Source organism: Arachis ipaensis, chromosome B6 (genome assembly GCF_059453495.1).
Source record: "Arachis ipaensis isolate K30076 ecotype BB chromosome B6, ASM5945349v1, whole genome shotgun sequence".
Taxonomy (NCBI): Eukaryota; Viridiplantae; Streptophyta; class Magnoliopsida; order Fabales; family Fabaceae; genus Arachis; species Arachis ipaensis.
The window spans coordinates 91595571-91667659 of record NC_142441.1 but is presented as its reverse complement, the minus strand read 5'-3'; the positions used below and the strand labels follow the sequence as shown (position 1 = coordinate 91667659).

The following is a 72089-nucleotide window of genomic DNA, read 5'->3' as shown; positions in this document are numbered from 1 at the left end:
TTTTGATCAGGCAAGTTAGAGCAGAGATCTTTACTCCCTTTGTTAGATCATCCAGAGAAAGCTGAACTTGAGTCTGTACTTGACTGCTCAGATTCAACTGTCAAAACTAAACTCCAGTGCATCATGCTAATCCAAACAGATCTTTGGTAATAATTTTGTTGGTTGTTTGAGCACTTATCTTTATCTTTAAAAAAATTGTTTTGGAAGTGCTATTATTTTAATTAGTTCTGTTTTAGAATTAGGTATATACAGTAGTTATTCTTTGAGATTGTGGACGGATGGTGCTAGACTTTTATAGTTAGTGAAAATCATAGTGAATCTATATACTTGAATTAAATATGCCACTCCTATCCTTTGAGATTATAGGGGATGGTGCTAGACTTTTATAGTAAGTTATAACTTATAAACATGCTTGCATTGCATAAGTAATGTACTTTTTGCTAAATGAAAATATGCTAGAGGAATTGTTTGGTATTGATACTAAAACAGAAAGCATAGTTATTCTATGTTTGCTTTCTTCACTTGACATATTCTTATAAAATTTTGCTTATTCATGCTACTGCAGAGTCTTGGTTCTGAACGTGCCTTTGCTACTGTTGTTCCTTGCAATTTGGTTTACCATCTTCTGGTGATCATAAACTTTCTCAGTTCAATTGAGTTTATTTGCCTCCAATTAAACCCCAAGGGTGAAAATGAAAAGTAGAATACAGGAATCTTGTTTTGTTATAGTATTTGTAGACTTCGTGATATTATGAGTCCTTGTTTAAATATATTTCCGTCTTTGGATTCTGAATGTACATAGGTTTTTTTTCCTCTTCATGTAAATGGAATAAGGGTTTAGCGACCGATTTTCAAGAAAAATCGGTTGCTAAATCGGTCGCTATTTTTGTAATTTTTTGTAGCGATATATCAATTAATTTAAAAAAATACAATTTGGCAAATTATGTGTGTAATTTGTATTAAAAAATTGTTATAAAATAAATTTTGTGCTTTTGTAACTAGAGGAATGAAAAATTTTACAAAATCAAGTTATATTTTATAACAAAATTTTGTGATAGGAAAAATTATATTGTTACGAAAAACATCTCATTGGATAAAATTTGTTATCACTTTTGTAACGACTTTTGGTTTTTTGTATTAGAAAATTTTGTTACAAAATATTATTTTGAATTGTAACAGTTTCATTTTTTGTTACAAAAACTTTTTGTAACGGGACATACTGCAACGGCCCCTTTTTTGTTACAAAATCTTTTTGTTTCAAAATTTCAATTTTTTGTAACAATTTTTTTTGTTATAAATATTACTTTTTCTTGTAGTGTCAATTGCTGCCATCCCCTTTCTTCAACCTTCCTCCAAGCCTTTTGGTCACCTGTCATCAATCAACAAATGCATCAAAGCTATGCTAAAATCATGAGACTTCTTCTTATCCTTGACATATAAGCAATTATAGCACAAAACCTCATGAAAATGCATCAATTTTCTCATGGTTGATTGAATCTAAATACACATAAATTTTTACCCAAATGGCTTACTTGTAACTCAAGAAAGTGTATAAAACCTATTAAAGACAAAGGAAAAAGACTAGTAAAACTAGGCTAAGATGCCTTGGCATCACAACACCAAACTTAAATCTTGCTTGTCCCCAAGCAAGCATCAAACATAAGAGAGAATGACATGAAACAGAGAAGTGTGCACATCCTTATTGAGCATATAGTTGAGTTTAGTCCATGGGGTTTGTATGCAGACAATGGTGGTTCATTTATTGCTTGCTATTACATAAGAGATGATTCCTCAAAGGTTTACTAAGTTTGCTGCTATAAGGCTTTACTTTGGCTTGTTCCCTTGCTAACTTTTCCTTCTTTGTTTTGCTCAAAGAGCTTATCATTCTTTGAAGGCTTGGTGACAAATGTTGCAGCAGCCTTTGGCTTAATTTTTGCTCAACATTCCTTCACCACAGACACATGGCTCACCCTTTTCTTCCTAGGATCATTGATGCCCAGCATCTCTTTGGATAACTAAGTGTTTTGTAGCTAGGTTGCTCTTTATTGTGGACTTTCAGTTGGCAATCCCAAATCAGTTGATCTAAGTGGCCAAGTTTTAAAAGACTCCTCAGAACTTACTTGTCCAAGCATATCCTAATACAAAAACACCACAGGCATGTGTCCTAGGGTCCAAGCTATTGGTGCCTAGCCTTATTGTTTATTTTCTTTGCCACATTTGGCTTTTTCTCTTCCTTTTTCTTTCTGTTATTTCATTCTCAATGGATCCTAAATGATACAAGCCTTCATAACAACAAACCAGTTCACACCTCAAAGAACATATCATTATGTAGCATTTATTTTGTGAACCATACATTAAATCAACAAATACCACCACTAACTTTCATTCTTACTTATGCAACATTGGATATTTACTTCATAGTTCAAGCATTTCTCTTTTATTGAATTAAAAAGGTACAGGGGACAAAGCACGCATTTCGTTAGGTGAAAGTGAATAAACACAAGAACACACTTAGGCTAGCCTATTTATTGCAAAGTTAAACAGACAGGATGCAAACCTATTAAAATAAAATGACTATCAACTAAACAAGCATGCTCTTTCTTTATTGAATGTGACAAGCAAAGAGCAATTCCACCTATCAATTGTCTTTCTTTTTCTTCTCACTTGCTTGTTTGCTGGTTTCTCCCTTGCCCTTGCCTGTTAGCTTTTGCCAGAATCCAGCTTTCTTCATTGTCTCTTTTACTCTGTCTTCAAGGAATAATGCTTTTTCTACTTCTCTTTCGTTCCTCCCCTTGAAGTATTCATCTTAAGTAGGAAATGCTGGTTCCATATTGTGTAGATGATCTGCAATGTAGCTCAACTTTATTTGGCCATTTATGTTATAGTCAGCTTGAACTCCATACCTTGCATCCTAAAGGGTTGTGAATTCTTTGAAAGCTCTCATGTTCTCAGCTTGCAGTTGGGTCAACTGGTCAAATGATTCATGAAATTGGAAAGCTTGTTCCTGTTGCATCACTAAGGATCTTGACTCATAATTCCTTTGTTGACTTATCATCCTCAACTGAAGCTCCTCTTGTCTTTATTGAGACCTTGTGTACTGTGAATAGAATTCTTCCTTCTTCTCTTGAATCCCCATGTATTGTTGTGACAACCTCTCAATTGCCTCTTGCATCTGAACCATGTCCATATTGTTTTGTGGTTGGTACTGTTGCTGTTCCTCCTGTTCTCCTTGTGATTCTTCTCGTGGTTCTTCTCTTCTTCTCCCTTTTTGTGGCCTTCGACTATGTTGTGCCTCTGTGATAATCATCATCCTCTCGAAGGTTACAGGTAGGCCTGGATTCAACCATTTTGGGTTTGCATCCTCCATTGGCACTTTGGCTTTCCTGCATAGCCACATAATGGTACTTGGGTAGTGTAGCAAAGCTTTAGCTGAACTCTTCTCTGCAATCCTTTGAATATCACTTGCAATGAGCTCGTGAACCTTCACTTTTCCTCCCATTATTATACAATATAACATGATAGCTCTTTTTTTTGTGACCTCTGAAGTGTTCACTATGCCTAAGATCGATCTCTTTATTATCTCATACCACCCTTTTGCTTTAGGGGTGAGATATCCTCTTCTCAAGTATTTGTACTTGTTGTCAGCATCTCCTATCCACTCCGTGTTCACCACACAGATTTCACTAGCAATTTCATCATAATCAGGGTCTTCATTTATTCTTTGGTGGTACCCTGGCTCATCAAAATGGACTATTTTTAGTTCTAAGACTTTCATGATAGTCTTTGAACTAAAATCTACTTCTGTTCCCCGTACATAACTCTTGTAAGTTGGGGCTTCATTCATGTCAAGCCTTGGGGTATTAGCATAAAATTCCCTTATGATGTTTGCATTGATCCTAGTGATTGGTGAGGTGAGCTCTTCCCATCTCCTCTTTTTAATCTTGGCTTTCATTTCCTGGCATCCTTCATCCGGTAATAAAATTGGGACTTTCGGATATATATGTTTACCATTCATCCATTCCAGTTGCAATTGATGGTACCATGATTTGAACTTCCATCGATCATATTTGGGTTCACTTTCTTCAACCATGGGTTCCTTTCCTCTTCTTCGTTTGGCTCTTGAAGAAGAATCCATGCTCCCTTGATTGGTTGATATTGTTGAGGTTACGGGTGTGTGGAGAATGTTGGATATTTTTATGTGCTCTTGGAGGAAAAGTGTTTGAGGCTACGGTAGTATGGTAGATGATGATGAACCAAGGTGTTAGGGCTTTGGTAATGAAGAACACAAATTTTGAATGGTTGGACTCCACGATGTGTGCAGCTTCTTCGTTCATGTGCATGGCTTAAGGGAGGCTTTTTATAGTCACTTTAATGAGGGATGGATGGTTAGGATTCATTTGGACAATTTACAAATCAAGGGAGTGCATGCAAAGTTGAATGAGGACGAAGTTTTGCCTCTTCATGAAGTGCATCTCTTCGGTCATCAAAGCACTTCTCTAGGGTTGTACAGATTCTCCCTTCAAGCCATGTGATCCACTTTTGTCCTTATGCTAGCTTGCCTTTCTTTGTCTTGTCCCCTTCATTGAATAGTTCTTTGACCACTTAACCATCACAACAAGACAAAAGGACAAGTATTATCAAACAGTAGCAAGAGAGCATCTCCTATCTAAATCTATAAATTGACTATCATTCCTTATGTGAGTTTAGCCGTGATTCCCTTTTGCATAGTCTTGGAGGACACCAAACTTAGTGTTTGGTCATGTAGTCCAAGATGTTACTTCCTCCAACTATTACCTTTGAGATTTCAGCGTCACTTTTGGTTAAAACTTCATGAGAAATGCTTTGTTTTATTTCCAAAAAATTTTCTAACAACTATAAGCATTGTTGTACTTCCATGAGTTTCAAAACTCGAAAAGACCCTTGACTTTCATGACTTGTTCTTGTAATATGTACAACACTAGGCTTGAATGTTTGGCTACATATTCCAAGGAGCATATATTTTGGTGTGCCTATGGGCACACCAAACTTAGAATTCGATCATACGCCCTCCACTATCATAAATAGTTGTCAATTTTGTCTAAAAAGAATTGAATTCATGCTAGTGCAAAAATTATTATTCATATTGAAATATTAGAGACAAGAAACCTAAATCATGGGTTGCCTCCCATGAAGCGCTCGTTTATTGTCACTAGCTTGGCATTGGCCCCCCTTTAGGGTGGTTGACGACTGCAGTGTCTCATCTTGTCCCCCCTCACTGTGAGCTTCCTTTTTGTTCCTTGATGCTCAATTTCAGCATGCTCAAGTGAGAGTATTTTGCAAACTATGTAGCAGTCATTGGCTTGTTGGCTTGTTCCTAACTGTTGATAAATTAACTGTACTTCATCACCCTTGGAGAACCCCTCAGTTGGGATCTTCTTGTTCTTCCACCCCTTCTGAGTCTTTTTCTTGCTTTTCTTTTTTCTTTTTGTTGATCTTTCTTTTTTGACAAAGGACCTTGTTTTGGGATTTTTTTTCTTAGTGGTCAACACTTCAATTTCTTCTTGAGTTCCTTTATCACTGTGCATCATCTCATTCTCTTTTCTTCTTGCTGTGCTGTCTGTTTCTTGCTTTGGAAGGTGATTACTGGTTGTCTTGTTTTTTCCTTCCTTCCATTGCAAGTCTTCCTTGTCAGTTTCCATGCAATTCTTCTTTTCATCAATGAGCTGTGTTTCTGGAAATACATTCAGAGTGATGCTTTTATCATGTATTCTGAGGGTCAGTTCTCCTTGCTCCACATCTATAATGGCCCTAGCTGTGGCCAAGAATGGTCTTCCAAGTATGATAGAATCACCTTCATCCTCATCTGAGTCTAAGACCACAAAGTCTGAAGGGAATACGAATTTGTCCACCTTAACTAGAAGGTTTTCAATCACACCCCTAGGACATATCACTGACTTATCCACTAGTTCCAGAGACATTTGTATTGGCTTCACTTCCTCTATACAAAGCTTTTTCACTAAAGAAGAGGGCATTAGGTTGATACTTGCCCCTAAATCACACATTGCCTTGTTGATGATCAATCTTCCAATGGTGCAAGGCAGAAAGAAACTTCCAGGGTCTTCAAGTTTGGGTGGAAGTGCTTTTTGAATTAATGCCCTGCATTCTTCAGTGAGCATTATAGTTTAGTTCTCATACCAACTCCTCTTCTTGTTAATAATTTCTTTCAGAAATTTGGCATATAGAGGCATCTGCTCTAGTGCCTTAGCCAAGGGAATGTTTATCTCCAACTTCTTGAAAGTCTCAAGGAACTTATGAAAGTGTTGATCCTTTGCTTCTTTGTTGAACCTTTGGGGATATGGCAGTGGAGGTGTAAAGCTTTTCTCTGCTTGCTACTATCCTTGGGTTTGCTCCTCCTTTTCTCCCGTTGAATTGTGTGGCTGGTTGTCCTTCCCTTTGAGCTTCTCTGGGACATTTTTTCTTGTTGTCATGTCCTTGTCGCTAGCTTCCTCTTTTTCTGTTGGTTCTTTGTCGCCTTCCTTAGGCTTCTTGGTTGCTTCTTTGTTGTCTACCAATGTCTTCCCACTCCTTAGCTGTATAGCTTTGCACTCTTCTTTTGGATTAGGAATGGTGTCGCTTGGTAGTGAGCTTGATGGTCTCTCAATAGCAATTTGCTTGGAAAGCTGTCCAATCTGCCTCTCCATATTCTTCATGGAAGCTTCCTAGTTCTTTGTTGTCATCTCTTAGTGCTTCATCATTTTCTCCATTAAGAGCTCCAAATTGGTAATCCTCTGAGAGTCTTATGAGATTGGTTGGTTGTGGGGTGTTGAGGGTTGATGGTAAGTGTTTTGGTTAGTGGTTTGATTATTGGATGGATAATGGTTAGAGTTGGGGTAAGTGTTTTGGGATTTTTTGTACGTATTTTGGTTGTTATTCTGCTGGTTGTTATGGTTTGTGTTTTTCTAACTGTTTTGGGTTGAATTCCTTTGCCATGGCTGTTGAGTCTGAGTGTGATTGTCTCCCCATTTGAGGTTGGGGTGGTTCTTCCAGGATGGGTTATAAGTGTCACCATAAACCTCATTGTGTCCAGAGCCTTGATTATGCATGTAATTCACTTGTTCTTGCTGTTGATCTTCACAAGCTTCTTCACCTTGCCCCCATGTGGTTGATTGCTAACTTGTATTTACTGCTGCAACTTGGAGGCTATCAATCCTTTTGGCCATTTGCTCAAATTGTTGTTGAATCTGTTGCTGCATCATTTTGTTTTGAGCTAGGATTGAGTCCAATCCTTCCAACTCCATCACTCCTTTCCTTTGTAATGGTTTGCGTTGCCTTTGGTGAGCAAAGAAATATTGGTTGTTAGCCACCATATCAATGAGATTTTAGACCTCCTGTGCAGTTTTCATGAGTTGTAAAGAGCCTCCAGCTGAGTGATCCAGAGCCTCTTGAGATTTCAATGTCAAGCCTTCATAAAAATTCTGCAATATGTCCCATTCATTGAATATTTTAGGAGGGCACTTCCTGATTAGAGCCTTGTATCTCTCCCATGCCTCATAGATGGGTTCAGTATCCATCTGTGTGAATGTTTGTACTTCAGTCTTCAACCTAATAATCCTCTGAGGTGGGTAAAATTTGGCAAGGAACTTGCTCGCTAGATCTTCCCAATTGTTGATGCTATCTCTTGGGAATGACTCTAACCATTGAGTAGCTTTGTCTCTGAGGGAAAATGGAAATAACAGCAACTTGTAAATATCAGGATGTACACCATCAGTTTTGACAGTATCACAAATCCTCAGAAAGGTGGATAAGTGTTGGTTTGGATCTTCAAGTGGTCCTCCTCCATAGGAGCAGTTGTTTTGAACCAAGGTGATGAGCTGTGACTTCAGTTCAAAGTTGTTTGCATTAACATTTGGGGTAAAAATGCTACTCCCACAATGTCTAGGATTTGCAAATGTATAGGAAGCCAAAACTCTTCTCTGTGGTGGATTGTTGTTGTTGTTGGCTGCTCCTGCTGGTGGATTTGTTGGGTTTGTTGAGTGTTCCTCCATATCTTGGAATTCTTCTTCTGAATCCTCTTCTCCAACAATGTCTTTCCCTCTTTCTGCTCTTTTTAACCTCCCGAGGGTTCTTTTGTCTTGTTCACAAAAAGTGGGTATAGCTCCCCTTGTTCCTGACATGCAACTAAAACAAAGAAAATCACACAAAACCAGAAAAACAGTAATACTTCAATCCATTGCTAGAGTGAAGTTTTGGTTAGCTTAGGCAAAAATTCAAACAGTTAATGTGTTAGTCAAAAATAAAAAAAAATTAAAGAAAAAGTGCTTGATCTAGATCACCACCTCACTTTATCATTGTCAACCTAATCAATCCCCGGCAACGGCGCCAAAAACTTGATGTGTGGAAAACGATCCAACATAAAACTCACCGGCAAGTGTACCGGGTCGCATCAAGTAATAATGAGTGATTTAGTCAACCGAACAAGAGTTGATTTGAGTGATTTGTGATTGCCAGAAGCTAAATTGCACGAAATTTAAAGGGAGAGGGGCAATTGACTGTAAATTAAAGGGCAAAGAAAGTAAAGAAGCTGAATCTTAAAGTGCAAGTAATATAAATTGCAGAAACTTAGATTGCAAGAAATGTAAATGACTGAAAGTTAAAGTGTAAGAAATGTAAATTGCTTGAATTATAAAAGAAATTGGTAATTGGGATTGCAGAAATTTAAACAAGCAAAAATAAATTACAATAAGTAGAAGAGTAGATGATGAAGTGAATTGAGATTGATTTCAAATAGAAAAGTAAATCAGCTTCAAGAAGCATTCAGCAGATGAGCTAAAAGGAGATTTCAAGATCTCAAGGGTCAAGAGACTAGAAAACCAAGTCTAGATCTCACTGCCTTCCTTGATCCAATTCAAAGAGTAATTGCAAACAAATTAAAATTTAAAACAGTAAAAAAACTTGGAATTCAAATCACTGAATTTTTGAATTATGCAGAGAAAGGAACAAAGAGATCTCAAGAGTGAGGTTGAGACAGAATTTCCTCACCTCTTCACTATCAAGACTCAAGCAAGCTTTGCAAAAAAAAAAAAAAAAACAGAAAACCTAGAGAGGGAGAGAACTCAATTCTCCTCCCAATTCTCCAAGATCCAAAATCAAAGTTACAGAATGAAAATTTCTTAAAGGGGTAAAAAAACGTTCAAAGTAAAAGTTCCGCTCCGTTCTAAATCAAACTAACTTCTATTTATACACTTCCTTCTATTGATCATTAAGCCTTGAATTTGGGCCTTGGCCTTGATGGAATTGGATTGAAGATAGCCTCAGTTGATTGCTCTTGGACTTGAGAAGAAATCCGTTTGCGATTTGGACTTTATAGCATTCACGTTTGAGTCAACGTTTGAGGCAAACGATGACTCAAACGTTTGCGTGTTAACATTATGCAGAACTGTTTGCTTTTATGTCACTCACGTTTGAGGTCAAACATGAGCTCAAATGTGCTCCCTCCAAGGCCATTTTGCAGCCAACGTTTGACCTCAGGTTTAAAGGCAAATATTGGCGCAAACGTTAAGTCCCCCTGGTATAGTTTTGAGCCAACGTTTGACCTCAAGTTTGAGGCAAACATTGGCGCAAACGTTAAGTCCCCCTAGTGTAGTTTTGAGCCAACGTTTGACCTCAAGTTTGAGGCAAACATTGGCGCAAACATTGGCTTCCTCCAGGGGGTATTTTTGAGCCAACGTTTGACCTCAGGTTTGAGGCAAATGTTGGCGCAAACGTTGCTTCCTCCAGGGTTAGTTTTTGAACCAACGTTTGACCTCAAGTTTGAGGCAAACATTGGCGCAAATGTTGGCTTCTCCAGGGCTTGTTTTTGAACCAATGTTTGACCTCATGTTTGAGGCAAACATTGGCGTAAATGTTGGCTTCTCCAGGGTTCTTCTTAAGCCTACGTTTGACCTCAAGTTTAAGGCAAACATTGGCACAAACGTGAGCTTTTCCCAAGGTGGCTTTGCTGCCTTCATTTCAATTGCTGCCATCCCCTTTCTTCAACCTTCCTCCAAGCCTTTTGGTCACCTGTCATCAATCAACAAATGCATCAAAGCTATGCTAAAATCATGAGACTTCTTCTCATCCTTGACATATAAGAAATTATAGTACAAAACCTCATGAAAATGCATCAATTTACTCATGGTTGATTGAATCCAAATACACATGAATTTTTACCCAAATGGCTTACTTGTAACTCAAGAAACTGTATAAAACCTATTAAAAACAAAGGAAAAAGACTAGTAAAACTAGGCTAAGATGCCTTGGCATCAATGCCCCCATCATATGATTGACAGGCTAGTGTTAATCAGCCATTTCACTCAAGGCATGAAGCCTCGGGATAAAACTACACTAGATGGTGCTAGTAATGGTTCTCTGAAAAAGTACAAGACCGCAGATGAAGCATGGCAACTGATCAGCGACTTAGCTGAGTCTACTAGGAATCACAGGCACAGGAGCAGCCACTCAAAAGCTGTTGCAGAGGTCTCCTCCAGCACTGAAACTTCTGCTCTTACATAGAGTATATCTGAAATGACTAACCTACTCAAGCAAATACAGTTGAACCAACAACAACAAGCTCAGCCTGCCACATCACAACAAAGCCAACAGCTAGTTCCCCAAAGAGTATGCGGGATCTGTGCCGACTATAGTCATTATACTGATGAATGCCCGCAGCTCCAACAAGAAGATAACACTGTGGCAGCTACTCATAACTTCTATGACCACCCGAATCAAGGATACAATCAACAAGGCGGCAACTACAACCAAGGAGGAAACTATAACCAAGGATGGCAGGACAACTCCAACCAAAGTTGGAGAGATAATTCCAACCATGGCTGGAGGGACAACTACAACAGAGGAGGCAGAGACAACAATGGAAACCAGAGGTGGAATAACAACAACAGACAGCAGAATCAGAACCAACCTTACAGAGTTCCTCACCTAAGACAATCACAAGGACCCCAGCATAACCAACAACAAGTCCCACATATCACTTATCCCACTTCCTCATCAAATGATGAGATACTTTGTTCTCTTGCACAAGGACAACAAGACATGCAGACTACATTGAACGCTACTTTAAATGGTCTAAATGCCACTTTACAGGCTCTAGCCGCCCTGATAGAATCACTACCTATTTCCACCAACCAACCTTTAAGCTCCAGTGGAATTCCTTTTCAACCCTTACCTAACCCCAAGGGTGGCATCAATGCCATCACTTTGAGGTCCAGAACCACACTGCAAGAGAGGACCCAGGAGGAGCCAAGCCTAATAGAACATGCCCCAATTGAAGACTCAGTGGAAGTAGAAGACGCTGAAATAGAAGATGCTGAAGAGGAAGATGAAGTACAAGACAAGGTTGAAGAAGAATAAGCTCAGCCAAGGAATGGAGCACTAAAGGATACAGAAGCCGCAAGTAGTGCCATTGAACGAACGGGTTCTTGCTGGTAAAGAATTTTTATAAAAATAATCACGTTGTAAGTATAGTTTCTAAACCAAGCAAAAATCCTTTCGTACAAAAATTTGGTTGTCACAAGTAACAAAACCCAATAAAATTTATAACCGAAGTATTTAAACCTCGGGTCATCTCTCAAGGAATTGCAGGGAGGTATGATTTATTATTGGTTATGAGAAAAAGTATGTTTTTGGGTTTTTGAAATAGGGAACAAGGAGAATAAATTAGTAATAAAGTAAATTAATAATAATAATAACACTTGGCAAGGTATAAGAACTGGAAATCCTATCCTAGTTATCCTTATCAGGTGTGATGAGAATTGTTTGTTGCTCCCACTTAGTTAACCCTTACTAAATAAAAGAAAGTCAAGTGGACTAATTAATTTGATCCTCAAGTCCTAGTCAACTCCTGTGGAAAGACTAGCTTTAGAGCGATCCAAATCAATCAACAATTCCCAAATCTCAATCTACTACTGAGTTTGACAACTCAAGTGTTACCAATTACTTAACCAGAGCCAAAAAGGGAGAAAATCTACTTGAATAAAAATGCCTTCAGATGGGAAGCAGCAGTAACATAAATAAAAGAAAGAAATCTTAAATCGGAAATACCTCAAATTATATTAAATAAAGAAATCAACTCTAACATGAAGTTCATAAGCCAAATTGAAAAGATAAATAACAATTAAAGTAATAGAATAAATAAAAGTAGAAAATAAAATAAAGGAACATTGAACCTGTGATTGAAGAGAAGTAGCCTAATCATAATAGAAATCCTAAATCCTAATCCTAATCCTAAATCCTAAGAGAGAGGAGAGAGCCTCTCTCTCTAAAAGCTACATCTAAACCTAAAATTATGAATATGAATGTTGTATGTACTGTTCTATATGTTGGATGTATTCCCCCACTTTATAGCCTTTAAACTGTATTTTCTTGGCCGAAAACTGGGCCAGAAACAGCCTAGAAATCGCTGATTGCGAAATCTACCACGCTGGTTTTTCGTCACAGTGACGCGTCTGCATGAAGCACGCGTTTGTGTCACCTAGCTGTACGGCCACTATAGCAAATTATATATCATTTCGAAGCCCCGGACGTTTTCTTTCCAACGGAATTAGAACCGCATCATTTGGACCTCTATAGCTCAAGTTATGACCATTTGAGTGCAAAGAGGTTAGGTTGGACAGCTTTGCAGTTCCTTCAGCTTCTTGTATTCCTTCCACTTTTGCATGCTTCTTTTCCATCCTCTGAGCCATTCCTGCCCTGTAATCTCTGAAATCACTTAACACACATATCACGGCATCAAATGGTAATAAGAGAGGATTAAACATAGCAATTTTAAAGCCCAAAGAAGCATGTTTCAATCATAGCACAAAATCAGGAAGGAAATTGTAAAACCATGCATTTTATATGAATAAGTGTGCAAATACTTGATAAAAACCAATCAATTGAGGACAATATAAACCATAAAATAAGGGTTTATCAACCTCCCCACACTTAAACATTAGCATGTCTTCATGCTAAGCTCAAGTGAAGCTATAAGAGAGTGAAGAGGAACGGTAGAATGCATGAAATGCAACCTATCTATATGAATGCAACTACATGAAAAATATTTCTACCAACTTTGGTGAAAAGTAAATAAATCTTTCAAGAACAAATATGAACTAGATTTCACTAATTCAAATCATAAAAATGAAGTACAAATAGACTTGTAAGAAGAAAATAGCTCATGAAAGCAAGGAACAAAGAATCGAGCATCGAACCCTCACTGGAAGTGTATGCACTCTAATCGCTCAGGTGTTTAAGGTTCGACTCTCTCAATTCTCTACTAACCTTGCTTTCTAAGGCTTGCTCTTCATCTAAAAATCAACAAAAATTTAATGCATAGATACACATATCAAGAGGTCTTTTAAGGGTTTTAATGGGGTTAGGGTCAAGGTAGGATTGTATTTGGCCAAGTAGACTAAAATCTAAATCCTTAATTAACTTAAACTTTCCACCTAACTTAGGCAATCCATGTAATCACAATACAAAACCTAACTATCTATTTACTATGTTTTCCACATATTCATGCATCCTGATTTCGAGTACAGTACATATGTGATGAGCGGATAATTTATACGCTTTTTGGCATTGTTTTTACATAGTTTTTAGTATGATTTAGTTAGTTTTTAGTATATTTTTATTACTTTTTAAATAAAAATCACATTTCTGGACTTTACTATGAGTTTGTGTGTTTTTCTGTAATTTCAGGCATTTTCTAGATGAAATTGAGGGACTTGAGCAAAAATCGGATTCAGAGGTTGAAGAAGGATTGCAGATGCTGTTGGATTCTGACCTCCCTGCACTCAAAGTGGATTTTCTGGAGCAACAAAACTCCAATTGGCGCGCTTTCAATTGCGTTGGAAAGTAGACATTCAGGGCTTTCCAGCAATATATAATAGTCTATACTTTTCCCGAGTTTAGATGATGCAAACTGGCGTTCAACGGCATCTTCCTGCCCTATTCTGGAGTTAAACGCCAGAAACAGGTTGCAAAGTGGAGTTAAACGCCAGAAACAGGTTACAAACTGGCATCCAACTCCAAGAGAAGCCTCTACACGTGTAAAGCCCTGAAAGTGGATTTCTGCATCAATTACTCATTTCTGTAAATCCTAGTAACTAGTCTGATATAAATAGGACCTTTTACTTTACATCTTTTGTTCATCTTTGATCAGTTTTATGCTATCTTAGACCTTTATGGGGGCTGGCCATTCGGCCATGCCTGGACCATTATCAGTTATGTATTTTCAACGGTAGAGTTTCTACACACCATAGATTAAGGTGTGGAGCTCTGCTGTTCCTCATGAATTAATGCAAAGTACTATTGTTTTTCTATTCAATTCAAGCTTATTCCTATTCTAAGATATTCATTCACACCCAAGAACATGATGAATGTGATGATTATGTGACGCTCATCAGCATTCTCACCTATGGACGCGTGCCTGACAACCACTTCCGTTCTACATGAAGATGAGATAGAATGAATATCTCTTAGGTATCTAATACAGGGGACCGAGTCTGAGATATTAGAATCTTCGTGGTATAAGTTAGAATCCATGGACAGCCATTCCTGAGATCCGAAAAGTCTAAACCTTGTCTGTGGTATTCAGAAATGATCTGGGAAGGAATGGCTATGACGAGCTTCAAACTCGCGAGTGCTGGGCGTAGTGACAGACACGAAAGGAGTATTGAATCCTATTCCAGTATGATCGAGAACCGACAGATGATTAGCCATGCAGTGACAGCGCATTGGACCATTTTCACTGAGAGGACAGGATGTAGCCATTGACAACGGTGATGCCCAACATAAAGCTTGCCATGGAAAGGAGTATGAAGGATTGGATGAAGACAGCAGGAAAGCAAAGGTTCAGGAGGAACAAGAGCATCTCTATATGCTTATCTGAAATTCTCACCAATGAATTACATAAGTATCTCTATCTTTATTTTATATTTTATTTATCTTTTAATTATCAAATCTCTAAAACCATTTGAATCCGCCTGACTGAGATTTACAAGGTGACCATAGCTTGCTTCAGGCCGACAATCTCCGTGGGATCGACCCTTACTCACGTAAGGTTTATTACTTGGACGACCCAGTGCACTTGCTGGTTAGTTGTGCGAAGTTGTGACAAAGTGTGATTCACGTTTGAGAGCACCAAGTCTTTGGCGCCATTGTTGATGATCACAATTTCGTGCACCAAGTTTTTGGCGCCGTTGTCGGGGATTGTTCGAGTTTGGACAACTGACGGTTCATCTTGTTGCTCAAATTAGGTAATTTTATTTTAATTTTAACCTTTTTGTTTTTATTCTTTTATTTTCAAAAAATTTTCAAAAAAAAAAATATATTTTTCAAAAAAAATTAATTTATGTTCTTCAGAATTTTTAAGAAGGAATTCTAGAGTTTCATGAAACATGTTGAAGCCTGGCTGGCTGTAAAGCTAGGTCTAACTCTTTTGGACCGAGGCTTCCACTCATCAGCACAAAAGCAAGTTGAATGAAGTATCAGCTGTTGTATGTCTGATTGGTATCTGCTAAAGCTTGGCTGGCCATTGGCCATGTCTAGTGTTTTGGACCGGAGCTTTCACTGAAAGCTTGGCTGGCTAGTGAGCCATGTCTAATTCCTGGACCGGAGTTTTAGACTAACATTGCAAGATTCCTGGAATTCCTATTAAAAATTTTGAAATCCTTATTTTCATTTTCAAAAGAATTTTCAAAAAAAAATCCAAAAAAAATTAATAAAATTATAAAACCAAAAATAATTTGATGTTTCTTGCTTGAATCTAGTGTCAAGTAATAAGTTTGGTGTCAATTGCATGTTTATCTCTTTCTTGAATTTTTCGAAAATTCATGCATTGCATTCTTCATGATCTTCAAGTTGTTCTTGGTAAGTCTTCTTGTTTGATCTTTAAAATTTCTTGTTTTGTGTCTTTTCTTGTTTTTTATATGTGTTTTCAATTTGTTAGTGTCTAAAGTTTGAAAATTTCTAAGTTTGGTGTCTTGCATGTTTTTCTTTTCTTAAAAATTTTCAAAAATAAGTTCTTGGTGTTCATATTGACATTCAAAGTGTTCTTGGTGTTCATCTTGACATTCATAGTGTTCTTGCATGCATCATTTGTTTTGATCCAAAACATTCATGCATTGAGTCTTTTTCATGTTTTTCTCATCCATCATTAAAAATTCAAAAATCAAAAAAATATCTTTCCCTTTTCTTCTCATAAAATTCGAAAGTTTGAGTTGAATTTTTAAAAAATTTTTAAAATCTAGTTGTTTCTTTTGAGTCAAATCAAATTTTCAATTTAAAAGTTCTATCTTTTTCAAATCTTTTTCAAAAATCAAATCTTTTTCATTTTTCTTTTATGATTTTCGAAAATTTCAAATTGATTTTCAAAATCTTTTTCTTATTTCCATTTCATATTTTCGAAATTAATGCTAACAATTAATGTGATTGATTAAAAAATTTTTAAGTTTGTTACTTGCTTATTAAGAAAGGTTCAATCTTTAAATTTTAAAATCATATCTTTTTGTTTCTTGTTAGTCAAGTAATCAACTTTAATTTTCAAAATAAAATCTTTTTAAATTTCTTTTTCAAATCTTTTTCAAAACAAGTTTCAATCACATCTTTTTCAAATTCAATTTCAAAATCTTTTCTAACATCTTTTCTAACTTCTTATCTTTTCGAAAATTGATTTTCAAGTAACTACTTGACTTTTTGTTTGATTCTTATCTTTTTCAAAACTACCTAACTAACTCTCTCTCTCTCTAATTTTCGAAAATCCCTTCCCTCTTTTTCAAAATTCCTTTTTAATTAACTCTTTGTTTTAAATTTTAATTTAATTTAATTTAATTTAATTTTCCTTTCTTAATTTTTGAATTTTAACTTTAATTTTTAATTTAAAAACAAAAATATTTTTCTTTTCTTTTTAATTATCTTAAAAAATTCCATCCCTCATCTCCTTCTATTTGTTTATTTATTTACTAACACTTCTCTTCACTCAAGAATTCAAACTCACTCTTCCCCTCTTTGTTTGGATTCTTATCTTTTCCTTCTTCTATTCTTCTCTTTTTATACTTACATAAGGAATCTCTATATTGTGACATAGAGGATTCCATATCTTCTTTTCTGTTTTCTTCTTTTTTCATATGAGCAGGAACAAGGATAAGAACATTCTTGTTGAAGCTGATCCTGAACCTGAAAGGACTCTGAAGAGGAAGCTTAGGGAAGCTAAAGCACAACTCTCTGGAGAAAATCTGACTGAAAATTTCGAAAAAGAAGGAGACATGGCCGAAAACAATAACAATGCAAGGAAGATTCTTGGTGACTTTACTGCACCAAATTCCAATTTACATGGAAGAAGCATCTCAATCCTTGCTATTGGAGCAAACAATTTTGAGCTAAAGCCTCAATTAGTTTCTCTAATGCAACAGAACTGCAAGTTTCATGGACTTCCATCAGAAGATCCCTTTCAGTTCTTAACTGAATTCTTGCAGATTTGTGATACTGTTAAGACCAATGGGGTTGATCCCGAGGTCTACAGGCTTATGCTTTTCCCGTTTGCTGTAAGAGACAGAGCTAGAATATGGTTGGACTTTCAACCTAAAGACAGCCTGAACTCTTGGGATAAGTTGGTCACGACTTTCTTAGCCAAGTTCTTTCCTCCTCAAAAGCTTAGCAAGCTTAGAGTGGATGTTCAAACCTTCAAATAGAAAGAAGGTGAATCCCTCTATGAAGCTTGGAAGAGATACAAGGACTGACCAAAAAGTGTCCTTCTGACATGCTTTCAGAATGGACCATCCTGGATATATTCTATGATGGTCTGTCTGAGTTATCAAAGATGTCATTAGACCATTCTGCAGGTGGATCTATTCACCTACAGAAAATGCCTGCAGAAGCTCAGAAACTCATTGACATGGTTGCAAATAACCAGTTCATGTACACTTCTGAAAGGAATCCTGTGAGTAATGGGATGCCTCAGAGGAAGGGAGTTCTTGAAATTGATACTCTGAATGCCATATTGGCTCAGAATAAAATATTGACTCAGCAAGTCAATATGATTTCTCAGAGTCTGAATGGATTGCAAGCTGCATCCAACAGTACTCAAGAGGCATCTTCTGAAGAAGAAGCTTATGATCCTGAGAATCTTGCAATAGTAGAGGTGAATTATATGGGGGAACCCTATGGGAATACCTATATTCCCTCATAGAGAAATCATCCAAATTTCTCATGGAAGGATTAACAAAAGCCTCAACAATGCTTTAATAATGGTGGAAGAAACAGGTTTAGCAATAGCAAGCCTTTTCCTTCATCCACTCAGCAACAGACAGAGAATTCTGAGCAGAATCCATCTAGCTTAGCAAATATAGTCTCTAATCTATCTAAGGCCACTCTAAGTTTCATGAATGAAACAAGGTTTTCCATTAGAAATTTGGAGGCACAAGTGGACCAGCTAAGTAAAAGGGTCACTGAAACTCCCCCTAGTACTCTCCCAAGCAATACAGAAGAAAATCCAAAGAGAAAGTGCAAGGCCATTGATTTGACCATCATGGCCGAACCTACAAGGGAGGAGAAGGACGTGAATCCTAGTGAGGAAGACCTCCCGGGACGTTCAGCGACCAATAAGGAGTTTCCCTTTGAGGAACCAAAGGAATCTGAGGTTCATCTAGAGACCATAGAGATTCCATTGAACCTCCTTCTGCCCTTCATGAGCTCTGATGAGTATTCATCTTCTGAAGAGGATGAAGATATTACTGAAGAGCAAGTTGCTAAATACCTTGGTGCAATCATGAAGCTGAATACCAAATTATTTGGTAATGAGACTTGGGAGGATGAACCTCCATTGCTCATTAAGGAACTAAATGCCTTGGTTCAGCAAACTCTACCTCAAAAGAAACAAGATCCTGGTAAATTCTTAATACCCTATAACATAGGCACCATGACCTTTGAGAAGGCTCTGTGTGACCTGGGGTCAGGAATAAACTTAATGCCACTCTCTGTAATGGAGAAACTTGGGATCTTTGAGGTGCAAGCTGCTAGAATCTCATTAGAGATGGCAGACAACTCAAGAAAACAGGCTTATGGACAAGTAGAGGACGTGTTAGTAAAGGTTGAAGACCTTTACATCCTTGCTGATTTCATAATCCTAGACACTGGGCAGGATGAGGATAAATCCATCATCCTTGGAAGACCCTTCCTAGCCACAGCAAGAGCTGTGATTGATGTGGACAGAGGAGAATTGGTCCTTCAACTGAATGAGGACAACCTTGTTTTTAAAACTCAAGGATCTCCTTCTGTAACCATGGAGAGTAAGCATGAAAAGCTTCTCTCACTACAGAGTCAACCAAAGCCCCCACAGTCAAACTCTAAATTTGGTGTTGGGAGGCCACAACCAAACTCTAAGTTTGGTGTTGAACCCCCACATTCAAACTCTAAGTTTGGTGTTGGGAGGTCCCAACAATGCTCTGAACATCTGTGAGGCTCCATGAGAGCTCACTGTCAAGCTACTGACATTAAAGAAGCGCTTGTTGGGAAGCAACCTAATGTTATTTAATTATATCTATTTTATAATTTTTTATTATTTCGTGTTTTATTAGGTTGATGATCATGTGGAGTCATAAAAACTACTGAAAAATCAAAAACAGAATGAAAAATAGCATTAAAAACAGCTCACCCTGGAGGAAGAACTTACTGGCATTTAAACGCCAGTAAGAAGCATCAAACTGGCGTTTAACGACAGAAAGAAGCATCAAGCTGGCGTTAAACGCCAGAAACAAGCACCAGACTGGTGTTTAACGCCAGAACAGAGCATGGAAGTGGCGTTAAACGCCAGAAACAAGCAGCAAGCTGGCGTTTAACGCCAAGATTGTACTGCAAGGGCGTTTACATGCCTAATAGGAGCAGGGATGATACATCCTTGGCCCCTCTGAATCTGTGGACCCCACAGGATCCCCACCTACCCCACCTCTTCTTTTCTCCTCTTCACACCTTTCCATAACACTCTTCCACAAATACCCTTCACCAATTACCTCATTCTCTCATCCCCATCACCTCTTCACCATTCTCCCTTCCCAAACCCACCCACACATGGCCGAACCACTCACCTCCCTCCATCTTCTCCATTTTCTTCTTCTTCTACTACCTTCTTCCTTCTTTTGCTCGAGGACGAGCAAACCTTTTAAGTTTGGTGTGGTAAAAGCATTGCTTTTTATTTTTCCATAACCATTTATGGCACCTAAGGCCGGAGAAACCTCTAGAAAGAGGAAAGGGAAGGCAAAAGCTTCCACCTCCGAGTCATGGGAGATGGAGAGATTCATCTCAAGGGTCTATAGCTCAGTAGTAGAGCATTTGACTGCACATCAAGAGAGCCCACTCATGGACCTCAACAAGAGCAAGAGGAAATTCCTCACCACGAAATCCCTGAGATACCTCAGGGGATGCACTTTCCTCCACAAAACTATTGGGAGCAAATCAACACTTCCCTAGGAGAATTAAGCTCTAACATGGGACAACTATGAATGGAACACCAAGAGTACTTGATAAACCACTATTTTATGGTTTATAATCTGTTTAATTGTGTGATTTTATCATGATCTTTACCCACTTATTCATATAATCAGCATGCATTTATATTTCCTTCCTAAAATTATTACACGATTGAAAACTTGCTTCCTAGAGACTTTTAATTATGTATTTTAATTCTCCTTTATTCCATTCGATGCCACGATCTGTGTGTTAAGTGTTTTAGGATTTATAGGGCACGAATGAGTTGGAAATTGGAAAGGAAGCTTGCAAAAATGGAAAGAACACAAGAAATTAAGGAGATGACCAGCGAGAAGTGACGCGGCCGCATGGCTCACGCGACCGCACGAAAGAGAGGAAATCGCAGTAACGCGGCCGCATGGCTCACGCGACCGCACGAATTGGAATAGCATAAGTGACGCGGAGGCGTGGACAACGCGTCCGCGTGGAGAAGCAAAACGCCGAATGACGCATCCGCATGAATGACGCGATCGCGTGACGTGCGCGATCTGCATAATCTGCAGAATCGCTGAGGACGATTTTGGGCCCTTTTCTGCCCCAGTTCTCGGCCCAGAAAAGCAGACTAGAGCCAGAGAACATGCAGAGACCAAACATCATTCATTCTAGATAATTTTAGTTTTTTAGATCTAGTTTTCCTCTCCTCTAGGTTTTCTCTCTACACATTCATAGTTCTTAGGATTTTTAATTGCTTTTTTGTATTGGGATATTGAGAAGAGTTGTTACCTCATCAAGACTTCGTCATTCTAGTTCGTTTTCTTTACTTGGCTTTACTCTTCCATGTCCTTTAATTTACTTAATTTTACTATTGGATTATTTTAGAATTTATCAATACAAGAGTTACTTTTATCTTTAATTGATTCCTCGAGTTTTATTTATCATGTCTTTCTTTAATTCCCTTTCCTATGTTATGAATTCCACATTCACAATGAGTGAGTAGTTCCCTAACTTGATGGGGAGTTGATTGAAAGGAACCCTTCAGTTGGAGTGCTCAAGGGAGAAATTGTAATTGGATTTATTATTGGTTTGCTCTCTAGTCACTAATGCCAGTCCTTCCAAGTAAGCGGATTTGGACTTGTGAATAGAAACAGCATTCCAACTTGTTTGACTTTCCCTTAGCTAGTAAGGGATAACTAAACAGAACAACCCCCAATTATCAATTAATCTTGAAAGTACTGCAACAAGAATAGGGCTTCCAACTAATCTACTCCCAGTCAAGGCTTTTATTTAAATTACATTAATTCTCTGATTTAATTTCCTGTCATTTAACTCAAATCTTTTTGAAAACCATCTGATTAATAAAATAGCACACTTTCCTGTAACTCGTTGGGAGACGACCTGGGATTCATACTCCCAGTATTTTAATTTCAATTTTTGTGACATCCTTTTAAATTGATAAGCGGATTTCTCTTGGTTGAGAATTATACTTGCAACGCATATCTTATAACAATTCTTAACTCGCCAATTTCTGCCACGTCAATTTTTGGCGCCGTTGCCGGGGTGTTGCAATAGAGTGCTAAAGTTATTAATTGGAATTTATTTATTTGTATTTTATTTTATTTTGCTACTATGAGCTGCTTGTTTCTTTCGCTGGATGACGCGTTCACTTCCTGATCCAAGCTTGCCAGTATTCGATCCTGAGATTGAAAGAACTATTTCACGAATAAGGCAAGCTCGGCGTCGGTTAGTCCTCTCTGAGGGCGGATCTGAAATTTCATTTGAGGAAGAAACCAGCCCCCATTCTACTGATTAGGTTGATTTACGTATAGGTGACATGGCAGCACTTAGGAGCCCGCTGAATGTTAAATATGTTGGCTCTTGAAAGAATGATGAAAAAGGAGAAATGTTATTGATAATCTAAAAAATCATAAAATTGATTCTTGAAGCAAGAAAAAGCAGTGAATACAAAAGTTTGCGAAAAAAAAAAGAAAAGAAAAATGGCGAAAAAAAAAGAGAGAAAGAAAAAGAAAAAACAAGCAGAAAAAGCCAAAAGCTCTTTAAACCAAAAGGCAAGAGCAAAAAGCCAATAGCCCTTAAAGCCAAAAGGCAAGGGTAATAAAAAGGATCCAAGGCTTTGAGCATAAGTGGAAAGGAGGGACTAAAGGAATAAAATCCTGGCCCAAGCGGCTAAACCAAGCTGTCCCTAACCATGTGCTTGTGTCGTGAAGGTGTCAAGCCAAAAGCTTGAGACTGAGCGGTTAAAGTCAAGGTCCAAAGCAAAAAAAGAGTGTGCTTAAGAACCCTGGACACCTCTAATTGGGGACTATAGCAAAGCTGAGTCACAATCTGAAAAGTTTCACCGAGTTATGTGTCTGTGGCATTTATGTATCCGGTGGTAATATTGGAAAACAAAGTGCTTAGGGCCACGGCCAAGACTCATAAAGTAGCTGTGTTCAAGAATCAACATACTGAACTAGGAGAATCAATAACACTATTTGAATTCTAAGTTACTATAGATACCAATCATTCTGAACTTCAAGGGATAAAGTGAGGTGCCAAAACTATTAAAGAGGCAAAAAGCTACTAGTCCCGCTCATCTAATTTGAGCTAAGTTTCATTGATATTTTGGAATTTATAGTATATTCTCTTCTTTTCATCCTATTTGATTTTTTGTTGCTTGGGGACAAGCAACAATTTAAGTTTGGTGTTGTGATGAGCGGTTAATTTATACGCTTTTTGGCATCATTTTTACATAGTTTTTAGTATGATTTAGTTAGTTTTTAGTATAGTTTTATTAGTTTTTAAATAAAAATCACATTTTTGAACTTTACTATGAGTTTGTGTGTTTTTCTATGATTTCAAGCATTTTCTGGCTGAAATTGAGGAACTTGAGCAAAAATCAGATTCAGAGGTTGAAGAAGGACTGCAGATGCTGTTGGATTCTGACCTCGCTGCACTCAAAGTGGATTTTCTGGAGCTACAAAACTTCAAATGGCGCGCTCTCAATTGCGTTGGAAAGTAGATATCCAGGGCTTTCCAGCAATATATAATAGTTCATACTTTGCCCGAGTTTAGACGATGCAAACTGGCGTTCAACGCCAGCTTCCTGCCCTATTCTGGAGTTAAACGCCAGAAACAGGTTGCAAAGTGGAGTTAAACGCCAGAAACAGGTTACAAACTGGCATCCAACTCCCAGAGAAGCCTCTACACATGTAAAGCTCAATGCTCAGTCCAAGCACACACCAAGTGGGCCCCGAAAGTGGATTTCTGCATCAATTACTCATTTCTGTACACCTTAGTAACTAGTCTGATATAAATAGGACCTTTTACTATTGTATTTACATCTTTTGTTCATCTTTGATCAGTTTAATGCTATCTTAGACCTTTATGGGGGCTGGCCATTCGGCCATGTCTGGACCATTATCACTTATGTATTTTCAACGGTAGGGTTTCTACATACCATAGATTAAGGTGTGGAGCTCTGCTGTTCCTCATGAATTAATGCAAAGTACTGTTGTTTTTCTATTCAATTGAAGCTTATTCCTATTCTAAGATATTCATTCGCACCCAAGAACATGATGAATGTGGTGATTATGTGACGCTCATCACCATTCTCACCTATGAACGCGTGCCTGACAACCACTTCCATTCTACATGAAGATGAGACAGAATGAGTATCTCTTAGGTATCTAATACAGGGGACCGAGTCCGAGATATTAGAATCTTCGTGGTATAAGTTAGAATCCATGGACGGCCATTCTTGAGATCTGGAAAGTCTAAACCTTGTCTGTGGTATTCCGAGTAGGATCTGGGAAGGGATGGCTGTGACGAGCTTCAAACTCGCGAATGCTGGGCGTAGTGACAGACACAAAAGGAGTATTGAATCCTATTCCAGTATGATCGAGAACCGACAGATGATTAGCCATGCAGTGACAGCGCATTGGACGATTTTCACTGAGAGGACGGGATGTAGCCATTGACAACGGTGATGCCCAACATAAAGCTTGCCATGGAAAGGAGTATGAAGGATTGGATGAAGACAGCAGGAAAGCAGAGGTTCAGGAGGAACAAAAGCATCTCTATACGGTTATCTGAAATTCTCACCAATGAATTACATAAGTATCTCTATCTTTATTTTACGTTTTATTTATCTTTTAATTATCAAATCTCTAAAACCATTTGAATCCGCCTGACTGAGATTTACAAGGTAACCATAGCTTGCTTCAGGCCGACAATCTCCGTGGGATCGACCCTTACTCACTTGGACGACCCAGTGCACTTGCTGGTTAGTTGTGCGAAGTAATGACAAAGTGTGATTCACGTTTGAGAGCACCAAGTCTTTGGCGCCATTGTTGATGATCACAATTTCGTGCACCAATATGCATTGCTTTCACCATTTACTTTGGGGCATTTTGTCCCCTTTTATTATTTGTTCTTGTTCTTTTCTTTTTCTCTCTTTCTTTTTCTTTTTCTATTTTTCTTTTCTTTTTCTTTTTATATATATCTATATTATTATTTTTTTTCTTTTATTTTTCTCAATGCATATGATTAAATTATTGAATGCATGAACATGTCCTAAATATTTCTTTCACATTTTCATAAAGATATATAACACCCAATTTTCAAACTAAACGTTTCCAAACCCATTTTTCCCATACTTAAATCATGAACACTCTCACTAGTCTAAGCTAACCAAGGATTCAAATTAAGGACATTATTGTTTTCTGCTTAGAGTTAATGATGTGCTAAAGTAAAGAACAAAAGGGGTAAAATAGGCTCAAATTAGTTTGCAAAGGATAATGAAAGGGTAAGGCCATATGGGTATGTAAGCTTAGTGAAACAAAGGCCTCAATCATATAAGTGCATGCATACATCAAACCATGGAAATATAGAATTAAGCAAGACAAAGATCACAATTTTAGAGAGAACAACACACACCAAAAATAAAATATTGGTTGATAAAATGCAACCAATCAAGTAAGCTCAAAATCTCACTGGTTTTGTGTGTTCGAGCTCTAAACCATGTTCCAGTATAATATTCCTTCAAACAAGTTTGATAAAAAAATTTTAATTTAAATTAGTGAAATACTCTAAAATAGGGTCTTGAAAAAGAAATTATTACTTCAACCAAGCAGTGGTAAAATATGCACAAAAAATTCAAACAAACATGCAATTAAACATGCAAATTCAAAAGCTAAATTAACCTAGAAAATTGTTCATTGGTGTTAAAATAGGAAGTAACTAACCCATGGAGATCGGTATCGACCTCCCCACACTTAAAGATTGCACCATCGTCGGTGCATGCTAAGATGTGCAAGTGGACGGATTGCTCCAACTGATGCTCTTCTCCAAAGAATGTGCATAGGAACTTGTGTGTCTCTCCCATGTAAATGTCTTCCGGTTCTTTTCCTGGTGGCCATCCTGAAAGAAAAAGGGAAGAAAAGTAACCCAAAAACAAAGATAGAAAACAAATAAAACATGGGTTGGTTAGTGCCAAATAATCAGGGTCTCAATTACATAGTAGCTACAACATGCAAGAGAGAAGACAGTAGAAGCAAACGGCATATCAATAGTGCAAAAATTGCAACAAAGGAGAAGAGAGTGTGGGTAATACAGGATAGTATAAGCTCATGTCAATGCAAAAGGGATACCGGTATTATAAAAATTAGCATTGACTTATGATTAATAACACCCAACAGTTTAAAACAAGTCACGAAGCACTAAAATAATTCAAGATGCACAGTTGAATAAGAAAATTTAACACCAATGGAAAAATAATAAATTTAGAAAAAAAAAATAAAAATATGCACAAAATTAAAATGCAATGGATGAAAGTATGCAAATAAATTAAATAAAATAGAATGGAAGTGAAGAGGGATGAGAAGTTAAAGAGATGAAGAGAAAAGAAAGAAAGAAAGGAGGAAGAAAGAATAAGAAAAGATAGAAGAAAGAAGAAAGAATGATAATAGAAAGAGAAGTAGGATTGGAGAAGAAAAGATAGGAATTTTGACGCTGATCTGGATAAACTGTGCGTCGCATGCGACGTGGACGTGTGGGTGACGCGGTCGTGGGGTGTGCGATATTTTCCAGATGACATGGACGCGTGGGTGACGCGGTCGCGTGGCCTGATTTGTGCGATTGGCGTGAGTGCAACCTCGCGTACGCACAACTCTCTGTTTTAAATGCATTTTGCCAAAATTTAGGGTGACGCGTTCGCATGGGTGACGCGATCGCGTGGATGGCTATATTTTGAAAATGACACGGCCGCATGGGGCACGCGGTCGCATGATAGGGCTGGTGCTTCTAGCATCATTCCAGCCCAACACCATCATAACTCTCTGCCATACACCTCTTTACGTCGTTTTTGCAGGGCCACGCGTTCGCGTGGGTGACGCGGACGCGTGGGAAGCTATTTCTGAAAATGACGCGGCCGCGTGGGTGACGCGGCCGCGTGGGTGACGCGGTCGCGTGGGCATGTTTGTGCCTAAGGCACGCCTCCAGCCACGCTCCCGCGTGACTCTCTGCCACTTTTCTTCTTGGTTTAAAGGCACGTATGACGCGGACGCGTCAGTGACGCTCGCGCGTCGCGTGTGAATTTTTTTTATGCAATATGCAGATGTAAATGCAGAATGCAGGTAAATATGCAGAAATTATGAATGAACATGAATAAAAATAAAATAAAATAAAACTAAGAACAAAAAGGAAAGTATATACCATGGTGGGTATCTCCCACCAAACACTTTTAGTTAAAGTCCTTAAGTTGGACATTTGGTGAGCTCCTTGTCATGGTGGCTTGTGCTTGAACTCGTCTTGAAACTTCCATCAATGCTTGGACTTCCAATAAGCTCTATCAATACGAAATAAATTTCTTAAGCTTTGATGGAGTTCTTCACAAGCTTTAAGCTCCCAAGTTTGATCCTCATATATTCCCGGATCCCAAATTTTGATCATACATCCGTCTTCAAGTTGATCTTCATGATTCCATCCGGGTGGAAAGCAATCGGAATTCTCACTAGGGCATCCAAACAGCTTCCTAGACCCATTCAGTTGAGCTTTACACCAACCTTTGCATTTAAACTTTGAGTATGCAACCATATTGAACCTTGCATGACAACTCCAACTACTAACCATCTTCTTCTTACGCTTAATACCACAAAGAGCTCTAAGCTGACCATCTGTTTCAAGTAAACCATATTCAAGTGAGCTAATTAAGCTTAGAGATGAAAGATTTACCCACTTGAATGAAAGAATGGATGGTGATGGCTTCGGGGAAGAGGTCTCCAACAACTTGGGCAAGGTGATTTCCACCTCTTTTCAAGCTTCTTCAATATCAACCTCTTCCTCTTGGTAGCTTTCTTCCAATTCGATCTCTTCTTCATTGTTTACCAAGGGCATGGGAGGTTGTGCTTCTTCTTCTTTAATCTCCATGTCAAATCCAATAGAAGAGGATTCAAATGTAGATAAGAATTCATCAATGATTGAATCCATCTCTTGATCATCCCCTTCAAAGTCTTCAACCATGATATGCCTTGGAGGTTGTACACCCCCCTCAACATCAAATTCAAATGTCTTGGAAGGAGGCTATATGACTTGAGGTTCCCATGGAGGTTCAGCGTCTCCTAAATCTTCAACCAATTCTTCTTCTTCGATAATTACGGCTTCTTCCACTTGTTCCAGTACAAAGTCATGCTCTGTACTGTCCACTGGAGTTTCTCGTATCTCCTTCATGCTTTGTTCTTCCTTAGATTGTCCACATGAAGCCATGGGGGTTCCTTGAGTGTCCGAACGTCGGGAAGGTAATTAATTGATCGCTTGCTCTAGTTGGTGAAGGGTTGCATGAAATTTTTCCACTATTTCCTTGAGACGCTCCTGTGATTCTTGTTGCGCTCGACTATCATAAGTAGGACCATACGGCTCTTGGATTGATGGATATGGATATGGTGCATATGGAGGTGGTGGTTCTTGGGAGTAATTGGGTTAGAATTGGTGTGGTTCTATGTATGGTTCATATGGCTCATAAGGTGGTTGGTATGGTGGATAAGGGTTAGGATCATATGGAGGTGTTTGGTTGTAAGGGGCTTGTGAGTATCGTGGTTCAAAGGTATGTTGGGGAGGCGGTTCATAAGAATATGGTGGGCCTTGTTGGTAACTACAAGGGGGTCCACCATATTCATCATCTTGGTACGCTCCTTGGAATGGCTCTTGACCATAGTAATTTGGTGGAGGTGGTTTGTCACGGAGGGGTCCACGATAACTATTGTCTTGTCATGCATTGTAGGATGGTCGTTGTCCATGGTATCTTGGAAGGTGTTGTTGCCGAAAGGGTTGATCAGATCCTCATGGCTCCTTCCATCTGTGATTGTTTCGACCTTGATACATGTTCCTGTTATAATTTCCATTCCTTGAAATAACATTAGAACCAAACTTGAAACCAGAGGAGTGAGAATTCATAGTAGCTAAATAGAAATTAAAAACAAAAACAAATAAACAAGCAAAAGAAAATAAAATAAAATAAAATAAATAACAGAAAAGGTTCGAAAAAGATTTGATTTTAAGATTAGAAAAGATAAGATAAGTTAGGTAAGAGAAGATAAGTTTTTAAATTAAAAGGTTTTGAAATTTAAATTTTTTGAATTTGAAAATTAAATTTTGAATTTTAAATTTTGAAATTTGAACACAAGCAAAAGAAAATAAAATAAAATAAAATAAATAACAGAAAAGGTTCGAAAAAGATTTGATTTTAAGATTAGAAAAGATAAGATAAGTTAGGTAAGAGAAGATAAGTTTTTAAATTAAAAGGTTTTGAAATTTAAATTTTTTGAATTTGAAAATTAAATTTTGAATTTTAAATTTTGAAATTTGAAACTTGAAATTTGAATTTTAAATTTTGAAATTTGAATTTTAAAATTTTGAAATTTGAAATTTGAATTTTAAATTTTTGAAATTTGAATTTTGAAAAAGTCTACAATATAAGATAAAGATTTAAAAAAGATTTAAATTTTGAAAAGGTTTGATTTTTAAAATTTTAAATTTAAATTTTTGAATTTTGAATTTTGAATTTTGGAATTTAAATATTGAAATTTGAAATTTTATTTTGAAATAAGATAAGATAAGATTTTGAAAAAGATATGATTTTTGAAAAGGATTTGAATTTTGAAATTTAAAACTAAGATAAGATAAGATAAAAATTTTAAAATAAAAATCTGAATTTTTTTTTTTGTAATTTTTGAAAAAATCAATTAAAATAAAGAGAAAAGATATTTTTGAATTTAATGAGGAAAGAGAAAAACAATAAAATGACACCAAACTTAAAATTTTTAGATCAAAATGAAGAAAACAACTAAGAACAACTTGAAGGTCAAGATGAACACGAAGAACAACATGAAAATCAAGAAAGAACAAGGAACATTATTTTCGAAAATTTTAATAACTAAATAAAAACCAATAACTTCTTAATTTACGAAAAAGATAAAATAAAAACAAGAATAAAAACAAATAAATAAGCAAAAAGCAAATATTTATAATAACCAATAATAAGGCACACGTTTGCAATTCCCCAGCAACGGCGCCATTTTGAATGAATGGGTTCTTGCTGGTAAAGAATTTTTATAAAAATAATCACGTTGTAAGTATAGTTTCTAAACCAAGCAAAAATCCTTTCGTACAGAAATTTGGTTGTCACAAGAAACAAAACCCAATAAAATTTATAACCGAAGTATTTAAACCTCGGGTCGTCTCTCAAGGAATTGCAGGGAGGTATGATTTATTATTGGTTATGAGAAAAAGTATGTTTTTGGGTTTTTGAAATAGGGAACAAGGAGAATAAATTAGTAATAAAGTAAATTAATAATAATAATAACTCTTGGCAAGGTATGAGAGCTGGAAATCCTATCCTAGTTATCCTTATTAGGTGTGATGAGAATTGTTTGTTGCTCCCACTTAGTTAACCCTTATTAAATAAAGGAAAGTCAAGTGGACTAATTAATTTGATCCTCAAGTTCTAGTCAACTCCTATGGAAAGACTAGCTTTAGAGCATTCCAAATCAATCAGCAATTCCCAAATCTCAATCTATTGCTGAGTTTGACAACTCAAGTGTTACCAATTACTTAACCAAAGCCAAAAAGGGAGTAAATTTACTCGAATAAAAATGCCTTCTGATGGGAAGCAGCAGTAACATAAATAAAAGAAAGAAATCTTAAATCTGAAATACCTCAAATTATATTAAATAAAGAAATCAACTCTAACATGAAGTTTATAAGCCAAACTAAAAAGATAAATAACAATTAAAGTAATAGAATAAATAAAAGTAGAAAATAAAATAAAGGAACGTTGAACCTGTGATTGAAGAGAAGTAGCCTAATCTTAATAGAAATCCTAAATCCTAATCTTAATCCTAAATCCTAAGAGAGAGGAGACAGCCTCTCTCTCTCTAAAAGCTACATCTAAACCTAAAATTATGAATATGAATGTTGTATGTACTGTTCTATAAGTTGGATGTATTCCTTCACTTTATAGCCTCTAATCTATATTTTCTGGGCCAAAAACTGGGACAGAAACAGCCCAGAAATTGCTGATTGCGAAATCTGCCACGCTAGTTTTTCGTCACTGCGACGTGTCCGCGTAGAGCACGCGTTTGTGTTGCCTAGATGTACGGTCACTATAGCAAATTATATATCATTTCGAAGCCCCGGACGTTAGCTTTCCAAAGCAATTGGAGCTGCATCATTTGAATCTCTGTAGCTCAAGTTATGACCGTTTGAGCGCAAAGAGGTCAGGCTGGATAGCTTTGCAGTTCCTTCAGCTTCTTGTATTCCTTCCACTTTTGCATGATTCCTTTCCATCTCTGAGCCATTCTTGCCTTGTAATCTCTGAAATAACTTAACACACATATCACGGCATTGAATGGTAATAAGAGAAGATTAAACATAGCAAATTTAAAGCCCAAAGAAGCATGTTTTCAATCATAGCAAAAAATCAGGAAGGAAATTGTAAAACCATGCATTTTGTATGAATAAGTGTGCAAAGACTTGATAAAAATCAATCAATTGAGCACAATATAAACCATAAAATAAGGGTTTATCAGCCATCCCTATCCCATTCCCACACCTTGCAAGAAAGCCTAGAAAGCAGACGGAACTTGATGCCAAAATGGTAGAAATTTTCAAAAAGGTTGAGGTAACTATTCCCCTTTTTGATGTTATTCAGCAAGTACCTAAATATGCAAAGTTTATGAAAGATTTATGCATTCATAAAGATAAAATTAATGAATTAGAAACTATTCCTTTAGGTAGTTCTATATCTGCTTTAATAGGAGGTATACCTGAAAAATGTAGTGATCCAGGTTCATGTATGGTAAACTGTACCATTGGAGGTATAATATTTTCTGATTGCATGTGTGACTTAGGAGCATGTGTTAGTATAATGCCATTATCTATATATAATACTCTAAGGCTCCCTCTCTTAAAAAGGTCGGCAGCTCATTTTGTGTTTGTAGATAAAAGCATTATTACAGTAGTTAGAATTGCTGAAGATGTATTAGTGAGCATTAAGGGGCTCACCTTTCCCATTGACTTCTATATCCTGGAAATGCCCCCTAATGACTTAGGAAGACCATCATCAATCCTTCTTGGAAGACCATTCCTGAAGACCTCAAAGTTCAAGCTGGATGCATTCTCAGGAACTTACTCCTTTGAGATAGATGGTAGAACAATAAGTTTCAGTTTAAATGAAGCTATGAAGCACCCTCCGAAAGATCATTCTATCTTCCAGTGGGACATTATTGATGAAACTATAGCTGAAGTTCACCAAGAAGAATTAGAAGAGAAGCACATGTAGCAAGGTCCAAGTGTGGGGACACCCTCTGACCATAATAAAGACACCTTACCATTACCACCAGCCCCGGATGATCCCAGTATGCTTACCTTGAGGATAATCAGAAGTTCCTAGTCATCATTGCAAGGGAACTCACTTCTCAACAAGAGGAGCAATTGCTTAGTGTGCTGAAAAAGCACAAGAAAGTAATTGGGTGGAGCTTGGCGGATACAGTAGGCATCAGTCCCCAAGTTTGTGAGCACAGGATATATTTAGAAGAGGACTCGAAACCTGTCCGTCAACCCCAAAGAAGATTGAATCCAACCATCTTAGAAGTTGTCAAGAAAGAAGTGACCAGGCTACTTGAAGCAGATATCATTTACCCCATCTCAGACAGTGAATGGGTCAGTCCAGTACAAGTGGTACCCAAGAAGTCTGGAGTCACAACAGTAAAGAATGAACATGGAGAACTCCTGACAACTAGAGTGCAGAATTCATGGAGGGTTTGCATTAACTATAGGCGTCTCAACCAAGCTACACGCAAGGATCATTACCCCTTGCCATTTATTGATCAGATGCTCGATCGCTTGTCAGGTAAATCCCATTATTGCTTTTTAGATGGTTATATAGGCTACTTTCAAATTCATATAGCTCCTGAGGATCAAGAGAAGACCACTTTTACATGTCCCTTTGGAACGTATGTTTATAAACAAATGCCTTTTGGCTTATGTAATGCACCTGCTACTTTCCAAAGATGCATGATGAGTATCTTTTCAGATCTTATTGAGAACTGTATGGAAGTATTTATGGATGATTTTAGCATATATGGTGATTTGTTTAACCTTTGCTTGGATAGTTTAGCTAAAGTATTAGACAGATGTGTTAGTTCAAACCTTGTATTGAATTTTGAAAACTGTCATTTTAGGGTAAAACAAGGGATTGTTCTAGGACATGTTGTCTCCAAAACTGGTACTCCGATAGATCCAGCAAAGGTAGATGTCATTTCTAGTTTACCTTACCCCTCCTCCGTGAGGGAAGTCCGTTCATTCCTTGGCCATGCAGGTTTTTACAGGAGATTCATTAAGGACTTCAGTAAAGTAGCATTACCCTTATCCAGACTGCTACAGAAAGATATTGAGTTCGAATTCAGTGAAGATTGCATGAAAGCGTTTGATAAGCTAAAGATCGCCCTGACTCAAGCTCCAATTGTGAGAGGACCAGAATGGAGCCAGCCATTTGAGATTATGTGTGATGCCTCCAACCATACAGTAGGAGCGCCACTGGCTCAGCGCGAAGATAAGGATCCTTTCGTAATTGCTTATGCATCTAAAACCTTAGATGCTGCTCAGTCTAATTACACTACTACTGAAAAAGAGCTTCTTGCTATTATTTTTGCTTTGGATAAATTCTGAGCCTATTTACTTGGTACTAAGGTAGTTGTGTACTCAGATCATGCAGCTCTAAAATATTTATTAGCTAAAAAAGAGTCCAAACCAAGGCTAATACGATGGATACTGTTGCTACAATAATTTGATTTATAAATTAAGGATAGGAGTGGTAACAAGAATTTAGTGGCAGACCACTTGAGTCACCTTGAGCACATTAAGGATGACTCCACTCCTATCAATGATACTTTTCCATATGATAGTTTGCAAGCAGTATCCGAAGTTGTTCCTTGGTATGCACCTATAGCTAATTATCTAGTTAGCCATACTTTCCCTCCCAATTTTAATAAACATCAAAGGGACAAGCTGAAAAGCGAGTCTAAATATTATATATGGGATGACCCATATTTATGGAGGTGTGGTGCTGACCAGGTAATTAGCAAGTGTGTACCTCAATCAGAATTCCAGTCCATTTTAGAGGCATGCCACTCTTCTGAGAGTGGAGGACATTTTGGCCCCCAAAGAACAGCTAGAAAAATCTTAGACTGTGGATTCTGGTGGCCTACTCTTTTTAAAGATGCTGCTGAATTTTGTAAATCTTACTCCCCATGCCAAAGATTTGGTAATATATCCAAGAGGGATGAGATGCCTCAACAGATTATGCTTTTCTGTGAAATTTTTTATGTTTGGGGCATTGACTTCATGGGTTTATTTCCAAACTCTAATGGTTACCTTTATATACTGTTAGCTGTAGATTACGTTTCTAAATGGGTGGAAGCAATTTCTACCCGTACTGATGATGTTAACACTATTGTTTCCTTTGTTAGAAATCATATTATATGTCGCTTTGGATCACCACGAGCAATCGTGAGCGATCAAGGCACTCATTTTTGTAACAGGAGACTAACAGGATTGCTGAAGAAGCATGGGATTGTTCACAAAATAGCAACAGCTTATCATCCTGAAACCAATGGACAAGCAGAAGTGTCTAACAAGGAGATTAAACGCATTCTGGAGAAAATAGTAAAGCCCCATAGGAAAGACTGGAGTGCAAGGCTACAAGATGCACTCTGGGCATATAGAACAGCATACAAAACACCTATCGGGATGAGCCCCTTCTGCTTAGTGTACGGAAAGGCTTGCCACCTTCCAGTAGAGGTGGAACACAAGGCCTTCTGGGCTGTAAGGGAATGCAATACGAATTTTGAAGAATTTGGTGCTGAAAGAAAGCTGCAAGTAGCAGAGTTAGAGAATCTTCGCCTAGAATCATATGACAACTCCAGGCGATACAAGGAGAAGATGAAGGCTGTCCATGACAAACACATAAAATGGAGAGAATTCAGACCAGGAGAGTTAGTTCTTCTTTATAACTCTAGACTGAGGCTTATGCCAGGTAAATTGAGATCAAGATGGGAAGGTCCCTACAGAGTAGAAAAGGCAAAGCCATACGGAGTTTTTCACCTGCGGCATCCTTCTAGTTCAAAATTCATGAAGGTCAACGGACATCGCTTAAAGCTTTATCATGGAGAAAAGATTAAGGATCACAAAGAACTAGAGGTCTTCCTCTTGGAAGACCCACCAACAGTAGCAGAATGAGCTTGAAGAACGTCCAACTTAAGGACGTAAAAGTAAAGTGCTAGTTGGGAGACAACCCACCATGGTATGATCGTTCCATTTCAGTCTTCATTTTATTTTACTTTATTCTATTTATATTAATGAATCTTCTCATAATCTCTGTATATAGCCTGCATTTGCATTTACATTATGCACATATTAAAAAAAATGCATGCAACGCGTAAGCGTCGCTGATGCGTCCACGTCATTAGTGCATTGGAAACAAGGAAGAAAAGAAGTAGAGAGTCACACGAGAGCATGGCTGGAGGCATGCCTTAGGCACAACCATGCCCACGCGAACGCGTCGCTGACACGTCTGCGTCATTTTGAAAAATAGCCTCCCACGCGTACGCGTCACCCACGCGCACGTGTGACCCTGTGAAATCGACGTAAAAAGGTGTATGGCAGAGAGTTATGATGGAGTGGGGCTGGAATGATGCTAGAAGCACAAGCCTAATCATGCGAACGCGTGCCCCACGCGTCCGCGTCGTTTTTCAAAATATGGCCATTCACGCAATCGCATCACCTACGCGAATGCGTCACCCAAATATTTGGCAATGAGAATATGAACCAGAGAGTTGTGTGTACGCAAGACTGCACTCGCGCCAATAGCACAAATTAGGTCACGCAATCGCGTGACCCACGCGTCTGCGTCACCTGAACTTATCACACACCACACGATCGCGTGACCTACGCGATCGCGTGACCCACGCGTCCGCGTCACAAGCGACGCACAGCTTATCCAGATCAGCACCTAATATCTTAACTTTTCTTTCCCAAATCAAAATATTTTTTCCCTTCTTATTTCTTTCTTCTTCCTTCTTCCTTCTTTATTCTTTTCCACGTTTTACCTTCTCCATTCCTTATTTTTCACATCCATTATCAAGGTTCTTTTCTTTCTCTCTATTTTTTTTGGGATTTTTACTTTTCCATTATTTTTATTTATGTTTTCATCTTTTTCCTTTTACTTTCATTTTCTATATTTTCTTTTTCTTTCTTTTTCTTTACTTTTTATTACTTTAATTGGTGTTAGAAATTTAATTGGGTAATTATTTTTTTTATATTTTGCTTGTGGATTATTGTAGAATTGTTTGACAATTTATATTACTTCTTCAAGGGTTGCTTGCATGTTTAATTCAATAGTTTCAATAACATATTTATCTTGCATGCTATGTGTTTGTGAAAAATCCCGTATGGCATTGTGCATTATTTTAAATTATTCTATCCCACTACTCTAATGCCTGTTGTTTTTCACAACACCCCTTTTATATTTTATTGATTAAATATAATTGTCAATACAAACAGATTGTTAGTTTGAAAGAGTTGATAATCTAACTTGGACATTTAATGCTTGATCTATGATACTCATGCCTTTGCCTGCATGCCAATAAACATCTTGCATTAAATAGACATCAAATGCACTTGCTATCTTTCCATTGATGAACTTTTCACATGTAGTCATGGCCATGTGTTAACGACATCCTTCTTTAACGTGCATTGATTATCACTTATACCATCCCCTTCTTTGCTCTAACCCTTAAGTTTTAAAGTTACTTACCTTTTTCCTTTTCAGGATGGCCACCAAAAAGGGTAAAGAGAAAGCTACTCCTAAACCACCAGCAAGGAAAGGAACTAAAAGAACAATAGCCGCAGAGCCATCTTCAACAGCAGTAAAGCCCTCAACAAAACAAATCAAGAGGATCATCAAGGTCGATGAAAAAGAGAAAGCATTTCCAGCAAAGGATACTGTGCGGTTCACTAACCGCTACTGTGAGCAGATGTTCCCTATCCTGGCTGAGAGAAACTATAACAATGAGTATCTACTCATCCTCCCGACCAACATTATTGAATTTGTTGAGCCGCGAATTGAACGAAGACAATGGGGATTCCTACCGAGACAGTCAAGACAGGTTAACCTTTTATGGGTAGTTGAATTCTACTCAAATTTTCACATGCCAACCATGCAGTCTGTCTATGTCCGTCAAAAGCAAGTCCCCACAACAAAAGAGGCCATTCAACGAGATTTAGATCTTTCCCCTGCTCCAGAAGGATTGGACGTATTCCAAGAAGCCTCATTCAAATTCCAGACATACCAATTTGACTAGGATGCCATTCTCAGAGTTATAGCACAACCTGGCAGCAGATGGATCTATGGATACCATCGATCTCGACCTAAGAGCATATTGGCTTCAGCACTCACCGTGGAGGCTCGAGTATGGGCACAGATCATGTTCCATTACGTCTTTTCGAGCACTCTCGAGTCCTCCTTCACTGCAGACATGGCTGTTCTACTCTGGTGTATCCTTACAGACCAGCACCTCAATTTACCAAGACACATTCGGCATGCTATGGGACACGTACAGATTGTGGGCAACCTACCTTTTCCCACCTTAGTTTCAGATCTAGTCTCAGCAGTCGGAGTCTCCTACAGAGCTGGGAACACCAAGACCATGATTCCACGAGATCATCAATACGTCCCTAACGGGAAGTATATCAGACCTCCAGCAGCCACTATCAACTGGAGCACAGAACCAGCAGAAGACATTCCTTCTCCTTCCACATCACAAGCACCTCCAACAAACCAACTGCTCCATAAGATACTTGAGAGATTAGACCAGCTTGACCGGAAAGGAAAGCAAAGAGAGTGTCATAACAAGCGCCAATTTACATACCTCAAGGAGCTGCTTGTTGGTAAATAAACACCTCAAGATGACCCAGACACCCTGGACTCCACTTCATTTATCAGCACAGGGAGCCATGACAGTCTCGATTGTGGAGATGCTGCTACCAGCCCCCCTTTGTTCCTGACTAATGGCACTGAGGATAGTGCCAAGCTTTAAGTGTGGGGAGGTCGGTCAGTACCTGACTTTTGGAGGTAATTTCTCTTTCTTAGCACGAATAGAATAGGATATTTATTTAATTTTTCTTTTGTTAGGATAGAATAAAATTGCATAGTAATAGGATATTTGCATGCATGTTCTATTTGGTTAGAAAATAATAAGTTTCTTTTTAAGACCCTATTTTTGAAAAATTTCACTGATTTAAATCAAAACTTTTGTGTTAAACTTGTTTGGAAGTTGTATTTCGAACATAGTTAAAAGCTAGAACACACAACATGTGAGATTTGAGCCTAATGACATGGTTACATTATTTAACCATAAAATTTTATTCTTGTGTGTTTACTTCTCTATGATTGTAATCTATATTTTATTCCGTCCTATATGTCCAATATTTAATGTGTTATATGCATGCATATGATTGAGGCCATTATTTTATTAGCTCACTTAACCCAAATAGCCTACCCTTCCATTTACCTTTGTTAGCAATTTTGAGCCTTTTAATCCCAATTGTTCTATATTTTACCATATTACTAGCCTTAAGCAGAAAAACAAGTAATACCCTAAATTGAATCTTTGGTTAGCTTAAGATAGGAATTGTGTGTCAATCAAGTATGGGAAAACTATGGGAACATTGGTTAATAAGGAAATGTATCATGATAAAATATTGGGAATTTGGGTACCTACTGGTGCACGAATTGTGAATCACACTTTTCACAATGCGTACCGCTAACCAGCAAGTACACTGGGTCGTCCAAGTAATACCTTACGTGAGTAAGGGTCGAATCCCACGGAGATTGTTGGTTTGAAGCAATCTATGGTTATCTTGTAAATCTTAGTCAGAAAGTCAATTATGTTTATCAGTTGAATTGCGAATAACCAAGAGAGCATAAATTAAAGGTTACTTGTTGTGCAGTAATGGAGAATATGTTGGAGTTTTGGAGATGCTTTGTCTTCTGAATCTCTGCTTTCCTCTGTCTTCTGATTCACGCACGCACGTCCTCCTATGGCAAGCTGTGTATTGGTGGATCACCGTTGTCAATGGCTACCTTCCATCCTTCCAGTGAAAACTACGCTCACGCGCTCTGTCACAGCACGGCTAATCACCGGTTGGTTCTCGATCCGGTTGGAATAGGATTTACTATCCTTTTGCGTCTGTCACTAACGCCCAGCCTTTAGGAGTTTGAAGCTCGTCACAGTCGTTCAATCCTTGAATCCTACTCGGAATACCACAGACAAGGTTTAGACTTTCCGGATTCTCATGAATGCCGCCATCAGTTCTAGCTTATACCACGGAGATTCTGATTAAGGAATCTAAGAGATACTCATTCAATCGTATATAGAACGGAGGTGGTTATCAGGCACACGTTCATGATTTGAGGAAGGTGATGAGTGTCACAGATCATCACCTCCATCACAGTTAAGCGCGAATGAACATCTTAGATAGGAACAAGCGTGTTTGAATGGAAAACAGAAATACTTGCATTAATTCATCGAGACACAGCAGAGCTCCTCACCCCCAACAATGGGGTTTAGAGACTCATGCCGTCAGAGAATACAAAGTGTAGATCTAAAATGTCATGAGATACAAAATAAGTCTCTAAAAGTTGTTTAAATACTAAACTAGTAGCCTAGGGTTACAAAATATGAGTAGACTATGATGGATGATGTAGAGATCCACTTCTGGGGCCCACTTGGTGTGTGCTGGGCTGAGACTTAAGCAATTCACGTGCAGAGGCCATTTGTGGAGTTGAACGCCAGTTTTTTTGCCAGTTTGGGCGTTCAACTCCAGCTTTTGATCCTTTTCTGGCGCTGGACGCCAGAATTGGGCAGAGAACTGGAGTTTGAACGCCAGTTTACGTCATCTATCCTTGTGCAAAGTATGGACTATTATATATTGCTGGAAAGACCTGAATGTCTAATTTCCAACGCAATTGGAAGCATGCCATTTCGAGTTCTGTAGCTCCAGAAAATCTACTTTGAGTGCAGGGAGGTCAGAATCCAACAGCATCAGCAGTCCTTTTTCAGCCTGAATCAGATTTTTGCTCAGCTCCTTCAATTTCAGCCAGAAAAATACCTGAAATTACAGAAAAACAAACAACTCATAGTAAAGTCCAGAAATATGAATTTTTCCTAAAAACTAATAAAAATAGACTAAAAACTAACTAAAACATACTCAAAACTATATGAAATTATCCCCAAAAAGCGTATAAAATATCTGCTCATCACAACACCAAACTTAAACTGTTGCTTGTCCTCAAGCAACTAGACAAATAAAATAGAAGACTAATAGGTTGAGAAGCAATAATATCTCAGAGTTTTTTGCATGAAGCTCAGATTCTAATTAGATGAGCGGGGCTAGTAGCTTTTTGCTTCCGAACAGTTTTGGCATCTCACTTTATCCATTGAAGCTCAGAGTGATTGGCATCTATAGGAACTCAGAATTCAAATAGTGCTATTGATTCTCCTAGTTCAGTGTGATGATTCTTGAACACAGCTTCTTTATGAGTCTTGGCTGTGGCCCTAAGCACTTTGTTTTCCAGTATTACCACCGGATACATAAATGCCACAGACACATAACTGGGTGAACCTTTTCAGATTGTGACTCAGCTTTGCTAAAGTCCCCAATTAGAGGTGTCCAGAGTTCTTAAGCACACTCTTCTTTTTGCTTTGGACCTCGACTTTAACCGCTCAGTCTCAAGTTTTCACTTGACACCTTCACGCCACAAGCACATGGTTAGGGACAGCTTGGTTTAGCCGCTTAGACCAAGATTTTATTCCTTTAGGCCCTCCTATCCACTGATGCTCAAAGCCTTGGGATCCTTTTTATTTGCCCTTGCCTTTTGGTTTTAAGGGTTATTGGCTGTTTGCTCTTGCCTCTTGGTTTTAAGAGCTTTTGGCTTTTTCTGCTTGCTTTTTCTTTTTCTTTCTATTTTTTTTTTTCTGCAAGCTTTGTTCTTTGCTGCTTTTTCTTGCTTCAAGAATCATTTTTATGATTTTTCAGATTATCAATAACATGTCTCATGTTCATAATTCTTTCAAGAGCCAACATATTTAACAGTCTTGAACAACAAATTCAAAAGACATATGCACTGTTCAAGCATTCATTCAGAAGACGGAAAGCGTTGCCACCACATGTTACTAATTAGAATTTTTCTTATTAAAAACTCGAAATTTTATTGCCTCTTATTCAAAAGATCTACTATTTTATTCATGTTTTCTGATGATGAGAAAAATAGACTATAACTTAATTGGGGATAAAATCAAACTAGACACTAATTACTACTAATGATCATGTAATGAAGACACAAACATAGATAAGCACTTAACATAGAGAAAACGAAAAACAGAGAAAGTAAGAACAAGGAACGAGTCCACCTTAGTGATGATGGCATTTCCTCAGTTGCTTCCAATAATTATGTGGAGGGAAGTGCATCCCCTGAGGTATCTCTTGATTTGCAGCCACATGTTCTACCACTGAGCTATAGATCCTTCACATAATTGTTTTACCACACCAAACTTAGAATGTTGCTCGCTCTCGAGCAAAAGAAGAGGGAATAGATGAAGAAGAAGATGTGGAAAGAAAAAACTAGGATTATGAGGAGGGAAGGTGGGGATCCTGTGGGGTCCACAGATCTTGAAATGATCCTGTGAGGTCCACAGATCTTGAGGTGTCAAGGCATTTACATCCCTGCACCAATTTGGGCATGCAAAATGCCCTTGCACACAACTCTGGGCGTTCAGCGCCAGGTTGGTGCCCATTTTGGGCGTTCAACGCCCATTTACTAGCCATTTCTGGCGTTGAACGCCAGAACCATGCTTGTTCTGGGCGTTCAGCGCCAGGATGTTGCCCATTTTGGTCGTTCAGCGCCAGAACCATGCTCTGTTCTGGCGTTGAAGGCCAGACAGGTGCTTCCTCCAGGGTGTGATTTTTCTTCTGCTGTTTTTGATTCCGTTTTCAATTTTTTAATATTTATTTTGTGACTCCACATGATCATGAACCTAATAAAACATGAAAAACCATGAAAGTAAATAAAAATTGGGTTGCCTCCCAACAAGCGCTTCTTTAATGTCCTTAGCTGGACCTTGCTGAGCTTTTAATCTAGCTTCAGCCTTGAGCATTCTTGCTCAATGTTTCCTTCTAGATAATGCTTGATTCTCTGTCCATTGACAACGAACTTCTTATCAGAATCAATATCTTGAAGCTCCACATAACCATATGGTGATACACTTGTAATCACGTATGGTCCCCTCCACCGGGATTTCAGTTTCCCGGGGAATAGCCTGAGTCTAGAGTTAAACAACAGAACCTTCTATCCTGGTTCAAAGATTCTAGATGACAGCTTTCTGTCATGCCACTTTTTTTATTTTTCTTTATATAGCTTGGCATTTTCGAAAGCTGTGAATCTGAACTCCTCTAGCTCATTTAGCTGGAGCAATCTTTTTTCTCCTGCTAATTTGGCATCAAAGTTTAGGAATCTGGTTGCCCAGTAGGCCTTATGTTCCAGTTCCACGGGCAGGTGACATGCCTTACCATACACGAGTTGGTATGGAGAGGTCCCTATAGGGGTCTTGAATGCTGTTCTGTAAGCCCACAGAGCATCATCCAAGCTCCTTGCCCAATCCTTTCTACGGGTATTTACTATCCGTTCCAGGATTCTCTTTAATTCTCTGTTAGAGACTTCAGCCTGCCCATTGGTTTGTGGATGATATGGAGTGGCCACCTTGTGGCGAATTCCATACCGAACCATGGCAGAGTAAAGCTGTTTATTGCAGAAGTGAGTGCCCCCATCACTGATTAGTACTCTAGGGACACCAAACCTGCTAAAAATATGTTTCTGGAGGAACTTCAGCACTATTTTAGTATCATTGGTGGGTGTGGCAATAGCCTCAACCCATTTTGATACATAGTCAACTGCCACCAGAATATAAGTGTTTGAGTATGATGGTGGGAAAGGTCCCATGAAGTCAATTCCCCATACGTCAAACAACTCAATTTCCAAGATTCCTTGTTGAGAAATGGCGTAACCATGAGGCAGATTACCAGCTCTTTGGCAACTGTCACAATTACGTACAAACTCTCGGGAATCTTTATAGAGTGTGGGCCAATAGAAGCCACATTGGAGGACCTTGGTGGCTGTTCGCTCACCTCCGAAACGGCCTCTATATTGAGATCCGTGGCAATGCCACAGGATCCTATGTGCTTCTTCTCTAGGCACACACCTACGGATAATTCCGTCTGCACATCTCTTAAAGAGATAAGGTTCATCCCACAAGTAGTACTTTGCATCAGTAATTAATTTCTTCTTTTGTGTCCTGTTGTACTCCTTGGGTATGAACCTTGCAGCTTTATAGTTTGCAATATCGGCAAACCATGGTGCTTCCTGAATGGCGAATAAATGCTCATCAGGAAACGTTTCAGAGATCTCAAGAGAAGGGAGGGGCGTCCCTTCCACTGGCTCTATCCGGGACAGATGATCAGCAACTTGGTTCTCTGTCCCTTTTCTGTCTCTTATTTCTATATCAAACTCTTGCAGAAGCAATACCCATCTGATGAGCCTGGGTTTTGATTCCTGCTTTGAGAGTAGATATTTAAGAGCAGCATGGTCAGTATACACAATCACTTTTGATCCTACTAAGTATGATCTGAACTTGTCAATGGCGTAAACTACTGCAAGTAGTTCTTTTTCTGTGGTTGTGTAATTTTTCTGGGCATCATTTAGAACGCGACTGGCATAATAAATGACATGCAGAAGCTTGTCATGCCTCTGTCCCAATACTGCACCAATGGCATGATCACTGGCATCACACATTAGCTCAAATGGTAATGTCCAGTCTGGTGCAGAAATGACTTGTGTTGTGACCAGCTTAGCTTTCAGCGTTTCAAACGCCTGCAGGCACTTTGTGTCAAACACAAATGGCGTGTCAGCAGCTAGCAGATTGCTTAGAGGTTTTGCGATTTTTGAAAAATTCTTTATAAATCTCCTATAGAATCCTGCATGCCCCAGAAAGCTTCTGATTGCCTTAACATTGGCAGGTGGTGGTAATTTTTTAATTACCTCTATTTTTGCTTGATCCACCTCTATTCCCTTGTTTGAGATTTTATGCCCAAGAACAATTCCTTCAGTCACCATGAAGTGACACTTTTCCCAGTTTAAAACTAGGTTGGTCTCTTGGCATCTTTTCAGAACAAGTTTCAGGTGATCAAGACAGGAGCTGAATGAGTCTCCATATACTGAGAAGTCATCCATGAAGACTTCCAGAAATTTTTCCACCATGTCAGAGAAAATAGAGAGCATGCATCTCTGGAAGGTTGCAGGCGCATTACAATGCCCAAATGGCATCCTTCTATAAGCAAACACTCCAGATGGACATGTGAATGCTGTTTTCTCTTGATCCTGGGGATCCACTGCAATCTGGTTGTAGCCTGAGTAGCCATCCAGAAAGCAGTAATAATCATGACCTGCTAGTCTTTCTAGCATCTGGTCTATGAATGGTAAAGGAAAATGATCCTTTCTGGCGGCTGTATTGAGCCTTCTGTAGTCAATACACATGCGCCACCCTGTAACTGTTCTTGTAGGAACCAGTTCATTTTTTCATTATGAATCACTGTCATGCCTCCCTTTTTTGGGACGACTTGAACAGGGCTCACCCAGGGGCTATCAGAAATAGGATAAATAATCCCAGCCTCTAGTAACTTGGTGACCTCTTTCTGCACCACTTCCTTCATGGCTGGATTTAGCCGCCTCTGTGGTTGAACCACTGGTTTGGCATTGTCCTCCAATAGGATTTTGTGCATGCATCTAGCTGGGCTTATGCCCTTAAGGTCACCTATGGACCACCCAAGAGCTGTCTTGTGTGTCCTTAGCACTTGAATAAGTGCTTCCTCTTCCTGTGAATTTAAAGCAGAGCTTATGATCACTGGAAAAGTGTCACCTTCTCCCAGAAATGCATATTTCAAGGATGGTGGTAGTGGCTTGAGCTCGGGTTTAGGGGGTTTTTCCTCTTTCAGAAGAAAGTTCAGAGGCTCTTTCATGTCCCCTGAATCCTCCAAATCAGGCTGAACATCTTTAAAGATGTCTTCCAACTCTGATTTGAGACTCTCAGCCATGTTGATCTCTTCTACCAAAGAGTCAACGAGATCAACTTTCATGCAGTCTGTTGATGTGTCTGGATGCTGCATGGCTTTTACAGCGTTCAACTTGAACTCATCATCGTTGACTCTCAGGGTTATTTCCCCTTGTTGGACGTCAATGAGGGATCGTCCAGTTGCTAGGAAGGGTCTTCCTAGAATGAGAGTAGCACTCTTGTGCTCCTCCATCTCCAGCACAACAAAGTCAGTGGGAAAGGCGAATGGCCCAACTCTGACAATCATGTCCTCAATCACGCCTGATGGGTATTTAGTGGAACCATCAGCAAGTTGGAGACATATCCGGGTTGGTTTAACTTCTTCAGTTAAGCCAAGCTTCCTGATAGTGGATGCAGGTATTAGGTTGATGCTTGCCCCAAGATCGCATAAAGCTGTCTTGGTGCAATTACCTTCTAATATGCATGGTATCAGAAAACTCCCAGGGTCTTTAAGCTTTTCAGGAAAGCTCTCTAGAATGACTGCACTGCATTCTTCAGTGAGGAGAACTCTTTCTGTTTCTCTCCAATCCTTTTTATGACTCAAGATCTCTTTCATGAACTTGGCATAAGAAGGTATTTGCTCAAGTGCCTCTGCAAATGGAATCTTTATTTCAAGAGTCCTGAGGTAATCTGCAAAGCGAGCAAATTGCTTATCCTGCTCCTCTTTCCGGAGTTTTTGAGGATAAGGTATCTTGGCTTTATATTCTTCAACCTTAGTGGTTAAAGAAGCCTTTTTAGAGGGGTTGTTATCAGCACTTGTGTGTGTCTGATCCCTCACTGGCAATTGAGTGCCAGAGTCAGAAGCTGGAGTGAAACTGGACGCCAGCTCCTTGTCTGCTTCTGGCGTCTGAACGCCAGAAATGTGCCCATTTTGGGCGTTCAATGCTGGATTCTACCCTATTTGGGCGTTCAACGCCAGATTCTTGCCCATTTCTGGCGTTGAACGCCAATCCTGCTTTGTTTCTGGCGTTGAACGCCAGTTTTGGGCATGGTCTGGGCGTTCAGCGCCAGCCTTCCACCAATTCTCTGTCGTTTTAGCGCCAGACTTATTTTTTCCTGGGCTCTTACTGTCCTCAGGTGAATCTTTGGTGGGTTGCTCATTTCTTGATTTTTTGATGCCTTGAGGTGGGGTATTTAATGTTTTCCTACTTCTTAATTGAACTGCTTGGCATTCTTCTGTTATTTGCCTTGACAGCTGCTGCTTTGTTTGCTTAAACTGTTCTTCCATATGTATATTAGCCATCCTTGTCTCTTGTAATCTATCTTTGAATTCGGCTAACTGCCTTGTTAGGAAGTCCAATTGCTGATTGAATTCAATAGCTTGTTCTACAGGACTGAGTTCAGCAGTTGCTGTTTTAACCTCTTCATTCATGGAAGGGTTGCTGCTTAGATACAGATGCTAATTCCTGGCAACTGTATCAATGAGCTCTTGAGCCTCTTCAATTGTCTATCTTATGTGGATAGATTCACCAGCTGAGTAATCTAGAGACATCTGAGCTCCTTCTGCAAGCCCATAGTAGAAGATGTCTAACTGGACCCACTCTGAAAATATTTCAGAGGGGCATTTTCGTAGCATCTCTCTGTATCTCTCCCAGGCATCATAAAGGGATTCATTATCTCCCTGTTTAAAGCCTTGGATGTCCAGCCTTAGCTGTGTCATCCTTTTTGGAGGGAAATATTGATTTAGGAATTTTTCTGTCAGCTGTTTCCATGTCCTTATGCTGGCCTTAGGTTGGTTATTCAACCACCTCTTAGCTTGATCTTTTATAGCAAATGGAAACAGCAATAGTCTGTAGACATCCTGATCTATTTCTTTATCATGTACTGTGTCAGCAATTTGTAAAAATTGTGCCAGAAACTCTGTAGGTTCTTCCTGTGGAAGACCGGAATACTGGCAACTTTGCTGCACCATGATAATGAGCTGAGGATTCAACTCAAAGCTACTAACTCCAATGGAGGGTATGCAGATGCTACTCCCATATGAAGCAGTAGAGGGGTTAGAATATGACCCCAGAGTCCTCCTGGACTGTTCATTTCCGCTTATGTCCATGATGGATAAAGGGATATAACTTGGATTGATTTACCTTTTTATTTATTTTATTTTATAGAAAGAGGACAACTTAACCAAAAATAAAAATAACACAAATTATGATTTTCGAAAAAGTGAGGAGAGAAAAAGTGGTTAGGAGGTTTTGAAAAAAGATATGATTTGGAAAAGATTTTAAATTTTTTTTTTTTTTAAAAATCTGAAATATTTTTTTTTTATATATAATTTTCGAAAATTTATTTAAAAAAAAGGAGAGAAAAGATAATTTTGAATTTAGTGAGGAAAGAGAAAAACAATAAGATAGCACAAGATTTAAAATTTTTAGATCTAATGCTCCTTGTTTTTGAAAATTTTGGAGGGAAAGCACCAAGGAACACCAAACTTAAAATTTTTTGAAAACCACCAAAATTTTCGAAAACCAAAGGGAAATCAACAAGAAAACACCAAACTTAAAGTTTGGCACAAAATTTAATAGAGAAAATATTATTTATGAAAAAAAAGGTTTTGAAAAGAATATAAAAGACTCTAACCCAATTACCAAGAACACAGATTAACGCTCTAGCCAAATGAGTTATGAAAATTTTCGAAAATTTTAAGAAAAATTAACAAGAAAACACCAAACTTAAAGTTTGGCACAGGATTTAATAGAAAAATTATTTTTGAAAAAGGTTTTAAAAAATATGATAGCCAATTACCATGATCATAAACACCACGTTCTAACTAACTGAGGTATAAATTTAAAGTGTTTTAACAAGGGATAATTAATAAAAGACTCTAAACCAAAAAAAAAAAAAAAAGAGAAATTTTTCCTAATCTAAGCAACAAAATAAACCGTTAGTTGTCCAAACACGAACAATCCCCGGCAACGGCGCCAAAAACTTGGTGCACGAATTGTGAATCACACTTTTCACAACGCGTACCGCTAACCAGCAAGTGCACTGGGTCGTCCAAGTAATACCTTACGTGAGTAAGGGTCGAATCCCACGGAGATTGTTGGTTTGAAGCAATCTATGGTTATCTTGTAAATCTTAGTCAGGAAGTCAATTATGTTTATCAGTTGAATTGCGAATAACCAAGAGAGCATAAATTAAAGGTTACTTGTTGTGCAGTAATGGAGAATATGTTGGAGTTTTGGAGATGCTTTGTCTTCTGAATCTCTGCTTTCCTCTGTCTTCTGATTCACGCACGCACGTCCTCCTATGGCAAGCTGTGTGTTGGTGGATCACCGTTGTCAATGGCTACCTTCCATCCTTCCAGTGAAAACTACGCTCACGCGCTCTGTCACAGCACGGCTAATCACCGGTTGGTTCTCGATCCGGTTGGAATAGGATTTACTATCCTTTTGCGTCTGTCACTAACGCCCAGCCTTCAGGAGTTTGAAGCTCGTCACAGTCGTTCAATCCTTGAATCCTACTCGGAATACCACAGACAAGGTTTAGACTTTCCGGATTCTCATGAATGCCGCCATCAGTTCTAGCTTATACCACGGAGATTCTGATTAAGGAATCTAAGAGATACTCATTCAATCGTATATAGAACGGAGGTGGTTGTCAGGCACACGTTCATGATTTGAGGAAGGTGATGAGTGTCACAGATCATCACCTCCATCACAGTTAAGCGCGAATGAACATCTTAGATAGGAACAAGCGTGTTTGAATGGAAAACAGAAATACTTGCATTAATTCATCGAGACACAGCAGAGCTCCTCACCCCCAACAATGGGGTTTAGAGACTCATGCCTTCAAAGAATACAAAGTGTAGATCTAAAATGTCATGAGATACAAAATAAGTCTCTAAAAGTTGTTTAAATACTAAACTAGTAGCCTAGGGTTACAAAATATGAGTAGACTATGATGGATGATGCAGAGATCCACTTCTGGGGCCTACTTGGTGTGTGCTGGGCTGAGACTTAAGCAATTCACGTGCAGAGGCCATTTGTGGAGTTGAACGCCAGTTTTTATGCCAGTTTGGGCGTTCAACTCCAGCTTTTGATCCTTTTCTGGCGCTGGACGCCAGAATTGGGCAGAGAACTAGCGTTTGAACACCAGTTTACGTCGTCTATCCTTGTGCACAGTATGGACTATTATATATTTCTGGAAAGCCCTGAATGTCTACTTTCCAACGCAATTGGAAGCATGCCATTTATAGTTCTGTAGCTCCAGAAAAACTACTTTGAGTGCAGGGAGGTCAGAATCCAACAGCATCAGCAGTCCTTTTTCAGCCTGAATCAGATTTTTGCTCAGCTCCTTCAATTTCAGCCAGAAAAATACCTGAAATTACAGAAAAACACACAACTCATAGTAAAGTCCAGAAATATGAATTTTTCCTAAAAACTAATAAAAATAGACTAAAAACTAACTAAAACATACTCAAAACTATATGAAATTATCCCCAAAAAGCGTATAAAATATCCGCTCATCACCTACTCATGTAAAACTAAGAAAAAATATAAATCCATGTGCATTGGTAATGTTATTTTTATGCTACAAAAAAAAATCCCAAAAAATATTCAAGTAATTAGATAAATGAATAAGGGGACAAAATTACCCCAATGCTAAGTTAAGTCCAATAAAAAAAATTCAATGTACATGTGATACAAGTTAAGAGAAAAGTTGATGCATGAGTATGTAAAACAAAAGTGGAAAAATTTTGGGTAGTTAAGGATGATTCAAGAAGAAAATAGAGTATGTATGTTAGCTGAAAGCTTAGGATAATCAAGGATTCAATTTATAGCTCACTTAGCCATATATATACCCTCACCTTTACCTTGGCCCCAATATAACCTTGAAAAGACCTCATGATGTTTGCATTGGTACACTAAATACTTGTTGATTGGTTAGGTGAAGAACAAGGTTTAGAAAGCATGATTAGAGAAGAGTAGAGTGATTACCCTATACACTTGAGTGATTAGAGTGCACATACACCATCAGTGAGGGTTCAATACTTAATTCTATGTTCCCTGCTTTCATAAGCTGTCTTCTTACATGTTTACTTGCTTTTACTGTATGAATTTTAATTAGTGATATTTGATTTATATTTGTCTTAAAGAACTTATTTATTTTTAACCAAGTAGACAAAATCATATAGTTGCATTTACATACATAGGTTGCATTGTATTGTATTGCATGAGTCTCACTTTTCCCTACTTATTTATTTTATCTCCTTAAGCTAAGCATGAGGACATGCTAATGTTTAAGTGTGGGGAGGTTGATAAACCACTATTTTATGGTTTATCTTGTGTTTAATTGAGTGGTTTCATCAAGCCTTTACTTACTTATTCATACGATTTGCATGATTTTATAATCCCTTTCTAGTATTGTTTTATGATCGAAAACTTGCTTCTTAAAGATCTTTAATTAGTATATTTTAATTCTCCTTTATACCATTCGATGTCGTGATCCGTGTGTTAAGTGTTTTAGGCTTAATAGGGTAGGAATGGCTTAGAGAATGGAGAGAAAGCTTGCAAAAATGGAAGGAACACAAGAAACTAAGGAGATGACCAGCGAACACCGACGCGCGCGCATGGCTCATGCGAGCGCGCGGAATAGAGAAAATTGCAGCGACGCGTGTGCGTGCTTGACGCGTACGCGTTGATTGGAGTCTGCACAAATGACGCGAACGCGTGGACGACGCGCTCGCGTGACAAGAAAAATCGCTGAATGACGCGAACGCGTGGATGACGCGTACGTGTGACCTGCGCGATCTTCAAACTTAACAGAAAATGCTGAGGGCGATTTCGGGCTGCATTTTGACCCAGTTTTTGACCCAGGAACACAGAATATAGCCAAAGAACATGCAGAGACTCAACACGGACAACTTTAGACGACTTCACATATTCTCATTAGGATAGTTTTAGGTTTTTTAGATCTGAATCTAGAGTGAATTACTCTTCCTCTAGGTTCTCTTTACATTCCCAGTTTATTGCTTTTGCTTTTGGATATTGAAGAGTCATTACATCCGTTGAAGATACTATTCTAGTTTGTTTCCTTACTTACTCTTTTATTTATTTCATATTCTTAATTCTTGTTTAAAGCAGTAATTGGATTATTTTCATAATTTTTAGTGCAAAGGATTACTTTTATTATTAATCAATTTTGAATCCCTACTTTATTTAATTTATCATGTTTTCTTCTATTTTTTTTATGAGCATTATATTCATGTCAATGGAGTAGATTCTATACTTGATATGAGGGTTGATTAGGAGGAGACTTTTGAGTTGGAAGGCTTAGGTGTTGATTAAACTGGAAGTTGTTGGCTAGTTCTGTATTTACTAACCCTAGACCTTCCCAAGGGAGAGGACTAGGATTTGCGAATAAAAGTTAGCTCAATCACTTGACTTTCCTTTATTTAGTAAGGGTTAACTAAGTGAAAATGACAACCTTTTTAATACTACACTTAAGAGATCCCAACAAGGATAGAACTTCCAATTAATCATTCCCCCAGTCAAATTTTTTTATTTAGAATATTAATAGTCATTCTTAGTCTTTGTTGCTTTAATTTAAAATTATTTTATTGCTCATTATTCAACTCTCAAACTCTCGTGGAAATTCCTAATTAATAAAATAGCATCCTTTCTTGCAACTCGTTGGGAGACGGCCTGGGACTCATACTCCCAATATTTTTCTATTCTAAATTTTTGTTACACCCTTTTTTAAATTGGTGAGGTAGATTTTAGTTGGTTAAGAGCTATACTTGCAACGCTGTTCTCTTATTAAAAATCTCTTAGTTGGCCTAACTTCTGCCACGCATCAATGAGTTGTAAGTGTCTCCATGGAAATCATTTAGTCCAGAACCTTGATTGTGCATGTACTGCACTTGTTCAGGCTACTGCTCTTCATAGCTTTCCTCTTGCTGCCCCTACACCACTGGTGGTTGATTAGTTGTGCTCACTGCTGCAAGTTGTTGTCCATCCATCCTCTTTGACATTATTTTAATTTGCTGTTGAAGCTGCTGGTGCATGAGTTTGTTCTGAGCTAATATGGTATCAACTCCTTCAAGCTCAAACACACCTTTCTTTGGAGCTGCTTGCCTTTCCGAGGAGTAGAAGTACTCATTGTTACCCATCACGTCTATGAGATCATGTGCCTCTTGAGCAGTTTTCATCATCTACAAAGATCCTCCTGATGAATAATCCAAAGCTTTCCTAGAAGGCAAGGACAAGCCTTCATAGAAATTCTGCAACTCCACCCATTCACTGAACATCCCTTCTGGACACCTTCTGATCAGAGCTTTATACCTCTCCGAAGCTTCATACAATTATTCTCCTTCTTGCTGTCTAAAGGTTTACACATTAGTTTTCAGCTTAATGACTCTTTGGGATGGATAGAATTTGGCTAGAAATTTGCTAACCAAATCATCCCAATTGGTGATGCTTTCTTTAGGGAAGGTTTCTAACCAATGTGTGGCTTTGTCTTTCAGTGAAAATGGGAATAACAAGAGTTTATAGATGTCAGGGTGGACTCCATTGGTTTTGACAGTGTCACAGATTCTCAAAAAATGCAGAGAGGTGTTGGTTTGGATCTTCAGCAACACTTCCTCCATATTGACAATTATTCTGAACTAGGGTAATCAATTCAGGTTTGAGTTTGAAGTTATTGGCATGGACATTGGGTCTTAGGATACTGCTCCCACAATTTCTTGGGTTAGGGATAGTGTAGGAGGCTAAAACTCTTCTCTGAGGCTGGCCATTGTTGTTGGCCACACCATCAGGTAGATTTGGGACATTCCCTTCCATTTTTTGATTTTCTTCCTCTGATTCCTCTTCTCCAACAACTCTCTTCTCTCTTGCTTCTCTTCTCAATCTCAAGAGTGTTCTCTCTGGCTCAGGATCAAAAGATGTGGATTCACCTCTTCTTCCTCTTGATATAAAACACACACAAAACCAAAACCCAAAATAATTCACTCTATTGTTAGAGTGAGGTTAATGTTAGCTTAAACAAAAACTCAAACAGTTAGTGTGCTTGACAAAAACAAAGAAAAAGTGCTCAATCTAGATTATCACCTACTTAATCATTGTCAATCTAAATCAATCCCCGGCAACGGCGCCAAAAACTTGATGAGGGAAAAACGATTCCATACAAACTCACCGGCAAGTGTACGAGGTCGCATCAAGTAGTAATAACTCACAAGAGTGAGGTCGATCCCACAGGGATTGAGGGATTGAGCAACTTTAGTATGGTGATGAATTTAGCTAAACGAATATTTGATGATTTGAGTGAAACTTGATTAACAGAAGAAAAATTGCAAGAAAATAAAAGGAAGAAGGTAAATTGACAAAATCTTAAAGTGCAGAAGAAGTAAATTGCAGAAACTTAAAGTGCAAGAAAGTAAACAAGCTGAAACTTAAAGTGCAAGAAATTTAAATTATTGAATCTAAATTGATAGGAAACTTAAATTGCATCAAGAATAAAGGGATTTGGGTATTGGGATTTAAATTGAACTAGAAAATAGAAGTGCAGTGGATTAAAGAAGTATGAGATGAAGAGAAATTGCAGAAGAACTAAAATTGAAATGAAAACTTGCAGAAGAATCAAAACAGCAAGAAACCTTAGCTCAATTATGAAATCCTAAAAGAAAAATTTGACAATTGCAGGAGAGTAACAAGAACAGCAAGCAAATCTAGATCTCAATTACTCTCTTGACTAAAAAGTAAAGAAGAAATTGCAGAAGAAATAAAATGAAAACAAAAAAGAAGATTGAGATCTAATTGCCAATTCTTAGAACTACAAAAAGGAAAAGTAAAAGATGATTCTCAGATGAAGAATTTCAGTGGAGTTCTTCAATCTGAGTTCAAAACCCAAAACAGAAAATAGAATTTACAGAAGAAAAGAAAAATGAACACAGAAAGCAAACTTAGATTTGATCTCAATTCCCCCAAATTCTAAAATTCTAGAAAGGAAAAAAAACTGCTTCAAACGTCCTTTCTCAAATCAAACTTGCTCCTAATTATACACTTTCTATTTTCAATCATTAAGCAATTAGAATGGGCCTTTGGGTTGGCCTTGAATGAAAGTGGGTTGGGGTGCATTGTAGCTCCTTGATAAACGTAAATATCCTTATGCTGGTTAGAAACTAGTGATGAATCCGATCGTGAGTATAGTCTAACCAACACACGAATACCGCATCAAACAATTCTAAAATCTATGACCGAGAGTGTTGATCCCGGGTCATTCTCCCTAGGACTTGCTTTAGAATGCACATCATCGATTAGGAAAGCTTTTATGGTTTTAAGGATTGGTGCAAGAATTCAAACTAGCAAGACAATCAACAATTAATTGGAATAAAAGCCTTGGCCAAGGGTAAGCATTGGAAGTTCCATCATTATAGTTTCCTTCAATTGTGATATGAGTTGAATGTTGCTTCACTTAGTTAACCTCCTAATAATGGAAAAAAGTCAAGTGAAAGTAACCAACTTGAGTCACAAGTCCTAGTCTCACCCTAGGGAAGTCTAGCTTTAGTGCACTCCAAGTCAATTAGCAATTCTCAATTCATAATCTACAATTAATATCCACTATTCAAGTGTCTCCAATAACTCAACCCCTAAGCCAAGTAAGAGAAATCTAATCCATAGCTAAGGTTGTCATTATCACAAGCAACTGGTAGGAAATTATGGAAAACATGATGCAATTGAGAAAAGAGAATTGAATTAAGGCTATCTAATCCAAACAATCATCAACAATCATACAATTGAATAAAACCTCAATTCATTAATCCAAATTCAAAGTAGCAAAATGAACCAAATCTAGATCTAAGGGATTGAATCAAAAGAACATCAATTGAGAGTAGAAGAAGAGTAGATCTACACTTGTAGCAAGACAAGAAGTCAATTATCAATGGATCTCACCAAGAATTCCAAGGAAACTTGCAATGGAAGATGAAAACCTAGAAAGAAGTTGGAGCTTCTCTCTCTAGAAACAAAATGTAACTAACTTTCCAAAATATCTAGAATTATGACTAATTGTCCTAACACTCCTAATCCTTGGTCTTCTTAAGCTTCTCCCTCCAAAATCTGCTCCAAAACAGGGCCTGGGAACCCTCTAAAATAACTGGGCACGTGTTTCATTTAAAAAATCATGTGCGCACATCGACGCATACGCGCACTGCACGCGTACGCGTCCTTGGTTCCTTTGCGATACTGCGCGCAGGCGGAAGGTGCGCGCAAGCGTCATAAGGGATGTGACCCAGCCATATAGGCGCGCCGGCTCCTTGCTCGGCTCCACTGCGCTGGCTCGGGATGAACGCATCCACGCGTACGCGCATGGTGTGCATGCGCGTGCATGCGCAACCTCAATTCTTTGATTTTATCTCATGCTCCTTCCATCCATGCATGCTTCCTTCATTCCTCTTAGCCAATTTTGCCCTGTAACTTCTGAAATCACTCAACAAATGGATCAAGGCATCTAATGGTAATTGAGGAGGATTACAATGTATCAATTTTGATGCAAAAGAAGCATATTTTCATTTATGAGGAAAAATGGGAAAGAGACATAAAATCATGCAATTTTATATGAATAAGTGTGGAAGATCATTGATAAAACCCTTAGTTTCTATGCATGATAAACCCTGGAAACGGGGCTTATCAACCTCCCCACACTTAAAGCCTATCATGTCCTCATGCTAAGGGAAAGCAAAAGATCAAAGGACTACAAGGGCGTAAGACTTAGGTGATGCGACCTACCTACATGAATGCAACTAGGGTGTATGCTACTATCTACTTGGCTAAGAATAACTCAATCTTTCTAGAAAACACATATGTATTTGCACATAGGGCAAGATGATGGACAAGGTATGAACTCTACCAAATCTAGTCATCAAAGTGAAATATGCGTAACCTGTATGAAGAACGCTCGCGAGAGCCGGGAATAAGGGATTGAGCTTCAAACCCTCATCGGAAGTATTTGCACTCTATTCGCTCAAGTGTTTAGGGTTGATTCTCTCAATTCTCTCCTAATCATGCTTTCTAAGATTTGTTTTTCTTCTAACAATCGACATTTATTTCATGTATGCATACAAGTATCATGAGGTCTTTTCATTGGTTTTAATGGGGCTAGGGTCAAGGTGGGATGTATATATGGTTAAGTGAGTTTGAGATTTGAATCTTTGACGAGTTTAGACTTCCCACCTAACCTATGTCATCCTATACAATTCAAAATAACCTAACTACCTATTTTTCTCACTTTTTCACATACTCATGTATTCCTTTTCATTTCACAACACTTATTCATTGACTCTTATTGGACTTCACTTTGGGGCATTTTGTCCCCTATTTTATTGTTTTTCTTCTTTTTCTTTCTCTTTTCTTTTTTTTTATATATATATATTTTTTCTTCTTCTTTTTTTTTCTTCTTTTGTTTTGTTTTTCTCTTTTTATTTTTTTCTTTCAAACTATATACAAGAACATCAATGCATAAGGTCTATACATTTAATCAATACACGAGTATATACCCAATTCCCAATATAGAAATATGAAACAAAAATACCGTTTCATCCCAAACAATGGTCCCAAGCCTCCCCAAACTTAAATAATGAACACTCTCACTAGCCTAAGCTAATCAAAGATCCAAATAAAGGACATTTATTGTTTTTTGCTTTAGGCTTGTAATATGCTAAAATAAAGAACAATTGGGTTAAGCGTAGGCTCAAATTGGCTAACAAGGGAAGATAAAATGATGGCCTCAATCATATAAATGCATGAATACATAAAATAATGGACATAAAGAATTAAACAAATCAAAGATCACATTCATAGAGAGAGAATATTGCACACGAGAAGGGACAATAAGTGGTTATAAGATGTAACCACAGCATTGGGCTCAAAACTCACTTGCTTGTGGTCTTGGATCAAATCCCATGTTCCAAAATACATTCTTTGAACAAGTTACGCATCAAAAGATTTTCAAATTTTGAGATTGGTAGGGTCGCCCTAAAGTTCTAGTTTTCTAGAATAGAAGTCATTGCTCTAACCGAGTGGATTTATTAAGAGATACTAATATGCAAAAGACGCAAAAATGAAAGACCTAATATGCAATCTACTAACCTAATATGCGATCTACTCTAGCTCAAGAAAAGAGGTTTAAGGAGTTTATTCGGGTGTTACCTACGAAGACCGGTCGGCCGACCGACCTCCGCATACTTATAAGTTGGCACGGTCCTCCGTGCCTTGAGTGAGACGGAGTGGTGGTTCGGCTTCCGAGTGTCCATCCTCGTCATCATTATCGCTTTCTGTATTATCAGGGTCGGTGGACGTGAAAATCTCCAGTTCTTCCAAAGGTGGTGCTAGGCAACTTAGAAGCTTCTTGACAAAAGTGTATCGACGTTGATTATGCCGCTCATAATGGTCAAGTGATGAGCGGACAATTTATACGCTTTTTGGCATTTTTTTAGTATGTTTTTAGTATATTTTAGTTAGTTTTTATTATATTTTTGTTAGTTTTTATTTAAAATTCACTTTTCTAGACTTTACTATGAGTTTTTGTTTTTTTCTGTGATTTCAGGTATTTTCTGGCTGAAATTGAGGGACCTGAGCAAAAATCTGATTCAGAGGCTGAAAAAGGACTGCAGATGTTGTTGGATTCTGACCTCCCTGCACTCGAAGTGTATTTTCTAGAGCTACAGAAGCCCGATTGGCGCTCTCTGAATTGCGTTGGAAAGTAGACATCCTGGGCTTTCCAGCAATATATAATAGTCCATACTTTGCTTATAATTTGATGGCCCAAACTGGCGTTCAAATTCAGCATAGAAATTCTGGCGTCAAAACGCCAGAACTGGCATAAAAGTTGGAGTTAAACGCCCAAACTGGCACAAAAGCTGGCGGTTAACTCCAAGAAAAGTCTCTACACATGGAAGCTTCAATGCTCAGCCCAAGCACACACCAAGTGGGCCTGGAAGAAGATTTTTGCATTAATTACTTATTTCTGTAACCCTAGGCTACTAGTTTTCTATAAATAGGACCTTTTGCTATTGTATTTTCATCTTTGAATCATGTTTTTATGATTGAACCCTCTTTGGGAGGCTGGTCATTCGGCCATACCTAGACCTTGTTCTTATGTATTTTCAACGGTAGAGTTTCTACACACCATAGATTAAGGTGTGGAGCTCTGCTGTTCTTCATGAATTAATGCAAAGTACTATTGTTTTTCTATTCAATTCACGCCTACTTCTTCTCTAAGATATTCATTCGTTCTTCAACTTGATGAATGTGATGATCCGTGACACTCATCATCATTCTCACCTATGAACATGTGTCTGACAACCACCTCTGTTCTACTAGTAATGGCTTGAATGCGTATCTCTTGGCTTTTTAATCTAAGATTAAAACCTTCGTGGTATAGGCTAGAATCAATTGGCAGCATTCTTGAGATCCGAAAAGTCTAAACCTTGTCTGTGGTATTCCGAGTAGGATCTGGGAAGGGATGACTGTGACGAGCTTCAAACTCGCGAGTGTTGGGCGTGTGACAGACGCAAAAGGATCAATGGATCCTATTCCAACATGATCAAGAACTGACAGATGATTAGCCGTGCGGTGACAGCGCATTTGGAACATTTTCACTGAGAGGACGGGAAGTAGCCATTGACAATGGTGATTTCCAACATAAAGCTTGCCATGGAAGGGAGTATGAATGATTGGAAGAAGGCAATGGGAAAGCAGAGGTTCAGGAGGAACAAAGCATCTTCATACGCTTATCTGAAATTCTCACCAATGAATTACATAAGTATCTCTATCTTTATTATATATTTTATTTATCTTTTAATTATCAATTCTCCATAACCATTTGAATCCGCCTGACTGAGATTTACAAGATGACCATAGCTTGCTTCAAGCCGACAATCTCCGTGGGATCGACCCTTACTCGCGTAAGGTTTATTACTTGGACGACCCAGTGCACTTGCTGGTTAGTTGTGCGGAGTTGTGATAAAAAGTTGAGATTACAATTGTGCATACCAAGTTGTTGGCGCCATTGATGCTCACAATTTCGTGCACCATGTTTTTGGCGCCATTGCCAGGGTTTGTTCGAGTTTGGACAACTGACGGCTCATCTTGTTGCTTAGATTAGGTAATTTTATTTTATGTTTAAGCTTTTTACGTTTTATTTTTGAAAAAATTTTTCAAAAATACAAAAAAAAGTTTCTTCAGAGATTTTATGAATGAATTCTAGAGTTTCATGATGATCTGTTGAAGTCTGGCTGGCTGTGAAGCCATGTCTAATCTTATTGGACTGAGGTTTCAACTTATCATCACAAGAGCTTGTTGATTTCTATCAATTTTGCTGTTGTGAGCAATGATCTGCTAAAGCTTGGCTGGCCATTGGCCATGTCTAGGGTTTTGGACCGGAGCTTTCTTTGAAATCTTGGCTGGCTAGTAAGCCATGTCTAATTCCTGGACCGGAGTCTTAGACTAGCATTGCAATGATTCCTGGAATTCTTATTAAAAATTTTGAATCCCTTTATTTTCTTTTCCACTCAATTTTCGAAAAATCACAAAAAATTTTTATAAAACCATAAAAATAAAAAATATTCTATGTTTCTTGTTTGAGTCTAGTGTCTAATTTTAAGTTTGGTGTCTATTGCATGTCTTTATTCTTCTAATTTTCAAAAATTACATGCATTATGTTCGTCATTGATCTTCAAGATGTTCTTGATGATTTCCTTGCTCTGATCTTTAAATTCTCTTGTTTTGTGTGTTTAGTTGTTTCTCACATGCATTTTTCAAATTGTTATAGTCCTTAGTATACAAACTTTTAAGTTTGATGCCTTGCATGCATTATGTATTTGATCTTAGTTTTCCATGTTTAATTGCATTTTGATTGTTCCTCATCATTAAAAATCCAAAATTTTTTTCAAAATTATGTCTTTTCAAGTCAATAATACAGAGAATTGAAGATTCAGAACATGCAGCAGAGGAATTACACAGAAAAAGCTGGGCATTCAAAACACCCAGTGGAGAAGGAAAACTGGCGTTTAAAAGCCAGCCAGGGTCCCTGGCTGGGCGTTAAAATCAAATCTTTTCAAAATCAAATCTTTTTCAAATCATATCTTTTCAATCATATCTTTTCAAAATAAATTTCCTTCCATTTTTTTTACTATTTTCGAAAATACTTGCTAACAATTAATGATTTGATTCAAAAATTTCAAGTATGTTGCTTTCTTGTTAAGAAAGGTTTAATATCTGAATCATATCTTTTAAATTTCTTGTTAGCCAAGTCATTAATTTTAAAATCAAATCTTTTTAAATTGTTTTTCAATTATATCCTTTCAATCATATCTTTTTAAAACCATATCTTTTCAATCATATCTTCTTAATCACATCTTTTTTAAAATAATTTTCAATCATATCTTTTTTATTTCTAATTTCAAAAATCTTTTTCAAAAATCACTTAATTTCTTTCCTAACTTTAATTCTCGAAAATCATCAATCAAATTTTCAAATTTTCTTTTAATTATTTCAAAATATTTTACTTTAATTTCGAAAATTCTTCCCCTCTTCTCACATCCTTCTATTTAAAGGACTAACACTCCTCCACTATCAAAAATTCAAACTCTATCCCTCTTGATAAGTTCGAATTCTTCTCTTTCTACCATCTCCTTCTATTCTTCTTTTCCTCTGACACTTCAAGGAATCTCTATACTGTGACATAGAGGATTCCATACTTTCTTGTTCTCTTCTCTTTCATATGAGCAGGAGCAAGGACAAAAGCATTCTTGTTGAGGCTGATCCTGAACCTGAAAGGACCTTGAAGACAAAGCTGAGAGAAGCTAAAGTACAACTCTCTGTAGAGGACCTAACAGAAATTTTCAAACAAGAAGAAGGCATGGCAGCTGAAAACAACAACAATGCCAACAATGCAAGGAAGGTGCTTAGTGACTTTACTACACCTACTCCCGAATTCTATCAGAGAAGTATCTCAATCCCTGCCATTGGAGCAAAGAACTTTGAGCTTAAGCCTCAATTAGTTTCTCTGATGCAACAGAATTGCAAGTTTCATGGACTTCCAATGGAAGATCCTCATCAGTTCTTAGATGAATTCCTGCAAATCTGTGACACTGTCAAGACCAATGGGGTTGATCCCGAGGTCTACAAGCTTATGCTCTTTCCTTTTGCTGTAAGAGACAGAGCTAGAACATGGTTGGATTCACAACCTAAAGAAAGCCTGAACTCTTGGGAAAAGCTAGTCAATGCCTTCTTCGCAAAGTTCTTTCCACCTCAAAAATTGAGTAAGCTTAGAGTGGAAGTCCAAACCTTCAAACAGAAGGAAGGTGAATCCCTCTATGAAGCTTGGAAAAGATATAAGCAATTAATCAGAAGGTGCCCTTCTGACATGCTTTCAGAATGGAGCATCATAGGTATCTTTTGTGATGGTCTGTCTGAACTGTCCAAGATGTCATTGGATAGCTCTGCTGGAGGATCTCTTCATCTGAAGAAGACGCCTGCAGAAGCTCAGGAACTCATTGAGATAGTTGCAAATAACAAATTCATGTACACTTCTGAAAGGAACCCTGTGAATAATGGGACAAATTAGAAGAAAGGAGTTCTTGAGATTGATACTTTGAATGCCATACTGGCTCAGAATAAAATATTGACTCAGCAAGTCAATATGATTTCTCAAAGTCTGTCTGGAATGCAAGCTGCACCAGGTAGTACTAAGGAAGCTTCATCTGAAGAAGAAGCTTATGATCCTGAGAACCCAGCAATGGAAGAGGTGAATTACATGGGAGAACCCTATGGAAACACCTATAATCCTTCATGGAGAAATCATCCAAATCTCTCATGGAAGGACCAACAGAGGCCTCAACAAGGCTTCAATAACAATAATGGTGGAAGAAACAGGTTTAGCAATAGCAAACCTTTTCCATCATATTCTCAGCAACAGACAGAGAATTCTAAGCATAGCCACTCTGAATTAGCAACTGTAATCTCTGATCTAATTAAGACCATTCAAAGTTTCATGACTGAAACAAGGTCCTCCATTAGAAATTTGGAGGCACAAGTGGGTCAGCTGAGTAAGAAAGTTACTGAACTCCCTCATAGTACTCTTCCAAGCAATACAGAAGAGAATCCAAAAAGAGAGTGCAAGGCCATCACCATGACCCACACGGCTGAATCTGGAGAGGAGGAAGAGGCAGTGATCTCCACTAAGGAAGATCTCACTGGACGTCCACTGGCCTCTAAGGAGTTCCCTCATGAGGAACCATGGGAATCTGAGGCTCGCATTGAGACCATAGAGATTCCATTGAATTTACTTCTGCCATTCATGAGCTCTGATGAGTATTCTTTCTCTGAAGAGGATGAAGATGTTACTGAAGAGCAAGTTGCTAAGTACCTTGGAGCAATCATGAAACTAAATGCCAAGTTATTTGGTAATGAGACTTGGGATGATAAACCCCCCTTGCTCATGAAAGAACTGGATGACTTGACTAGGCAGAGATTACCCCAAAAGAGACAAGATCCTGGAAAGTTCTCAATACCTTGCACCATAGGCACCATGACCTTTGAAAAGGCTCTGTGTGACCTAGGGTCAAGCATAAACCTCATGCCTCTCTCTGTAATGGAGAAACTAGGAATTTTTGAGGTGCAAGCTGCAAGAATCTCATTAGAGATGGCAGACAATTCAAGGAAACAAGCTTATGGACTTGTAGAGGATGTCTTGGTAAAGGTTGAAGTACATTACATCCCTGCTGATTTCATAATCTTAGAGACTGGGAGGTGTATGAATGAATCCATCATCCTTGGCAGACCCTTCCTAGCCATAGTAAAAGCTGTGATTGATGTTGACAGAGGAGAATTGGTCCTTCAAGTGAATGAGGACTCCCTTGTGTTTAAGGCTCAAGGATCTCTCTCTGTAACCATAGAGAAGAAGCATGAAAAGCTTCTTTGAATACAGAGTCAAACAAAATCCCCACATTCAAACTCTAAGTTTGGTGTTGAGAGGCCACAACCAAACTCTAAGTTTGGTGTTGAGAGGCCATCATCATGCTCTAAGTATCTGTGAGGCTCCATGAGAGCCTACTGTCAAGCTACTGACATTAAAGAAGCGCTTGTTGGGAGGCAACCCACTTTTACTTATCTATGTTAAAATTCTATTGTTATTTTATGTTTTCTGTAGGTTGATGATCATGTGAAGTCACAAAAACAATTGAAAAAGAGAAAACAAACTGAAAAATAGAATGAAAAATAGCACACCCTGGAGGAGAAGACTACTGGCATTTAAACGCCAGTAAGGGCAGCAGAATGGGCGTTAAACGCCCAGTCTGGCACCATTCTGGGCGTTTAACACCAGAAAGGGGCACAGAGCTGGCGTTTAATGCCAGAAAAGGGCAAGAAGCTGGCGTTAAATGCTAGAAATGGCCAGCAACCTAGCGTTTAACGCCAGGATTGGCAGAAAAGGGCGTTTTGCACGCCACTTGGTGCAGGGATGAAAAATCCTTGACACCTCAGAATCTGTGGACCCCACAGGATCCCCACTTACCCCACCTCTCTCTCTCTCTTCTTCACCCATTCTCCAATCACCTCAGTACCTCTTCCCCAAAAACGCCTCACCTATCAAATCCTTCCCTCTTCTCCATAAACCCTTCACCAATCCACACCCATCCATCATAAAATCCCACCTACCTTACCATTCAAATTTAAACCACTTTCCCTCCCAAACCCAACCTATATGGCCGAACCCTAACCCTCTCTCCACCCCTGTATAAATGATGCACGGAAAACTTATCTCATAACAAATTTCCTTCGGCAAGTGTACCGAATTTGTCGTCAAGTAAAAACTCACAATAGAGTGAGGTCGAATCCCACAGGGATTGATTGATCAAGCAACTTTAATTAGAGGAATGTTCTAGTTGAGCGAGTCCAGAATTTGAGTTGAGAATTGCAAAAAATTAAATGGTGGAAAAGTAAATAACAGAAAAGTAAATGCTAGAAATAAAAGAACTGAAAGTAAATGACTGAAAGTAAATTGCAGAATTGTAAATGGGAATGGGGGAATTGATCATGAAAGTAAATGACAGAAAATAAAGAAAATGGGTAAGATCAGAAATGGGGAGTTCATTGGGCTTAGGAGATGTTGCATTCTCCGGATCAATTTCATTTTCATCTCTTCCTCAATCAATGCACTCATTGATCTCCTTGGCAATCTTAAGTGATTGAATTACACTTTCTTGTAATTCAATCTCTCAAATCTTGATCAATAGCCAATTCCTTGGTCAATTGCTCAGGAGAAGAGATGAAGTATGGTCACTGATTATACCACATGCATTTCCCAAATCAAGTGCTGAGAGGATTATAGTGACATATCCATCCAAACCCAATTTGGTCCAGCATGAGAAAGCATTTCTAGCATGATCTCTTCATTCTTCTTTCAAGGTTCAGAAGAGATCCAAGTATGAATAGCTTCTTTTCCAAGATAACTACCCAATTGGATGAAGATCGAAAGCTTTCAAGTAAAATAAAGAGAAAAGATAGAAGAAGAATAATGAAAACTAGAATTGATCCATCAAATTACAACAGAGCTCCCTCACCCAATGAAAGGGGTTTAGTTGTTCATAGCTCTGGAAAATGAAAACAAAGATGGAGAATACATGATGATACTAGAAGTGCAGAGAAAGTAAATACAGAAAGTAGTTCTATGCCCAAAGGCTCCCTATATTTTCCAACTCTCGATTTAATTCAAAGCTACTCCTATATATACTACTCTTCTACTCTTCTAGTTGGTTCTTCAAGTCTTGGGTCTGGGCCTTTGGATCTTGAGTTTGAAGCAGTTATCTTCTTCATTGGGCTTAGCTTTACTTGCAGAGAGAAAGTGTGAAGTGGGCAGAGACTTTAGCTCAGGACGTTAGTGGTGTTAACGTTCAGTGAAAATATGGGTTCGAGAACGTTAGTGACATTCAACTTTTTCACTAACGTTCCTTACCAAAGTTAAGAGCCACGTTAACTTCAACGTTAGTGGCACAAACGTTGCCACTAACGTTTCCACTATGTCCTTCGCACACGTTATTGGGACTCAACTTTCCCAATAACGTTGAGGATTTTCCCCCTTCCCTACGTTAGAGTCCACGTTAACTTAGTTAACGTGGCTCTTTTTAACGTAGGCTTGCCAACCTTCGAGAACTTTAGTGACACTTACCATTGTCACTAACGTTCCAATGTGCCCCTAATTCTCACGTTAGAGTCCACGTTAACTAGGTTAACGTGGCTTCTAATGTAGTCATGCTAGCCATCTCCAACGTTAGTGACAATGTTGAATGTCACTAACGTTGGCTCATCATCCTTCTCCTCACGTTAACTTCCACGTTAACTAAGTTAACTAAGTTAACGTGGGAGTTAACGTGGCTCATTGTGGCTTGTGTTGGTGATGAGTATTTTGGTGGAAAAATTTATTTCTCCCAAAACACACAAATCTAACCGGCAAGTGTACCGGGTCGCATCAAGTAATAAAACTCACGGGAGTGAGGTCGATCCCACAGGGATTGAAGGATTGAGCAATTTTAGCTTAGTGGTTAATTTAGTCAAGCGAATCAAGATTTGGTTGAGTGATTTGTGATTTGCAGAAATTAAATTGCATGGAAAATAAAGGGAATGGGTAAATTGCATGAAGTTAAAGAGAGCAAGAAATTAAAGTGCTGAATCTTAAAGAACAAGAAATTAAATGGCAGAAACTTAGAATGCAAGAAATGTAAATTGCGGAATCTTAAAGTGCAAGAAGTGTAAACGGCTGGAATTGTAAAGGGAATTGGGGATTGGATTTGCAGAATTTAAACAAGGAAAAGTAAATTGCATCAAACAGAAGAGTAAAAGAGTGTTTGGGTTGAATCGGATCTGAAGCAAAACAAGTAAATGAACATGAAAAGCAAAAACAGAATGTAAATTGGAATTTCAGATCTCAGGGGTCCAGAGACTAGAAAACCAGTTCTAGATCTCACTACCTTCCTTGATCCAACAAGAACAATTGCAAGGGAAAAGTAAATTGCAAAGAAAGTAGATGAAGAACAATTAACCGAAACTGAAATTCAATTAAGCAGTAAATAAACAGAGAGATCCAAGGATGAGATTGAAACAGAATTTCTTCAATTCTTCAACCCAAGATCCAAGACAATTGTAATTGAAATTGAAAGCAATAAAACTAAGAGGAAGAGAAGTGAATTCTCTTTCCCCAAGACTAAGAAATTAAAGATCACTCAATATCCAAAGCTCTCCGAAAACTGTTATGAAAATTCAAAAGGAAAGCTCCCCGAAGAACTTGAATTCTATCCTATTTATACACTTTCTTCAAATGATCTTCAAGCCTTGAGTTGGGCCTTTGCTCTTGGTGGAATTGGGTTGAAAGAGGCCTTGGTTGATTGCTCTTGAAGTTTGGAAAAGAACCAAAGTGAACCAATTGAACCGGGTTGGAGTTTTGCAAAAGTTGGACCAAAAGTTGGAGCAAAAGTTAGGGTCTAACTTTTGGTCCAACTTTTCATATCAGCTCCCATATCTTGCTGATACTCACGTTGGTGCAAAAGTTAGGGGTCTAACTTTTGCACCAACGTTGGCCTTCCTTGGTGCACTTGTGGCGCCAACGTTAGCCCAAAAGTTAGGGGCTAACGTTGGTGCAAACTTTTGCTCCTCCCCTTGTAGTTTTCATGTGCCAACGTTAGCCTCAAAGTTAGGGGCTAACGTTGGCGCAAACTTTTGGTGCCCAGGGAGTGTTTTTCTCATGCCAACGTTAGCCTCAAAGTTAGGGGCTAACGTTGGCGCAAACTTTTGGAACCCAGGGAGTGATTTTCAAGTTCCAATGTTAGCCCAAAAGTTAGGGGCTAACGTTGGGGCTAACTTTTCACCCAAAAGTTTGTGCAAAAGTTTGAGGCTAACTTTAGGTCCAGCTTTTTGCTTCCTGGTTCAATTTCACTTATTCCATTGTCTTCTCCTTACTCCTAGCTATTCTTTCTTGCTTCAACCTTTCTCCAAGCTTTCTTCACCTATCATTAATCAACCAAACACATCAAAGCTATGCTTAAAATCATGAGATATTCATTCTTTCATAATATGTGACAATTATGGTATAAAACCTCATGAAATAGCATGAATTCATACATGGTTGATTCAATCAAAGGAAACATGAAAATCTACCTAATTGGCTTGCTTGTAGCTCAAGAAAGTGCATAATTCTAATGAAAACAAAAGAAAAAGACTAGTTAAAATAGGCTAAGATGACTTGTCATCACAACACCAAACTTAAAGCTTGCTTGTCCCCAAGCAAGAAAAGATTTATTGAGAAGAAAGAATGAAATGGAAGAGGATGTTCATGCTAGCAGAGTATTATTGATAGTTCATGGGATTTTGTGTGGATATGTAAATACTCACTTCTTATTGACTCCTAGGCCTAGAAAGTCTCCTTTAAGCTTCAAGTAACATACTGCTATGACCTCTCATTATTCCTTTATCCTTGGCTATTACTTTGTTTATAAGCTTTATTTGAGTGTCATGTGTAGCAAGTTCACTTCCTTTTCTTTATACTTGACACATTATTCACCATAGACACTTGGCTCACATTCCTTCTTAAAACATTGATGCCCAGCACCTCTTTGGGTTACTAAATGCCTTGTAGTTAGGTTGCTCTTGATAGTGGACTTTCAGCTGATGATCCCAGATTAGTTAACCCAAGTCACCGAGTGTTGATGCACTCCTAAGAGCTTACTAATTCAAGCAGATCCTAGTACAAAGACACCACAGGCATATATTTTAAAGTTCAAGCTATTGGTGTCCAGCTTTGTTTCTTTTTGTTTCCTTTTGTTCTGCCACTTTTTGGCTATCTCTTTTCTTTCTTTCTTTTTGTTTTTCTTTCTAACCAAGGAATTTTTTATTTAATTGAGATTCATAGACAGTAGGCCACTCTTTACTTAGAATGAGATATCCTAGCTCTTTATTCACTAAAAGTGAGTTATTATACAACCACACACATACCACCATTTACTTTTATTCTACTTCTATCTAACAGAGACTATCTTGCTTCACATTCAAACATTTCTTTTATTGAACTTAAAGATGCAGGGGATAAAACATGCTTCTTGTCATGTGAAAGTAAAGACACAAGCACACACATAAACTAGCCTACTTATTTTAAAAGAAATTTGAATCTGTTTGAACTAAATGAACACTTTAACAAGACATCAATCAAAAGTATTTCTCAACAGCAAAGGTTAAGTATAGATACAACCTATTGGTTTGCATTTCTTTTGTTCTTCTTTCTGCTATGCCCCTTTTTGAGTCTTGATGCATAGTATCTTCAATTGGTGGTTAACTCCCAGACTTAATTCCTTGCTACTTCTTCTGATTCAACAGGTTAACTCTGGGCAAACTTTTGTGTCCTTGCTAAAGGTTATGAAATTGAGACTAAACAAAAACAGTTAAGTTGTTTGAATAATCTGTTTGATTGCTTGGAACTAGCAATGTGCAGGAAGTTAGAATGTAATTTTAAATGAAGTTTTGGTGGAACACCAAACTTAGCATCCTACATTCTCCCTTCGATTGTTTTTGGTGTGCAACACCAAACTTAGCTTCTTGCAATACATAGCAGTTATCCAACACTCTTATTGAAAAAGTTATGAAAAGAAAACTACCTCAGGTTGGGTTGCCTCCCAACAAGCGCTCTTTTATTGTCACTAGCTTGACATCTTTCAATTCTTTTTAAGAGGGCTGTAGGTGTTGAACCTCTTTTTCCTTATCCCATTGTTCTCCCAAATACAGCTTTGCTCTGTGACCATTTGCTGTGAATTGATTCTTTGTTGCCTCATCTAGCAGTTCAATATTCCCATAGGGAAAAATCTTTGTCACCAAGTATGGGCCAGTCCACTTAGACTTCAGTTTGCCAGGGAAAATTTTAAGCTTCGAATTATACAGGAGCACTTGCTGTCCTGGCTTGAATTCCTTCTTTGTGATCTTCTTGTCATGCCACTTCTTAGCTCTCTCCTTGTATATCTTAGCACTTTCATAAGCTTCTAGTCTAAATTCATCCAACTCATTTAGTTGTAACAACCTTTTTTCTCCTGCAGCTCGGGGATCAAGGTTGAGGAGTTTAGTGGCCCAAAAAGCTCTGTGTTCAAGCTCTACATGGAGGTGGCAGGATTTGCCATACAATAGCTGAAAAGGTGACTTGCCAATAGGAGTTTTAAAAGCTGTCCTATACGCCCACAATGTATCCTCTAGCTTTCTAGCCCAATCTTTTCTTGTGATTCCCACTGTTTTCTCTAGGATCTTCTTTAATTCCCTATTTGCAAGTTCAGCTTGGCCGTTAGTCTGAGGATGGTAAGGTGTGGCTACTTTGTGAATTACTCCATATTTGTGGAGGAGTTTCTCCATCTGTTTGTTGCAAAAGTGACTACCACCATCACTAACAAGACCCTTGGACACTCCATACCTAGTGAAAATGTGCTTTTTAAGGAATTGGAGGACAATCTGTGCATCATAGGTGGTTGTGGCTATGGCTTCCACCCACTTTGAGACATACTCCACTGCTACCAAGATGTATCTAAAAGAATAAGAAGGAGGAAAAGGCCCCATGAAATCAATTCCCCATAGATCGAACAATTCTAATTCTAAGATAAAGTTTTGAGGCATCTCATTCCTTTTTGTTAATCCTCCTGCTTTCTGGCATTCATTACATTGGTGTACATATTCTCTGGCATTCTTGAAGATAGTTGGCCAATAGAAGCCACTCTGCAGTATTTTTGCGGCTGTTTTTTCTGGGCCAAAGTGTCCACCATAAGCTGAACCATGACAATGCCACATGATGTCCCTCACTTCACTTTCAGGAACACACCTTCTGATTACTCCATCTGAGCATCTCTTGAACAAGAAGGGTTCATCCCATGAAAATTTCCTTGCTTCATTGATCAACTTCTTCACTTGTTGCTTAGAGAACTCTTGCGGTATCTTCCTTCCCACTTTGTAATTTGCTATGTCAGCAAACCAAGGTGCTTGCTGGATCTGCAGAAGGTGCTCATCTGGGAAGCTTTCATTTATGGGCTGGGATGCTTTTTGACTTGTTTCATGTGGTAGCCTCGACAGATGATCAGCGACCTGATTTTCAGTGCCCTTCCTATCTCTTATCTCAATGTCAAATTCTTGTAGGAGCAGTATCCACCTGATGAGTCTTGGTTTAGCATCCTGCTTTGACATCAAATACTTAAGTGCAGCATGATCAGTGTAAACCACAACTTTGGATCCTATCAGATATGATCTAAACTTATCAAATGCATAGACTACAGCTAGCAACTCTTTCTCTGTTGTGGTGTAATTTCTTTGGGCCTCATTCAACACTTTACTTGCATAATATATGACATGATGCAAATTTCCCTTCTTTTGCCCAAGTACAGCACCAATTGCAAGGTCACTTGCATCACACATGAGTTCAAAAGGTAATTCCCAATCTGGAGGTGTGATGATTGGTGCTGTTGTGAGTCTATTTTTTAAAGTTTCAAAGGCATGCTGGCAGTTTTCATCAAAAACAAAAGGGTTATCAAGCATTAACAGATTACTCAAAGGTTTGGCTATTTTTGAAAAGTCCTTGATAAACCTTCTGTAAAATCCGGCATGCCCCAAGAAACTTCTAACAGATTTCACATTAATTGGTGGAGGGAGTTTTTCTATGATCTCAACCTTTGCCTTATCAACCTCTATCCCTTTTCTTGAAACTTTATGGCCAAGAACAATCCCTTCGGGTACCATGAAATGGCATTTCTCCCAGTTTAAAACCAAATTAGTTTCTTGGCACCGTTTCAAGACAAGGGTTAAATGGTTTAGGCAAGCATTGAAATTATCACCAAAAACAGAGAAGTCATCCATGAAGACCTCTAGAAACTTTTCGACCATATCAGAGAAGATGGATAGCATACACCTTTGAAATGTGGCAGGGGCGTTGCAAAGCCCAAAGGGCATCCTTCGGTATGCAAAGACTCCAAATGGACATGTAAAGGAAGTCTTCTCTTGATCCTTGGGGTCCACCACGATTTGATTATACCCAGAATATCCATCCAAAAAGCAATAATATGCATGGCCGGCCAACCTTTCCAGCATTTGATCAATGAATGGGAGAGGGAAGTGGTCCTTTCTGGTCGCATCATTCAACCTTCTATAGTCTATGCACATCCTCCATCCAGTCACTGTTCTAGTAGGAATCAACTCATTCTTCTCATTAGTGATGACCGTCATTCCTCCTTTTTTTGGTACAACTTGAACCGGGCTCACCCATGGGCTGTCAGATATTGGGAAGATTATCCCTGCATTCCACAACTTCATTACTTCCTTTTGGACAACTTCCTTCATTGTGGGATTTAGTCTCCTTTGAAGTTGAACCACTGGTTTGGAATTGTCTTCCAAGAGGATTTTATGCATACACACTGCAGGGCTGATACCTTTCAGGTCATCAATGGTCCATCCCAAAGCATCTTTGTGGGCTTTGAGTACATCAAGAAGTTCTCCCTCTTCCTTCTTTGTCAGGGATGAATTTATGATCACTGGGAAGCTTTCCGATGTGCCAAGGAATGCATATTTGAGATGGGTTGGTAAAGGTTTCAGTTCTTGTTTTCGTACATCTTCCTTCTTGTCTTGTCTTTCATCTGGCTCAGTAGAGGTTTCAGCCACTTGTTCCTCTGTTGCCCCTTGATTTCCTTCTTGCTCTTGAAAATTTTCTTCCAATATTTCTTCCACCAAACTGTCTATCATATCCACTCTTACGTAATCCTCTTGCTCAGGAACGTGTTGCATTGATTTGAACACATTTATGACCATTTGTTCATTATGGACCCTGAAGATCATTTCTCCTTTT

General features: G+C 38.3%; 2 non-coding genes across 2 annotated transcripts; both read right to left on the bottom strand.

The window, feature by feature from the left end:
- Positions 1-17672: 17672 nt before the first annotated feature.
- Positions 17673-17779, bottom strand: LOC148561752 (small nucleolar RNA R71). Its single transcript, XR_015888231.1, has one exon. It is a non-coding gene; the product is annotated as a small nucleolar RNA R71 (small nucleolar RNA).
- A 43729-nt stretch (positions 17780-61508) lies between these two features.
- On the bottom strand, positions 61509-61616 carry LOC148561751 (small nucleolar RNA R71). The gene has a single exon (XR_015888132.1). It is a non-coding gene; the product is annotated as a small nucleolar RNA R71 (small nucleolar RNA).
- Between the last annotated feature and the right edge of the window lie 10473 nt (positions 61617-72089).